Source organism: Microplitis demolitor, chromosome 6 (assembly GCF_026212275.2).
Source record: "Microplitis demolitor isolate Queensland-Clemson2020A chromosome 6, iyMicDemo2.1a, whole genome shotgun sequence".
NCBI classification, from domain to species: Eukaryota; Metazoa; Arthropoda; class Insecta; order Hymenoptera; family Braconidae; genus Microplitis; species Microplitis demolitor.
This window is the reverse complement of record NC_068550.1, coordinates 17919106-17991194: the sequence shown is the minus strand read 5'-3', so window position 1 is coordinate 17991194 and position 72089 is coordinate 17919106. Positions and strand designations below refer to the sequence as shown.

Genomic DNA, 72089 nt, shown 5'->3' with positions numbered 1-72089 from the left:
TTGGACCTTCAACGGAAATTAATGCCACCTGGTTTGGGTTTAACCTCGTTGGTTGAGCATGAGATTAGGCTCAAAGACGAGCGACCGATTTAACAGCGGGTTTATCGTCGATCACCAGTGGTTCTTCAAGCATTACACGAGGCAATTGACAAGATGCTCGAAGATGACATCGTTGAGCCTGCTCCAGCTTCTGAATGGTCCAGTCAGCCTATTATGGTCAAGAAAACCGATGGAACATATCGCATGTGCGTTGATTTTTGCGATGTGAACAACGTAACTGAAAAAGACACGTATCGACCGCCAGATATGATCGAGATCCTAGAGAAATGTCGTGACGCACATTATATTACGACACTCGATATGAACTCCGCGGTTTGGCAAATTCTTATGAGTCCAAATAGTCGTATATACTGCCTTTTTGGTTCCCGGTCGCGGTCTTTTTCAATACAAACGGATGCCGATGGGATTATGTAACGCCCCGGCGAGTTTCCAGCGTGTGATGGACAAAATAATTACACCTGATCTATCTCCGTTTGTATTTGCGTATCTTGACGATATAATTATCGTAACCTCGACTTTCAAGAAACATCTGGAGATGTTAGAAGTCGTGTTGAGTCGGTTACGAGGCGCTGGGTTCACTTTGAATTTCGACAAAAGTAAATTTTGCCAGCAACAGGTACGATTTTCGGGCTTCTTACTTGATAAAGAAGGACTCAGGCCAGACCCTGAGAAAACTGAGCCGATATTGAATTACCCGCGGCCGAAAAATGTCAAACAGATACGTCGTTTCAATGGCATGATTAATTGGTACCATCGCCATTTGAAAAACGTCGCGTGTGTAGCTGACCCACTGTATCGTTTGACGTGGAATGATGTACCCTGGCGATGGACTGAGGCTGAAGAAGAGTCTTTTCAGTCTCTTAAGAAAGCACTCGCGGAAGCTTCAGTCTTGTCAACGCCTGACTACACGCTACCGTTCATATTATACACGGATGCTAGTCAGTGTGGACTCGGTGCAGTCCTAGTTCAACGTAACGGCGATCGTGAGTATCTGACTGCGTGTGCGAGTAAGGCACTGAATAGTGCTGAAGCAAATTACAGTACGACTGAAAAAGAATGTCTTGCGGTAGTTTGGGCCGTGCGTAAATTTAGACATTATTTGGAAGGTTTCAAATTTACAGTCGTGACTGATCATGCCAGTCTCCGATGGCTTATGAATGCTCGGGATCCGACGGGAAAATTAGCCCGGTGGGCTATGGAGCTCTCCGAGTACGATATGAAGATCGAATATCGAAAAGGGGCGGAAAACGAAGCCCCGGATGCCCTCTCACGTATCTACGAGGACCAGGAACCTGCCGAGAGTCAAGTCAACGCACTGGGTGAAGCTGGAAATGACGAATGGTACGAGGAAAAATGCCGTTTGTTGACTGCTGATCCTGAGGCTCTACCCGACTACCATTACGAAAATGGTAGATTGTATCGACGTCGGCCCGACTCCATGAGACAAATCCTAGGTGAAGAGGATAATGACTGGAAGTTAGTCGTACCAGCTGATCAACGAGAGCGTTTACTCCAGGAAGTCCACGATCATCCACAATCTGGTCACCTGGGTGTCCAGAAAATATACGCCCGGGCGATAATGAGGTATTATTGGCCCGGAATGTTCCGAGATATACAGCGATATGTCAACAGTTGTGAACGATGTCTCGAGTCCAAGCCAATTCAGCTCAAACCGATTGGTTTTATGACGCCAAGGATACCCAGTGAGCCTTGGGAAGTCGTAGCAGCTGATACGATGTCGTTTACGCGTTCTCGTGCGGGCTATTCGTATTTACTCGTGTTCGAAGATCTATACACGCGGTGGATTGAATGCGTACCAGTGCGAGCTGCAAACGGAAAGACGGTTGCTAAAAGTTTTCGACAGTTCGTAATTAACCGTTGGGGCGTACCGCGCGTATTCTGGACCGATAACGGACGGGAATATTCAAATCGAGACGTTGTTGAGCTCATCCAAGAATGTGGTATTCAGCATACCACTACACCACCGTATCATGCCCAAGCTAACCCGGTTGAAAGAGTCAACCGTAATCTGAAGACCATGATTATGAGTTACTTGGGTGATGATCATCGTGACTGGGATGTAAACATTCACGAATTCCAGTTTGCGTACAATACGGCGGTACATGAGTCACTCGGTGTGAGTCCCGCGTATTTGAATTTGGGCCGTGATCCATGTCCTATTCGCAACTGTCGAGTTGCAGATGCCAACAACATTGTTGTGGATGATAATGTTGACCGCAGTGGGTGGATTCAACGCATGGATCGTATGGTAGAATTACGTGATATTGATAATCAACGTATTCGACGGTCCTCCGAACGATATGCGGCGTATTATAACCGTAAAAGACGTAATATACTGTTTAAAATAAGTGATCAAGTCTATAAACCTACTCACGTCTTGTCGAAAAAGAGTGAGCAGGTTGTGGGTAAATTAGCACCACGCTATGCTGGCCCATTTGTCATCTCGAAGGTGGTTACTCCAGTTATTGTCGAAATGAAGACCCCCGAGGGCAAATATATTGGTCGTAGCCATGTTAAATTTCTAAAATTAGTTAAGAGAGCTGAAAATGTCCGCCAGTGAAAAGTTGACACAATCGCATGGCTAAATGCACTATCTATCACTACTACTTGACTACTATACCTCTATTCACATCTACCTATTACTATCGTTGTCTATAACTGATCTATCGCCACCTATAACTACTGTTTATTCTCTCGCTGGCTATAAACTCTACGGCTATCTACAACTACTACTGTCGCCTGATTATTCTTAGAATAATTATAACCTCCAGGAGAGTTCGAATACCTATTGTATAATTATTTAGGAATGCAAACGCCAAAAGAAATCGAGGAGTACCTGGAGAAGTACTACGACAGAGATAGCGTCGATGTAATCACCCGCGGATCAGAGACGTGGAAAGCCCACCTTCAATTTTTGGCAAAGGCTGAAATTAGGGCCTTTGCAGCTCAACCTAGGCGGGAAAATTTACCAAACGGCTGCGCTCGTTGTGGACAACCCAGACATAGTGCCAGGCTATGCATAAACCAGCCACTAGAGGAGCGTCCACTTTGCTACAAGTGCCTTCGGTTTTACACTGGCGAGTGCAAGGAATTGCACGGCCGACTGCGCTTACCCCACCGCGGAAGATGTATGGTGTGCGCTAGGCCACTCAATGGGGAGCGATGCCCAGCTGGGCACGGAGAATTGGAAAACCAACTGGCGCGTTTAGACTGGATCCCCAATCTAACTGCTGATCAGCGCATGCGTCGCGTCTATTCATTGGACCAGGGCGGCCCTGAACCAGATAAGATCTTGGCATCAAAATGAGCACGGAACTGAGAATTTAAAAAAAATTCCTGGTCCGAAAATTCGTATTTGATAAGTGGGTCGAATATACAGGATTCGCTCAGCAACTGGGTCTAATATACCTCTAATTTTTACTCAAGCACATTTTTATTAATAGATAAATCAATGTTATTATCATTTTGGCTGCTTCATAAAGGTCTAACGTGCAAATAAAAATCAATTCAAAATTGATTTGATCAGCGGAGTTGATCAACATTCTCTCAAAACCTAGGTTTCTCGGTCGATATCAGACAGAGCAAGTGAATTAATGAAATCTCATTAATAATCTTTTTTTTTTTGAAAATTCTAACTTATTTTCATTTAACCTTGACAAAAATACATCAAAATAAGCACGAAACTGAAAATTTAAAAGAAATTCTTGTCCGAAAATTCGTATTTGATAAGTGGGTCGAATATACAGGATTCGCTCAGCAACTGGGTCTAATATACCTCTAATTTTTACTCAAGCACATTTTTATTAATAGATAAACTAATGTTATCATCGTTTCGACTGCTTTATTAAGGTCTAACGTGCAAATAAAAATCAATTCAAAATTGATTTGATCAGCGGATTTAATCAACATTCTCTCATAACCTAGGTTTCTCGGTCGATATCCGACAGGGCAAGTGAATTAACGATATCTCAATAATAATCTTTATTTTATTCTTTTTAATTCTAACTTATTTTGATTTAACCTTGACAAGAATACATCAAGTAAGCACGGAACTGAAAAGGTAAAAGAAATTCCTGGTCCGAAAATTCGTATTTGATAAGTGGGTTGAATATACAGAATTCGCTCAGCAACTGGGTCTAATATACCTCTAATGTTTACTCAAGCACATTTTTACTAAAAGATAAATCAATGTTATTATCATTTTGGCTGCTTTATTAAGGTCTAACGTGCAAATAAATATCAATTTCGAATTGATTCGATCAGCGGATTCGATCAACTTTCTCTCAAAACCTAAGTTTCCCGGTCGATATCCGACAGGGCAAGTGAATTAATGAAATCTTATTGATGATCTTTTTTTTTTAAAAAATTTTAACTTATTTTCATTTAACCTTGACAAAAATAAATCAAAATAAGCACGGAACTGAAAATTTAAAAGAAATTCCTGGTCCGAAAGTTCGTATTTGATAAGTGGGTCGAGTATACAGGATTCGCTCAGCAACTGGGTCGAATATACCTCTAATTTTTACTCAAGCACATTTTTATTAATAAATAAACCAATGTGATTATCATTTTTGCTGCTCCATGAAGGTCTATCGTGCAAATAAAAATCAATTCAAAATTGATTTGATCAGCGAATTTGATTAACATTCTCTCAAAACCTAGGTTTCTCTGTCGATATCCGACAGGGCAAGTTATTGAATGAAATCTCATTGATAATCTTTTTATTTTTCGAAATTCTAACTTATTTTCATTTAACCTTGACAAGTATATATTTAAATAAGCACGAAACTGAAAATTTAAAAGAAATTCCTTGCCCGAAAATTCGTATTTGGTGTGGGTCGAATATACAGAATTCGCTCAGCAACTGGGTCTAATATACCTCTAATTTTTACTCAAGCATATTTTCATTAATAGATAAACTGATGTTATCATCGTTTTGACTGCTTTATTAAGGTCTAACGTGCAAATGAAAATCAATTCAAAATTGATGTGATCAGCGGATTTGATCAACATTCTCTCGAAACCTAGGTTTCTCGGTCGATATCCGACAGGGCAAGTGAATTAATGAAATCTCATTGATAATCTTTTTTTTTTTTTTCAAAATTCTAACTTATTTTCATTCAACCTTGACAAGAATATATCGAAATAAGCACGGAACTGAAAATTTAGAAGAAATTCCTGGTCCGAATATTCGTATTTGATAAGTGGGTCGAATATATAGGATTCGCTCAGTAACTAGGTCTAATATACCTTTAATTTTGACTCAAGCATATTTATTTATAGATAAACTGATGTTATTATCATTTTGGCTGCTTCATGAAGGTCTAACGTGCAAATAAAAATCAATTCAAAATTGAGTTGACCAGCGAATTTGATCAACATTCTCTCAAAACCTAGGTTTCTCGGTCGATATACGACAGGGCAAGTAAATTAATGAAATCTCATTGATAATCCTTTTTTTTTTTAAATTCTAACTTATTTTTGTTTAACCTTGACGAGAATACATCGAAATAAGCACAGAACTGAAAATTTGAAAGAAATTCCTGGTCCGAAAATTCGTATTTGATTAGTGGGTAGAATATACAGAATTTGCTCAGCAACTGGGTCTAATATACCTCTAATTTTTACTCAAGCATATTTTCATTAATAGATAAACTGATGTTATCATCGTTTTGACTGCTTTAATAAGGTCTAACGTGCAAATGAAAATCAATTCAAAATTGATGTGATCAGCGGATTTGATCAACATTCTCTCGAAACCTAGGTTTCTCGGTCGATATCCGACAGGGCAAGTGAATTAATGAAATCTCATTGATAATCTTTTTTTTTTTTTTCAAAATTCTAACTTATTTTCATTCAACCTTGACAAGAATATATCGAAATAAGCACGGAACTGAAAATTTAGAAGAAATTCCTGGTCCGAATATTCGTATTTGATAAGTGGGTCGAATATATAGGATTCGCTCAGTAACTAGGTCTAATATACCTTTAATTTTGACTCAAGCATATTTATTTATAGATAAACTGATGTTATTATCATTTTGGCTGCTTCATGAAGGTCTAACGTGCAAATAAAAATCAATTCAAAATTGAGTTGACCAGCGAATTTGATCAACATTCTCTCAAAACCTAGGTTTCTCGGTCGATATACGACAGGGCAAGTAAATTAATGAAATCTCATTGATAATCCTTTTTTTTTTTAAATTCTAACTTATTTTTGTTTAACCTTGACGAGAATACATCGAAATAAGCACAGAACTGAAAATTTGAAAGAAATTCCTGGTCCGAAAATTCGTATTTGATTAGTGGGTAGAATATACAGAATTTGCTCAGCAACTGGGTCGAATATACCTCTAATTTTCACTCAAGCACATTTTTATTAATAGATAAACTGATGTTATCATCGTTTTGACTGCTTTATTAAGGTCTAACGTGCAAATGAAAATCAATTCAAAATTGATGTGATCAGCGGATTTGATCAACATTCTCTCGAAACCTAGGTTTCTCGGTCGATATCCGACAGGGCAAGTGAATTAATGAAATCTCATTGATAATCTTTTTTTTTTTTTTCAAAATTCTAACTTATTTTCATTCAACCTTGACAAGAATATATCGAAATAAGCACGGAACTGAAAATTTAGAAGAAATTCCTGGTCCGAATATTCGTATTTGATAAGTGGGTCGAATATATAGGATTCGCTCAGTAACTAGGTCTAATATACCTTTAATTTTGACTCAAGCATATTTATTAATAGATAAACTGATGTTATTATCATTTTAGCTGCTTCATGAAGGTCTAACGTGCAAATAAAAATCAATTCAAAATTGAGTTGATCAGCGAATTTGATCAACATTCTCTCAAAACCTAGGTTTCTCGGTCGATATACGACAGGGCAAGTAAATTAATGAAATCTCATTGATAATCCTTTTTTTTTTTAAATTCTAACTTATTTTTATTTAACCTTGACGAGAATACATCGAAATAAGCACAGAACTGAAAATTTGAAAGAAATTCCTGGTCCGAAAATTCGTATTTGATTAGTGGGTAGAATATACAGAATTTGCTCAGCAACTGGGTCGAATATACCTCTAATTTTCACTCAAGCACATTTTTATTAATAGATAAACTGATGTTATCATCGTTTTGACTGCTTTATGAAGGTCTAACGTGCAAATAAAAATCAATTCAAAATAGATTTGATTAGCGGATTTGATTAACATTCTCTCGAAACCTAGGTTTCGCGGTCGATATCCGACAGGGCAAGTGAATTAATGAAATCTCATTGATAATCTTTTTTTTTCAAAATTCAAACTTATTTTCATTTAACCTTGACAAGAATACATCAAACTAAGCACGGAACTGAAAAGTTAAAAGAAATTCCTGGTCCGAAAATTCGTATTTGATAAGTGGGTCGAGTATACAGGATTCGCTCAGCAACTGGGTCTAATATACCTCTAATGTTTACTCAAGCACATTTTTATTAATAGATAAATCAATGTTATTATCATTTTGGCTGCTTCATGAAGGTCTAACGTGCAAATAAAAATCAATTCAAAATTGAGTTGATCAGCGAATTTGATCAACATTCTCTCAAAACCTAGGTTTCTCGGTCGATATACGACAGGGCGAGTGAATTAATGAAATCTCATTGATAATCTTTTTTTTTTTTAAAATTCTAACTTATTCTTATTTAACCTTGACGAGAATAGGTCGAAATAAGCATAGAACTGAAAATTTGAAAGAAATTCCTGGTCCGAAAATTCGTATTTGGTAAGTGGGTCGAATACACAGGATTCGCTCAGCAAATGGGTCTAATATACCTCTAATGTTTACTCAAGCACATTTTTACTAAAAGATAAATCAATGTTATTATCATTTTGGCTGCTTTATTAAGGTCTAACGTGCAAATAAATGTCAATTTAAAATTGATTTGATCAGCGGATTGATCAACATTCTCTCAAAACCTAGGTTTCTCGGTCGATATCCGATCGGGCAAGTGAATTAACGACATCTCAATGATAATCTTTATTTTTTTTTTTAATTTTAACTTATTTTCATTTAACCTTGACAAGAATACATCAAACTGAGCACGGAACTGAAAAGTTAAAAGAAATTCCTGGTCCGAAAATTCGTATTTGATTAGTGGGTCGAATATACAGAATTTGCTCAGCAACTGGGTCGAATATACCTCTAATTTTTACTCAAGCACATTTTTATTAATAGATAAACTGATGTTATCATCGTTTTGACTGCTTTATTAAGGTCTAACGTGCAAATAAAAATCAATTCAAAATTGATTTGATTAGCGGATTTGATTAACATTCTCTCGAAACCTAGGTTTCTCGGTCGATATCCGACAGGGCAAGTGTATTAATGAAATCTCATTGATAATTTCTTTATTTTTAAAAATTCTAACTTATTTTCATTCAACCTTGACAAGAATATATCAAAATAAGCACGAAACTGGAAATTTAAAAGAAATTCCTGGTCCGAATATTCGTATTTGATAAGTGGGTCGAGTATACAGGATTCGCTCAGCAACTGGGTTTAATATACCTCTTATGTTTACTCAAGCGCATTTTTATTAATAGATAAATCGATGTTATTTCCGTTCTGGCTGCTTTATTAAGATCTCGAGTGCTAATAAAAATTAAATCAAAATTGATTTGATCCTCGGATTTGTTCAACATTTTCTCAAAACGTAGGTTCCGATCGCGATATCCGACAGGGCAAGTAAATTATCGAAATCTTATTAATAATCTTTAGTTTTTAGAAAAATTTTAAATTATTCTCATCTTACCTTCAGAAGAGTACATTACAATAAGTACGGAACTAAAAATTTAAAACAAATTCCTGGTCCAAAAATTCGTATTTAGTAACTGGCTCGAATATACATACTTCGCTCAGCCACTGGGTCGAATATACTCTTAATTTTTACTGTAGTACGATTTTCTTAATAGATAAATCGATGTTATTATTATTTTGATTAGATTATCAAGGGTCCAGGGGGGGACTGCTTGAATTAATTATAAGGTTTTATCACGTCGAGGATCAAGGTGATCGCGTGAAATTATTGGATGAGGATTTTTCTGAAATATTTCGCACTTATATAATTAATTTGTATTTTATTAATGAATAAATAAATAAATCAATAATGAAAAAAAAGATAAACTTATCAAAATTTTAACAGAGGTTCGTTTTTTTTTCTTTTTTTTTAACAGCATTCTCCAGAAATCCTCTGCTGCTTCAATGGGAGGGTCAATGGCAACGAGTTCGGAAAAGTTTTCCATAGCTTTAATGACGAATTCGAAGTCTTCGTCTCCTACATTTTCTGCAATATAACAGCGGCAAATAGATTTGAAGTATTTCGAACGCTCGTGTTTCAGTAGCGAATAATAATAGGGACCCATCGACTTTATTCTGATGTTCACATCTGTCTGATTGCCATACTTTTTAAGGATGGCATCCAATTTGATTTTGAGTGCATTCCTATCAGATAATTGCTTACTGGTAATTGACTTCACCTTTTCGTCGTTTTCAGATTTATTCTCCATTGGTGGACTGGACAATGCCAACTTCTCAGTGACCGGGGATGGCTGTTTTTCAGGAACTTCTGATTCCGATGCACCAGACTCCACTGGATCCGCGGGGGATGGCTGTTTTTCAGGAACTTCTGATTCCGATGCACTAGACTCCACTGGATCCGCGGGGGATGGCTGTTTTTCAGGAACTTCTGATTCCGATGCACCAGACTCCTCTGGATCCACGGGGGATGGCTGTTTTTCAGGAACTTCTGATTCCGATGCACTAGACTCTTTTGGATCCACAGGAGATGGCTGTCTTCTAGGAACTTCTGATTCCGATGCACCAGACTCCTCTGAATCCACGGGGGATGGCTGTTTTTCAGGAACTTCTGATTCCGATGCACTAGACTCTTCTGGATCCACGGGGGATGGCTGTCTTCCAGGAACTTCTGATTCCGATGCACCAGACTCCTCTGGATCCACGGGGAATAGCTGTTTTTCAGGAACTTCTGATTCCGATGCACCAGACTCCTCTGGATCCACGGGGGATGGCTGTTTTTCAGGAACTTCTGATTCTGATGCACTAGACTCCTCTGATTCCACGGGGGATGGCATTGGGTTGAGCCTACCTGAGACACGAGACTCATCATTATCATCAGATGACTGTTCGCCCATTTCCGAATGTTCATTAGAACTATTATGTTCCGATTCGGAACAACTTGATCGATAATATGACATTTGCCTGTACAATTTTCGTTTTTTCATGGCCGGGTTAATGTTGCCGCCACTTATGGAGGTCAACGGTTTCTGATTGTCAGAAAAAAAGCAAGGATGTTTGTGCGATTTTGTTCCAGGTGCCGACACGTGCTGACTGTTATCTGACGAACGAACCAAATTTTTTTAATTTCTTAATACTTCTATTTAATCGGTTAAAATAATTTCTTTCGATTATGCTATCGATTCTATTAACGCGCGTGCATGCGCTGCTACCCATTTTTAGTCCCATTTTCACCGCTAAATTAAAATTACAAATATTGTTGGTACAGTTCGGGAAGTCAGGACTTTTTTTGGAAATTTCCTGCTCTTTGAGGATCTTTTTACAGATTTTGGTTATCGTAAATAGTTGTTGAACTATTTGTATAAAACCAAAAAACTGTTTTTTTTTTTTACTAAATTGTTAATGACTTACAATTTTTGCCAGGCCCAAATTTCCACTTTAATTTTTTTTTATAGATGCTATTTCGAATCAAATCAGACCTCAATCATAATTTTCGGTAGTCTTGAACAGATTTTCGTCAAAAAGGCACTTGTTGACAAGACTAATATGTTTATATGCGTTATAACCGGGCAGCGTTGGTATACAACATGAGAGTGCGTCTCTCTCGCTGTCTCTGTCTGCATTTGGTCTTTCTCTCTCTCTCTCTCTTATTACAGCCTGATTGCTAAGTTTGGCTGAGTTAGGCGCTAGACCACAAGGGATGATTTCGCGCAGCAGGTGACCGTAAATCGGTCATATGCGCACAATTAGGTAGGGGCCATCGGAGGTTGGGACCTGAGACGTCTCGATCAGAATCGACATTCAAGTGCAGGCGATCGATTCAAGCGACACTCAAGTTCAAGGATCGAGTGAACTCACTCAAGTTCAAGTGCTCAATATACAGCCACGTTAAGTCGTCGTCGATTGTTCTTGTTGAAAAACTGTAAAATTTTAAATTATATTTGGCACATTATAAAGTGGTTTACGAAACCAAATTTTCATGAAGTTTTTGCCTGAGTGATTCGCCATGCAGCGACGCCCGATACCAGCAGTACGTCGTACTCAATAAATCCAGATAAGATATATTAAATTTGTATTCATATCTCCCTTCAACGCGATCTAGCCCAAATAATAATTTATCTTATTCTCCCGTGTCTATTCAATAACCACGCATCAAATGAATTTATTTCATTGTCACTAGACATTTATTATTTCGAAAAGAAATTAAAAATATATAAAGGGAAATTTTTTACATATTTGGGGATTTGGTTAAATAAAATTTATTATATATAATAATTGAATTAAGTCTCTAAAATTTACTTTCATCACCAGTGTCTTAGAGAATAAGTTTAATTTCAGCCGCGTGTCCGGTCAAAACGAGTTGACCTACTCTCTGAAATCTATTTCCCGCATTTCAGAACCAGCGATATAATAATCATAAGTTGTATTTATATTTAATAAATTAGTATTAATTAATTATTCAATCGGGAAATTATTTAACTGTGGTTCGTGGCTACTGGACACGAAGTAGCCAGGGCCCACTGTTATATTTGGCGCCCAACTCGTGTTCCTCGTTTTAAAAATTCTTGACCTGGTGATAAAGAAAAATTAAATTTGAAAAATTTTGGAAAAATTTAATTAATTTATTTTACCGTTGAAGAGAGAAATATTTAAACTGTGAATGATAACATTGGATTGATACTGTGCTAAATTATATATTGGTTGCCCAAAATTATTTAAACTGAATTTTTTATAAAATAATTATAACTTAAATCATGACTGGCTAAATAGCGCGTAAAATACTTAAATTTTAAAATATGAAATATCGAGTGAAAAATAAAATTAAATTGAAGTCGTGGTAGTGAAAAAAATCGACAAATTCCGGTGGTCTCGTGAAGACCAAGACAAGGTCATCGTCTTACGCGTTGGTCGTACGCGTTACTCGTAGTACAAACCATACGTACGATACTAAGCCAAGAGACATAAATAGAATAAAATCGCTTGTAGTTTTGCTGTAAATTCTCGGGAAAAATAAACTAAGTAAAATAAATTATATTAGAAATAAAATTTAGATATTCTCAAGACTAACAGTGACAGTAAATCTTCAGTTATTATTAATTGAAATAAAATTAATTAAAATAAATGTTGTAGTAAAAATATAAGTTCAATTTCTAATAAAATAAATACGGATAATTTTAATTACTTTGGTTTAATATAAACCACCGTTCGTATTACTAAATTAAGTTTTAAGAAAATTCATTAAGTGAATGAGTCGTTGTAATAGAACTGTTTGATAAAAATAATATTATATTCAAATTTCAAAAATTTACTCACTAGAGTTAAGTCTGGGTAAATCTTCCAATTAAATAAATTAGAATAAATAGCTAAAATCTTTATCGTTTAAAATAGAATTCAGGGCTTGAAGTTTTAAGCGTCGAAAAAATTAGAAATTATCAGCTAATAAATAAAATAAAATAGTAGCTTAAAATTTTAGTCATCGTCTAAAATTTTCTTTATAATAATTTTGAACAAATTAAAATTCAATAGATTTGTGGTTTATTACTCAAACCATTATAGTTAATTCAGAATAAATTAAATTTAATTTACAAAAAAACTGTCATTGTTAGGGATTACTGAGTCATAACTGTCGTCACCTAGTAATTAAAATAAATTCTTAATCCGGTAACAAACAGAAAATCTTAATCTCAATAAGTGACAATAGAAATATTTTAAGTTATTGGAACTTGCTACCGGTAATTAAATTTTATATTATTGGGGCTCGTAAACTGCCTGTTTTATCAGCCAATATTAATTAAAATTAAGTCCCAATAATCATATTATGAGTAACACTCGACCACTGACGCGTCAAAATTCTAAGCGTTCGGTCCAACAATCGGGTAGGCGGGAAAGCGAAGAAGTAATTTTTGAAGGAATTAGTTCCTCGAACGGTAGAAATCAAAACAGGGTAGTGCATTCACCACCCTCGACTACGTGTACGATAACGTCAAGTACTACGGTTTCGTCAGTGAGCTCGACGATGTCAAACCCTAATCCGTTACCCGGTATACCTAACCTGATCGTGACTTTAGACACCCCACAGCAAGTTAGGCTGCCAGTAAGGCGTAGCTTGGGGAATATGGTAGCAACTACCACGTCTATGGTCACGACAGCGACCACCACGATACCAACTACTACCACGACAATACCAACTACTGTTACCACCACTCCAGTTATTGTAACTACCTCATCTGGGTCGATTCAAACGAGCGACCCATCGGCCACAAATACAAACGGACAATTTAATCTAAATTCAACAAATAGTAATAATTTACGGGCATCTATGGACGAAGTATTCGTAGAGAATCTCCCACCGGTACTTCCTCAACAAATTCAGCCTAATGCGGGATCCGTTTTTCTTCCTGGCACCGTTCCAGTTTCCGCACAGGCTGATCAAGAGGCAACTCAAACTACCCTGGTCCAAATTTTTAATTGTTCACAAAATTTGACTATAGCTATGAGCACGCAAAGGATAAACAATCAGCAAGTGCCTGTACAGTCAATTACACAAACTGTTCACGAGGTAACTCACAGTTTTGGCGACGGGGAGTGTAGTACAGGTCACTTGAATCACAAAAATAAGGCTGCTATGACCTCAGCCCTCCCGGTAAATTTACAACCAAGTACTAGTGGAATTAATAATGTTCACAACAATACGGCCGGACTTAGTAATAATAATTATAATAATAATTTAAACAATAATAGTAACGTTCACCCCATTATTAATCCTAGTGGAATTTATAACAATAATTTAAACGGCAATAACTATCGTTGCAATAACCCCAGCGAAATTCAAAATAATAATCCACCAATAAATAATTACGGTAATAATTATGATACTAATTTCGAAATATTACGGGATAATTCACTTGCTGGTAATAATAATAATAATTTTGATGGAAGAAACGCTGGATATTGGATTAATAATGGTCAACAAAGATATCAAGAATACTATGACCAACCTAGGGCGAATAATCTATCACTACCAAACGCCGCGGCGGTTTCGTTTCGCAAATGGCGCGATATAAGGGAAATTGTAAGAGCGTGGCCAGTACGTTATCCGCAGGGCGATCTTTCAGCTAATAGCTTCTTGGCTTCATTTGAAGCCATGGCGTTTCGCGAGGGTTGGCTCATGACAGATTGCGTGAAAATTCTTGGTTATCTTTTAACTGGTAAAGTTACTAAGTGGTATGACACGTACAGCAGATATTGGTCCGACTATGACCATTTTAAACGGGAATTTTTAAGAGCCTTTGGCTCACAAAAGACGGACACTCAATTGTTGATGGAAATTGGTCAGTTGAGACCAGAATCCGGTGAATCGCCAATCGATTTCACGTTTAGAGTTCAACAAAAATATAGTGAGATGCGTAACCCACCTCCTGAATCAGAACAGGTTACGTGTATCCGTAATCACTTGCCTAGAAATCTCTCTACTTTAGTATTCTCTAGGTCAGTTAACACTTATGATGACCTCTTATCGGTATTACATGAGGCCACCGTGCTACTAGAAGAAAATAAACGCGCGTCCGAGCCATCCGATAAGTCACACGCTAAAACAAAAGAAAAATCTCGGTTTTCAGCAGTACATACGTTCCCGGGTAATCCTATTTTGGTTGAGACAATTAACGATAAACAACCACTCGTTATCGAGGAAATTCGAGAGGGTGATGATGGCAAATTGATCGTTTGTGCATCGGCATCAACTGTCCAAACTCCTCAAAATAATATCTCATCAAATAGATCTCCAAATAATCGAGTACGTTATTCTTATAACGCGAATAATAGTGGTAACTCAAATGCCATATCGCGTACGTTCAGTGAAGTTACTGCTGGTCGTAATTTCGACCAATACTTTTGTTTTAACTGCGGGCAAAATGGTCATCTATTTGAACAGTGTATAAATAACAGAGTAGATGTCTGTAATTATTGTTTTAAAATAGGACACGTAAGACAAAATTGTTTTAAATTAAATGCCGATTTATTTAGGTCCGGGTTTACGGGAGGTTCAAATTTACGTCCGTCAAACGTTCCCGTTTGGTCAAATATTAATTCAAATCATAATAACTTTAATAATAATGGTTATAATTATAACCTGAATCATGGGCACCCAAATGTGAATAAATTTAATAGGGGAAACCCGGATCCAAATTCAAATAATTTTAAAAGAAATGACAACCGTAATAATCGTGGTAATCATTCAAATCGTTTTGTTCGTAATAATCACGTCAATAATTATGATAATTTAAATAATCTAAACAACCATGCTAATTGTGTCGAAGCTCAACCGACCAGTGTTGGCGACGTTAGTCACACTGATCGTTCAAAAAACTAGCTTCGCCCTCCTTTTCCTCGAGGAAACAGGGCGCGAAAGCTAGAAAATCGTTAAAACAAATAATATGGGGAAATCGGAGCCCTAGTAGCTATCGTTCACATCAGTCCTGGTTGAACAAACCAAATAAATTTAAAAGAATTTTTTCAAATAATGTAGACGATTTAAGTTCGGAACTAGGCGGCGGCTTGGTGCGTACTGTTGGTCAGAAGGAACAATTCAATTCAGATAATGTAATTAATTTTAATTCGGTACCTGACGGCGGCTTAGAGCGTACTGTCGGTCCAGAGGAAGAATTTAATTATGGAATTGGAAAAGATTTATTTTCGAGACCTGATGGCGGCTTAGAGCGTACACTCGGTCCGGTCGTGTCAACCAGTGGTGAACTGATAGGTGATGTAGTATTAGAAAATCAAATCGCGAATATAGCGAGCTCCGTTTCAAATAATAATGATAATAAATTTGAGACTGAGGTCAATTTAGTTGACCTATGCAGTCCAGTTACAAAGAAAAATAATTTTTATCACGGTGTTGAAAATGAAATTTGGTATGATGCTATCGACGAAATTAGTAGTGGTAGTAATTTAAAAATTTGTATGGTGAAGAAAATCCATTCACGCAGTTTTCCGATATATATGATAATACGAACGGTTTATCTATATTTAATAATTTATTTGTTTTAAATAATGACTCATCTAATCTTAATAATTTATGGGTTTTGAATAATAACTTATCTGTTTTTAATTATAACTTACGTGTTTTAAATAATAACGAACCGATTTTAAATAATGACGAAATAAATTCACTCGTTTTAAATTCCGACGAAATTAATCATTGGGAAGGCTTGAGGGAAGAAGCACGGCCCATAGTTAATTTACCAAGGTCTGTTAATTTATTAGAAGAAATTTGTGCTAGTCTTGATCATTCTTTTCCTTCGGGCACACATAACTCTAACGAAATACATCGGAAAATCTTAGAGACTTCAGAAGTTAGCGATTTTATTGTGTCGATTGGTTCAGACGAATCTGAAGAACCAAGTTTCGTAGACGTCCCCGGTATGCCATACTTATGTGGTCTGGAGTCACTTGAGAGTGACGAGGAGATTGAAGAAGAGTGGGAGGAAGAATTGGACCTAGGATAAGAACCCGAAGGTCCAGCTCTTAGTCATAGCTCTCCTTCGCACGCGTCGTATCTTCCTGAGGTATTCAGAGACAGGGCATTGCCCTCACGTATTGCCAATCGCATTGCATCTCGGACTAAATTTTATACGGGTACTGGTCCTGTACCACCAACTATTACGGCTCGTATTACCGGTGTCCATCTGGAAATTTGGGGTGCAGGTAAATGGTATCATTGATACGGGAAGTAAAATGTCCTATATCAATCGGCAATTGTATGACCAAATACGTGAGCTTAGCAATGGTCAATAACAACAGGATGATACGAACCGTCGGGGAGTTCTTCTCGCGAATCATACCCAATGTAAAACTATTGGGGGAGCTCCATTCATCATTCAAATCGGTACAATAGCAGGAGAGCAGTATTTGAGTGTCCTCGAGGACCTGAGCTATTCAGTAGTCCTAGGTATGGACTTTGCTCTTCAGTTTGGGATATTAATCGATTGCGCTACGAAAACTTGGCAATTTAAAGACACTAACGAAAATCATCCATTTGAATTAATAAATTGTCGCGATAAACGAACTCGTTGTCGAACGTTGACTTCGGATCAACAAAAAGATTTTGATGAATTTTTAGAATCGGAAATGTCTAAATTCGCGGAGTTACCGAACCAAGGTCTAACTGACCTCGTGCAGCATACGATCGTCTTACAACCGGGAATTAAACCCATTCAAATCCGTCCGTATCGGCGTAGTCCTGTTATTGCGGCGGAATTAAATAAACAAATAGACGAACTGCTCGAGAAAGGCTATATTAGGCCTAGTAACAGTTTCTGGTCGTGTTCTCCGGTAATGGTGACCAAAGCCTCGGGTGGTTGGCGTTTTTGCGTCGACTATCGACCAATCAACAAATATACTATTTTACCTGCGCACCCCCTTCCTAATATGCTACGTATTTTCAGTGCTCTACATAACGCGAAGTATATTACCACCATGGATCTCAAGGAAGCGTTCCATTAGGTTTTAATGTCACCGGAGTCCATTCCTTATACCGCCTTCTCTGTCGAAGGTAGGGGGTCATTTGAATGGGTTCGCATGCCTTATGGTCTCGCGGGAGCACCATCAACGTTTCAAAAGGCCATGGATAAGATTCGCGAGAGGTTTATCGAGCGAGTGCACAAGAGAAACTTACCGAGTTCTTGGACTGAAAAAGTCTTCGCGTACCTGGACGACTGGGTAATTACAAGTGAGAATTACGATGAGCATAAAGCCATTTTGTCTCTTGTTTTTGAAATCTTTCGTGAGACTGGATTATTAATTAATCCAAGTAAATGCAAATTCGCGCGATCCGAGGTAAAATTTCTTGGCTTCATTGTAGATAGCGAGGGTCTACGACCTGACCCGGAAAAAATAGCACCTATCGCGAATTTTCCTCGTCCAACGTCTCGTAAGCAAGTACGCAGTTTCTGCGGGCCTGTAAACTGGTACCATAGGCATTTACAAAATGTCGCGAAGGTCCAAGGGACTTTAAACAAATTATGTAGTGTGAATACGGAATGGAAATGGAGTGATGAGGAAGAGAAGGCTTTCCAGGATCTTAAACAAGCCTTGGTCAACGCTAAGCCTTTGGCTGTACCACAGCCAAATCTTCCGTACTATCTATATACTGACGCGAGTGATACGGGGCTAGGCGCATTCTTGGTTCAAAAATAACCACATACCGGAAAAGAGTTCCTTATAATATGCTTAAGCAGACCGTTACGAGGTGCCGAAACACGATATACTACGACCGAGAAAGAGTGTTTGGCGGTTGTACGGGCTGTAAGGAAATTAAGATGTTATCTTGAAGAGTTACCGTTTGTTGTTGTTACCGATCATGCTTCATTGAAATGGCTCCATACTTTAAAAAACCCGAACGGTAGGCTTGCCCGTTGGGCCCTGGAAATTTTGGCCCACCAAATTACGATTGAACATCGTCGTGGAATCGAGAACGAAAGCCCGGATGCCTTGTCACGTCTATACGAGTACCAGGAGCCTGTGGAGTGGTCCGAAGTCCTCGATGAGATTAAAACTGAAGGCGTAGATTTCGTGCATATTCAAGTTCGCTCGTGGTACGATATAAAGAAAGCTAATGTACGGAAGTATCCTGAGAATTTCGTTGATTGGTGTATAAATAGTGAAGATAGATTAGAGTATTATAAGCCTGATTATTTAAAAGAGTATATTGACAATCAAGATGCGTGGAAATTGGTTTTAACGGAGAGTGAGATCCCAGATATTTTAAAAGAAAACCACGATGTACCGGATGCGGGCCATTTGGGTCGCGATAAAATGTATCATCGGATACGTACACGCTACTATTGGCCTGGCATGCATCGCGATGTCGGCGAGTATGTTGAGAGTTGTGAGACTTGTAAAAAGGTCAAATATAAACAGACCTCGTCTCAAGCGCCGATGCGCACGCGACAGCCTATCGAACCTTGGGCCATAGTCGCGGCCGATGTGACTGGCCCATTTCCGCGATCTAAAGCCGGTTGTCAATACGTTTTAATTGTACAAAACCTATACACGCGCTTTATTGAGGTCTTTAGACTTCGTAAGCAGACGGGACTAAATGTTAAGAAGAGTTTACGTCGTGTTTTCTCACGCTGAGGATACTCTCTGTTTTTGATTACGGATAACGGCAAAGAGATTATCAATCACGAGATCAAAGAGTACTTAAACGAAACGGGAGTAAAATCAGTACCCACCGCGATCGCGCATCCTCAGAGTAACCCGGTTGAAAGAATTAACCGTACTCTTAAACCTATGATTCGAGCGTTTATTTCGAAAGATCAGACGTCGTGGGATGAGCACTTAGGCGAATTCCAACTTGCTTATAATAGTAGTTATCATGCCTCACTGCACATGTCGCCATACTATTTGGTTCATGGCAAAGAACCACGGCTGTCGGGTAAAATTTTTGGACTCAAAATAGATGACTTGGATCTTGATGATACTTCGTGGCGTACTCGGGTTAATCGCCTTGGTCAATTACGGCATAAAATCGAAGACTTAATGAGAAAGGAAAGTGAAAAACAAGCCGTATATCACGATAAGGGACTTAAAGAGCCACCCAAACTGTAAGTGGGTGAATCGGTATATTACCCAAGTCGGAAATTGAGTACGAAAGCCGACCAATATTCGTCTAGTTTGGCTAGTAAATTCTTAGGACCAGCCATTGTTAATAAAATCATTAGTCCTTTGGTCGTTGAGCTAAAGTCAGAAGCTGGTAAAATTTTTGGCAATCATTATGGACCAGATTTAAAATTGCCCAGGCGCAGCCAAAGGCTGATGAAGACCGTTTAACTTTCTTTCAGCTTCCGAGCCCCAATCTCAAGTCTGGTGACGGGGAGTATAACCGGGCAGCGTTGGTATACAACATGAGAGTGCGTCTCTCTCGCTGTCTCTGTCTGAATTTGGTCTTTCTCTCTCTCTCTTATTACAGCCTGATTGCTAAGTTTGGCTGAGTTAGGCGCTAGACCACAAGGGATGATTTCGCGCAGCAGGTGACCGTAAATCGGTCATGTGCGCATAATTAGGTAGGGGTCATCGGAGGTTGGGACCTGAGACGTCTCGATCAGAATCGACATTCAAGTGCAGGTGATCGATTCAAGCGACACTCAAGTTCAAGGATCGAGTGAACTCACTCAAGTTCAAGTGCTCGATATACAGCCACGTTAAGTCGTCGTTGATTGTTCTTGTTGAAAAATTGTAAAATTTTAAATTATATTTGGCACATTATGAAGTGGTTTACGAAACCAAATTTTCGTGAAGTTTTTGCCTGAGTGATTTGCCAGAGGATTCGCCATGCAGCGACGCCCGATACTAGCAGTACGTCGTACTCAATAAATCCAGATAAGATATATTAAATTTGTATTCATATCTCTCTTCAACGCGATCTAGCCCAAATAATAATTTATCTTAATCTCCCGTGTCTATTCAATAACCACGCATCAAATGAATTTATTTTATTGTCACTAGACATTTATTATTTCGAAAAGAAATTAAAAATATATAAAGGGAAATTTTTTACATATTTGGGGATTTGGTTAAATAAAATTTATTATATATAATAATTGAATTAAGTCTCTAAAATTTATTTTCATCACCAGTGTCTTAAATAATACGTTTGATTTCAGCCGCGTGTCCGGTAAAAACGAGTCGACCTACTCTCTGAGATCTATTTCCCGCATTTCAGAACCAGCGATATAATGATTATAAGTTATATTTATATTTAATAAATTAGTATTAATTAATTATTCAATCGGGAAATTATTTAACTGTGGTTTGTGCCTACTGGGTACGAAGTAGCCAGGGCCCACCGTTATAGCGTAAATACCGTAACTTACATGAGACAACAAGTCATTGAACATACAAACGGGAATATGATGAAATTTATTATATTCTCATAAAATTCAATTATTAATGATAGGATCATTTTCTCATGCGTTCTTATTAAAACAGAAATTTTGTAAATTTTATTGTTTTCTTTTAGAATCCAATTGTGACTAGTAAAAATATTTTCGGATACGTTTTCATCCAAACGGGAAGTTTATAAATTTTATTATATTCTCATAGGATCTAATTATTAGTGACATAATCATTTCCTCATACAATCTCATTAAAATAAAAATTTTGCTAATTTTATTAATTTCTCATAGATTCCAGTTGTAAGTGACAAGATCATTTCCTTATACATTCTCATCCAAATAGAAATTTTGTCAATTTTATTATTTTCTCATAGAATCCCATTATCACTGACGGAATGATTTCTTCATACGTTCTCATTGAAACAAAAATTTTGCTAATTTTATTATTTTCTCATAGTGTAAAATGAGCGAATAAACTAATTGGATCTGGTTTAGGCGAGGTTAGTTAAACAATTAAAAATTACACAGATTTTATCACAAAATAAATTATCGATTTATTTACACTTATTTACACTTAAAAATTATGAGAATTATGAGTAATAGCGATTGCGACTAGATAAATTATACGCGCTAGCGAATGCAAACTCAAAGATATAATTCACGTATAAAATTGACACGTGGTCAATAGCGGTTAAGTCAATAATAATTAATTAACGATTAATTATGGTCACAAGAACAATTTATTTATTCTCAATAAATAGCAGCCGTGATGTACTGTCTAAATATTGAGGATAATTTAGCGTAGCGATTTAGTTATAATTTTACACAAATTATTTACTGAAGCGGTTCAAGCACGAGGTTGCAAGTAGCAAAGACACGTTGTAGAAACGTCTGAGCTAAGCGGTTAGACAGATAGTTGTAGAATGAATAATAGTAGCGTCGTTGAATCGTCGAGAAGCTTGGTGTCGACGTGACAGCCTTGCTGCATATAACGAATTTTCCTATTGGCTCAAAAGCGCGCCAACAGGTATCAGTCGATAGCGAGCTCTCTCATAGGCTGACCAATATAAAACGAATTTTGTGATTGGTCAGCTTGTAGCGGGTTCTCAGGACGTCTTGACACGATCCTGAGTTAGAAATTGTATGTGTCGGGCCCAAATAGCGAGTGACCCGGCACTATTCTGACCTTCAGTCAGTAGCGAGTTCGGCAACTCCCGAACCGAGCGAAAATGCACGAAGCTTGATTCAAATTAATCAAGCTCGTGACTGAACATTCTCCCCAGCGCTGGCGACTGTGTCGACTGGATTGTCTTCTGGAGAGTGAACTAGTAGTACACACAGCTTAGCGATTGGTCGTACAAGTTCCCTGGTAGCGGTCTTCAGCGTGACTACTCGAGTCAGGCCATCTCTGCCTGGATGTAATGCGAGTACTCGAGCAAGCGGCTATTTCGATGGTGGGAATCTTTCATCAGTCAACAAGACTAATGAGCCCACTTTGATGTTGTTTTGCGGACTATGCCATTTCGAAATAGATTGATGACGTTGCAGGTACTCTGATGACCATCTACTCCAAAATCTCTGGAACATTTGTTGTAGTTGTTGCCAGCGTGACAACGTAGCTGAATTATTTTTCAGTAGCGAGGGCCTGGGTACGGCTATTAGCGGTTCACCGATGAGAAAATATCCAGGAGTTAAAGCGGTTAAATCTGCAGGATCTTTAGATAGCGGAGCGATCGGTCTTGAATTTGATACAGCCTCAATCTGGGTTAAGACTGTAGCGAGTTGGTCGTAAGTCAATAGCGATTTACCAATAGTTCGTATGAGATGGAACTTGATTGACTTTACGGCTGCTTCCCACTTGCCACCAAAGTAAGGAGCGCTTGGTGGGTTGAACTTCCAGTTTGTGCTATCTGTAGCAAGTAAATACTGAAGTTCTTTTAGTTGCCTCGATCCTGCTGCGAATTCTTTCTTTAGCGTGGTGTCTGCTCCTACAAAATTTGTACCACAGTCCGATTATAGGATACTGCAGGCGCCTCTTCGACTAGTGAATCTTCTAAATGCTGCGACGAAAGCATCAGTAGAGTAATCGGTGACAATTTCAATGTGTATAGCGGACGTAGCGAGACATACAAACGCAGCGATCCATCCTTTATAGGTTTTGGCACCTCGACCTTGGAAAGTCTTCAGTGTTACTGGCCCAGCGTAGTCTATTCCAGTGTGTAAGAATGTTTTAGACGGTCTTACACGAGTGGATGGCAATTGTCCCATTAATTGTTGTGCACGAACACCTCTATGTCTCGTGCACACTGGAACTCGACCACCTTCTATCCAGACAGATCTCCGTAGATCAGCGGCAGTCAATTGAGTTCTCTCATGGAATGTTCTTCGATGCGAATGATCTATCAATAGCGTACTTAAGCGTGATGACCTTGGTCAAATGGTTGGATTTTTCTGTTCATCATCCAGCAGCGAATTCTTCAAGCGACCGCCGACTCTGAGTACTCCGTAGTAGTCGACGTAGGGAATCAATTTAGCCAGGTGATGATTTCGATGTAGAGAATCACCATCTTTCAATAGTTTCAGCTCTTGCAAATAGTACTGACTTTGAGTATACTTGATCAGCAAAGTCTTCGCGAGTTCCAGGTCAACTGTAGAGAGTGGTGTGTCCAGTGTGGATTGTGGCACTTTTTTAAATTTATCGATGGCACGATGACAGATTCCAAGCGTGCGAAGTAAAGGTGACAACTTAGAGAATTTTTCTAGTAGCGTGTATAGCGGGTGTGAATCTGCCGTGAAGATGGTAAAAACCAGACCTGGATGTTTTTCAAGATGTGATACCGTCTGCGTAGGGATATCAAACGATGGCCAGTTATCTTTTGATTGACTGAGCCACTTTGGTCCCGTCCACCATAGCGAATGCTGTTCTAGTTTGGCTGCTGTTAAACCTCTTGAAGCGCAGTCAGCTGGGTTAAGTTTCCCAGGAACAAAATCCCAGTTGACATTCGGTAGCGATTCTTGAATCTTGGTAACTCTGTTGCGAATGTAGACTTTCCATCTAGCTGGGTTGTTTTGTATCCACGTTAAGGATACAGCGGAGTCTGTCCACATGAAAACTGGAACGTTTTCAAGTTTCGAAACTTTCTTGACGTAGAGCGAGTAAGACATCGGCATTGAGCTCCATTCTTGGTATAGTTATAGGCTTCAGTGGTGCAACTTGTGTTTTGGCACACACTAGCGAAATATTGGAGCTTCCAGTAGCGTCAGTAACTTTTAGATAAACTACAGCAGCCATAGCGAGTTGTGAAGCGTCAGAGAATCCATGTAATTCAATTGATACACCATTTTCAACATGATTCCAGCGAGGTATCTGAATCTTTGAGATCTGATGTAGTTCATCTCGAAACAAATTCCATTCTTGAAGAAGCGACGGTGATAGCGTAGCATCCCAGTCAAAGTTCTGCAGCCAGAGCTTCTGCATGTACATATTGGCTTTCACGATGATCGGTGCCAAAACCCCAGTGGGTCAAACAAGCGAGCAATTTCAGATAAAATTGTGCGTTTAGTTGTTGGTGATGCTTCTGGAAGCGAATAGCCGAACTGGAATTTATCCTGTGTTGAATTCCAGGTTAGCCCGAGCACTTTTACTGCAGTATCCCCAAGCTCTCTTGGTGTATCTTCTTGGGCTTTTACTGGAGCGACTTGAGAGGGTAATTTAGTTGAATTACTTGCCCACTTGGCAAGCGGAAAACATCCTGTGGCACACATATTTTTTGTGTCGAGAGCAACTTGGATTGCCTCAGCGAGTTCATCTGCACCTCCATAGATGTCATCAACATAGCGTGTGTTAGTTAGCGGTTCGACAGCCTTCGGAAATTTATTCCCTTCGTCTTCAGCGAGTTGTAAGAGTGCTCTTCCAGCGAGATATGGAGCCGATGTTGTTCCATAAGTAACAGTAACGAGTGCAAATACTATTGGGATGTCATCTTCGTCAAACCAGAGTATGCACTGTAGATGATGGTCTTCCTTGTCAACTGCAATCTGACGAAACATTTTTGTAACGTCAGTAGCGAAGAGATAGCGATGGCAGCGGATGCGAATAAGTACATCACTGATGTCAACTTGAATCTTTGGGCCCACATGAAGTATCTCGTTGACAGATACGCCAGATGTTGTTTTCCAGGACCCATTGAATACCACCCTGAGCTTGGTGGTAGTGCTCTGCTCTTTCAGAACCCCATGATGAGGCAACAGGTAGCTGTTTGGTGGTAGATCCTTTAGTTTCATACGTTTCATGTGTCCCAACTCTTCATACTCCTTCAGGAAGTCGAAGTACAACTTCTTGTAGACTAGATCAGCTTCCAATCGTTTGCGAAGCCGTAGTAAAGCGTATTGTGCAGCTCTAAGCGAATCACCCAGTTGACATGGCGAAGATTTAAGCGGCAAGCGAACGACATATCGACCATCAGACTGTCTGTAGTGTGTATTGACAAAGTGTTGTTCACACTTTTCTTCTTCTTCAGTATAGCGTGTAGCGAATTCTGTCTGTGGCTCTTCTTGGTACCAAAACTTGCTTAACAAGTCTTGTAGTTGATCATCAACAGCGACATGATGACCATAAGCGGTTAATTTTGATGTAGCGGTGTCCACAGATCCATATATGATCCAGCCAAGTGATGTTGACTGAGCGATTGGGTCATTGTCACTCCCTTTTCGTATTTTAGCGTTGATTATATGTGCAGCTGGTGCTGCACCCAGAATGATGCCAATAGGTCGTGATGTCAAGAAGTCTGGATCAGCGAGTTGTAGCCCAGTTATATGCGGCCATTTCTTCTTCTTAGTTAGCGTAAATGACGGTAAGTTTACCGCCAATAGAGCAAGCACATGAGCTTGGATAGTAATAAAAGCGTTGTTGTGTAGCGAATGCAGCGTCATCTTGCATGACCCAAGCGAATGCCCAGCTGACACATTACCAATCCCACGTAATGGTAGAGCTGCTTTACTGAGTTGAATATCCAGCTTCTTGATTAGCGAATGCGTCACAAAGGATAACTCCGATCCTTGATCAATAACTACACGGGCAGTACATGTACTTCCTGTTAGCGAATTCAACTTAACAATAGCGGTAGCGAGTAAAACATTGAGCGAATGAGCTGAAAGCAGACTAAGTTAGCGAATTCAAAACAAAAGTTACCAAAATTGGAACTATTTGTTACCTGAGTCAGCTACAGGAGCGTCCTGTGCTGGTTTAGCGGCAGCACCATCGTCAAGGTGCGTCGACGTGTGATGTGGCTGATCACAATGGCGGCACTTCTGTTCAGTTCTGCAATCAGCGTAGCGGTGGAGTCCCAAACAGTTGAAGCAGAGACGATAATGCTGTACAATCGTTCTTCTGTTCCGTGGCGACGCCTTCTGGTAGCTGGGGCAAAAGAGAACGAAATGCTTCTCGTTGCAGATTGGGCACATGCCTGGTTCACTCGTACGCTCCTTGAGAGTGAAAGCAACGTAGATAGCGGCGCTAGTAGATGTGGATGGCGTTGATCTGGCGGGAGTAGCGGATTTACTGCTCATAAACTTAACTGGCTTGTTTGTAGCGGCTGACTTAGCGTAAGACTTTGGTGATAGTGGTCTCTCACTAGCACTCTTAGACTGCGTAGAGGTTATTTTCGCGCCAATCTCTGAGTTTTCCCACGCACGAACCTTGGCCTTGAGCATGTCGTGCAGCTGTTGGTAATTGGGAAACTCATTGGATAACCCAAGCGAAGCCATCCATTCCACTCTCAGATCTGAAGGCAAACAGCGAACAGTCAAGCAAATTAAAAAGGGGTCCAACTCACCAATTGGAATTCCCAATGCAGCGATAGCGTCCAGCGATTTTTTGTTAGCGAATAGCAGCGCATCCAAATCAGCAGCGGAGTGTAAAGTCACAGGTTGACGATCCAGCAAATCATCGATATGCATATCGAGTAATCTGCGTGGATTTGTGTAGCGAATATTCAGCAAATTCCAAGCAGGTTGGAAAGCGTCATCTGTTATCTGCACATTAGCGAGTAATGCAGCGGCCTCACCTTTTACCTGAGTCTTCAAGTAATGCATCTTCTGAGACCCAGTTAGCGAATCTTCATTAATGACGAGTGACGTAAATAAGTCCTTAAAAGAGTCCCACTCGTCATAAGAACCCTGGAAAGTTGGCAGTTTGATTTGAGGCAAGTTAGATTTATGCACTCCACCAAAGTAAGCGGTCTGATCATGATTAGCGGGCTGGGCTTCATGAGCAGGTTCTGGAGCGGGTCTAGCAGCGCTGAGTCTCACTCTAAGAGAGGTATAAGCAACGTTAGTGGTTTCATAAGCGTTACCTGTATGATATTCGTTGACAATGATATCAGGTACATCTTCATATAGCCTCTCGTGAGTTGTATTAAAACGGTTCCACAATTCCGTCAGGATAGCGAGTTCTGCGTCAATGGCGGCGGCACCTTGGGTAGCGAGTACAGCGTCAGTCAAGCGGTTGGACATATTGCGCATCGTGTCGATGCGTTGCATTTGAAGAGCGGCTTGAGCTTCGGCGGCCATCTTGGTAATACGTGGCACATAAAATGGACGCGATGACGTGAACCCGACGCTAAGTTTTCGATCTTTTTTCTCTAAAAAGTCTTTTTACACCGGTATGTAAAATAGATCACCCTGGGCAGCACTCTAGCAGTGCTCAGCAATGCCCACGGCACTTAGCGATTTTCACGACACAGAACTAACACTACACTTTTTTTTTCTCACAATTTTTTTTTATTTTTAATTTAAAATAATTTTTTAATTGTTTAAATTCCGCCAGATCCGGCTCGAAGGACCAAAATGTAAAATGAGCGAATAAACTAATGGATCTGGTTTAGGCGAGGTTACTTAAACAATTAAAAAATTACACAGATTTTATCACCAATAAATTATAGATTTATTTACACTGATTTACACCTTAAAATTATGAGAATTATATACAATAGCGAATGCGACTAGATAAATTTATACGCGATAGCGAATGCAACTCAGTTATTTTATTCACGTATAAAAATTGACACGTGGTCAGTAGCGGTTACTTCAATGATAATTAATTAACAATTAATTATCGTCACAAGAACAATTTATTTATTCTCAATAAATAGCAGCCTTGATGTACTGTCTAAGTATTGAGGATAATTTAGCGTAGCGATTTGATTTAGTTTCACACAAGTTAATAAGCGAAGCGGTTCAAGCACGAGGTTGCACGTAGCAAAGACACGTTGTAGAATCAATAAAAATGGTAGCGTCGTTGAGTCGTCGAGAAGCTTGGTGTCGACGTGGCAGCCTTGCTGCATATAACGAATTTTCCTATTGGCTTAAAAGCGCGCCAACAGGTATCAGTCGATAGCGAGCTCTCTCATAGGCTGACCAATATAAAACGAATTTTGTGATTGGTCAGCTTGTAGCGGGTTCTCAGGACGTTTTGACACGATCCTGAGTTAAAAATTGTATGTGTCGGGCCCAAATAGCGAGTGACCCGGCACTATTCTGACCTTCAGTCAATAGCGAGTTCGGCAACTCCCGAACCGAGCGGAAATGCACAAAGCTTGATTCAAATTAATCAAGCTCGTGACTGAACACATAGATTCCAGTTGTTAGTGACTAAATCATTTCCTCATACATTCTTAACTGAATAAAAATTTTGTAAATTTTATTATTTTCTTATAGATCCCTATAAATCCCGTGAATATTTTATCCCATCTAACCTTATAAAAACTCATTTTTTATGAACATTTGTATTTTCCGATAGATTCTTATAAAGAATCCGTTATCAGAATCTATGAGAAAATAATTTTTTTAAATACCTCCTATGCAATCTCATAAAATTCAGTGTTCTATGAGAAGAGGACTCCCGCTTCCCATAGAACTCATTGATTCTCATTAAATTCCTATGAGAATTTATAAGAAGCTATCGGATCTTATGAGATTTTTTAAGCAGAGTAATCAGATTTTGATTTTTCACATTTACTCCAAGTCTCTTATTATAAGTTTGCAATTATTTATTTATTGTTTTTATCAATATTTTTCCATAATAATAACTATAATTTTTATTATTATTATTGTTGTTTTATCATTATTATTAATACTTATATTTTATAACATAAACTTAGTCACTATTATGAGCACATGATGAAATTCTTCAATTTATAGGTTATATTTTATTCAGATATTTTATTATAGATATTATTTTTTTAGAGATATTCAAAAACAGTCGATTATTTATAGACATATTATTTTTAGAGATGTTTATTTTCAGATAATTTTTTTATATACGTGTTTGGTTATGCAAATGTTGGTTTGTAGGATTTTTTATTTTTATAGTAATTTTTTTTTAGTGATATTTGGAATTACTTCTGTTTTTCATTTATTTATTTGATTATAGAGTATATTTTAAATAAATTTAAATGATTTTATACTTTTTTAATTTTATTTTTTTGTTAACTATTTATGTTTCTATTGGTTGAAATAAATTTTATAAATTAATTTATATAGGAGATATATTATATATAATATAATAGAAATATGTATATATATATATATATATATATATATATATATATATATATATATATATATATATATATTTTCATACTAATTATTTTTTATTGACTTTTTAATTGAGTTTTTTTAAATTATGCATAATTTTATATACACTCAAATTATTTATTAATTTTTAAATAGTGACCATATTTTTATTAGTGATTTTCAAATATAGAGACATTTTTTATAGGGATTTTTTTTTATTCACTTATTTTACAATACATATTTATAATTTTACATTTTTTTAATATACATGTATTTTTAATTATTGAATTTTTTTTTTACAACTTTTTATTTTTATGTTTTTACATTTGTATGAAAGTAGTCATATACATTTTTATTTTGAGACATTTTTTTTTACCAATTCTATGCTACCCCTCAAAAATTATTAGCCAGTATTGTAGGATAAACGCATCAATAGATGGACGGTTAAGCAGACTCTCATGTTTTCGAACCGAAATAAAGCAAAAAAATATACATCAGATATAATAAAATGAATTATCCTTATGCGAAAATGTTTAATTAACTAGAAAAAAATAATTAAAACTTTGTATAACGTAGTGGTTGATTACAAAAAAGAAACATTTAAGAAAAAGTCAAAATTCCCAGTGAATCGGCAAAATCTCCCATAAATGGACATTCAATACTAGTAGATGAACGCTTTTCGCAAATGATATTTTCATCTTATAATGTATATAAAGAATTCCCTCGCGGTTTTGATTCACCCTGGAAACACGATGGAATCACGGTGGATCCACGGCGGTTACACGGTGGGTTTTTTGTCATTTTATCACCGTGATTCCACGGTGATTATACGGTGTATTCACCGTGATTTCACGATGATTACACGGTGTACCCACCGTGATTCCACGTACACCGCGTAATTACCGTGGATACACTGTGGAATCTCGGTGAATACACCGTGGAATCAGGGTGGGTACACCGTGTTACCATCGTGGAAACACCATGTAACCACCGTGTATACACGGTGATAAAATGGCACAAACCCACCCTGTAACCACCCTGGATCCACCGTGTTTCCACTCCCAGGGTGTTTCCAAGCTGATTTAAAACCGTCAGGGTCATTAAATTTTTTATATAACAGCTTGTGTTTAATACAATAAATTAAAAAACAAATGTAAGATAATAATTTTCAAAATATATGTGGTATTTTGATTATCATTAAAAATTTCTCACATTTCCATACTAGGTAATGCAAAATACATGATAATATATTTATTACGTAATAATAATTAATGATTTATAACCCTGAACGAGAAAAACTATTTGAAATGATTCATAACATTTTAAAATGATTTAAAACAATTTGAATCGACTTATATATAGATATATACACTTATCATGCTAGGTTAAATCATTTTTCTTAATGAGGAAAATATTTATGAATTATTAATTATTTTACTTACTTTTTATTTATATTAAAAAAAATAAATAAATGAGTTTATGTGACCAAACAATTTCATTTAAATGTTATGAAAAAAAAAAAAAAGAAAAAAAAAATTAACAGACGAATTCAATGTCCATCTATTGGGTTATGGTCAGAAATTTCCCTCCAATAGATGGACGGCAAATTTTAGTTAGTTAGTTAGTTCTTACATGGGACATTAGGATAACCCATCCAGCCGTTACTCCTTGACACTACAGCGCCTCAGAGTCTTGAATATGAAATCTTCGAGTGCCATAGACTGGGCCTAAAGTATATATCATATCGTGTAGTGAATCAACGAATGATCGATAAATTTTAAGGATGGAACTATAATAAACTTTTCAAGAAAAAAGTTGATATAAAAAAATGTTAAATCCAAGGACCGAAAAAAAAAAATTACTATTTAAATTATTGATAAAAAAGCCTCAAAGCATAATAAAAACATAACTGAAATGAAACGAATCAGTTTAAAGTAATGACTAGAATATAGCCGTACGCTGATTATTATTGGTCATTCAAAAGATAAGTCACAACATAAATATACCAAAACTACTCCGAACATCAGACGCACTGTCAACTCACTTAATAGAAAATTCAACTGTTGGTAAAGTAATTTCCCAGCGATAACAAGTGAAATAGATATGAACGGCAGATAAGTGCAAGAAATTACAAACAGTTGCAAAAGTATTTGAAATAATTTTTTCATGTTAACTTTTTGAGTTCATAATGAGTAATAATTAACTTTTAGAATATGTTTTAGGCAATAAATAATATAAAATAACATAAATAAATGATGCTTAAGTAATAAATTTTAATCGCATCTGAAAACATTGGTATTGAAATTAAAAAAACCTCAGCTGTTAGAAGTTTTGATTATTTATTTTAATATCAATTTTAATTCAATAAGTTTTCATTTTATTTAATGGTACTCATATAATTAAGTTAAATGTTATGAGAAATAAAATATTTTTTTACTAGCAGAATTCTTAAAAATAATAATAAAAATAAATAATTTTAATATATGAAAAAAGTTGAATGTATTTTTTTTTAATTGTTTTTTAGTGTATAGCCGCAATTACAGCCTTTTACACTTTTTGTCTTTATATCGCAAACTGCTTTACTTCTCCTCCTCTGCCTTTCATTGTGCGGCTGTGGCCCGACTTGTGCTTATAGTGTACTGCATCATTACGGTGATACCCTGCAACCTCCCTTGTGCAATGAAGGTGCAGTGGCTAGGGAAATCACAGAGAAAACCTAGCCAGTACAGTTCGGTTTTCGGGTGAAGCTCCAGTGATCGATAAAATTCCCATTTTACCGATCACTGGATCTTCATCCCGCGCCTAGCGATCAGAGACCTTCGTTCGACCCGACGTGTGGCTAAACGGTCACCCAGCCAAGTAGTGATCATGCTCGATGCTACTTAACTTCGGTGATCGCCCGAGCCACGCGCGTGCCGAACGGCTGCCTCAGCCGCTTAAGTTGAATGTAATTAATATTTTAGATTAACGGCTTTCTCAGACAGTGCCCCTCCCCCATACTTTTTTAAAATTTTTGACGACTTTCAATTGCCACAACGTATCTAAATTTTATCAACTAATAAAAAAAAATTGAATCTTTAATTGAAAAATGGGCAATGTCATTGCAATTTTGCTGACATATGAATTGAAAAAAAAAAAAAAATTATTTGCAGTTGATATCAATTGGGAGCTCAACAAAATTCATTAAATAATTTTCCGTAAAATCTTTATCTCAATTTCATAATTTGAACTTACAAATTTATTATTAAGTTAAAATTTATTCAATAAGATTATTATTCAGACGCAAGTTGACGCTTGAAGGAGACGGCTGCGCCGCAGTGGTTCAGCGAGTATTCCTAAGTGTTCGCAATTAATTTGAACTATCTCATAGTGAGTTACTATAGGTATTGTTCATAGTTCTACATAATAGTGCAAAGTGATCGCGTACCCCCAGAGTCTGTAAATACACACAATCATTGGGATACTTCTTTGACTACAGAGAAGCCCCATAATTATAATCTCGTCCCTGAACAGAAGTTTTGCTAATGTCACTAACACCGTTGTGTTCCCCACTAAGGAACAAGCCATCGTAATTGATGCAATTGAGAATGTACCAATTGACGAGTATGCCAGAGCAATAGGTAACAAAGTTGGTGCAACGGAAGTACATTTTATCTCCAGAATATCACGTGATCGTCTTTGTATCTATGTTTCTAGCAAAGAATTAGCCGATAAACTTATCGAAAAACACGAACATGTAATTATCGCTGGCAGTCTTACAATAAGCCCTATGTTAACACAGAATAAGAGGATTATAATATCAAATGTTCAACCATTCATTCCTCATCATGAGCTAGAGCGCATTCTTTGATCAAAACACAATATTAATCCTATTTCTAATATTTCCTTCATAAGAGCAGGTATTGACAAAGAAGATTATGCTCACTGCTGTAGCTTCAGGCGCCAAATGTTTATTACACCAGAAGAAATGGAAACAATACCTGGAAAAATCCCGATTACATACGATGGTGTTACCAACTGGATATATTTATCTAATGATACAATGAAATGTTTCATTTGTAAAAAAGAAGGCCATCAAGCCAAAAACTTTCCCTACGACAAAGACACTGCAGTGGACGTCACAAACGTTATTTTGAACCAAAAACAACAAATACAACAGAATCCGAAAGCTAATTTGTCCATTAATATATCAAGTAATTCAGCCATCAACGATAAGTTCTCTATGCCTCCCCTATCATTCATATCCGACGACAATTCGATTAACCAAACGAAGACTCTGCAAAGCAAACGCGCTCTCTCAGACTCAAACAGCACCATTTCCACAAAATCATTAGCAAACACCCCCACTACTACTACTACCGATGAAGCTAAATTCAGACAAGAAATTCAACATAAGGCAACAAAAAAAGCTAAAGTAGATAGTGAAAAAAGTAAGACTTTATTCATCCCGGAAATCGAACGAGAAATGTTAAAAAACAAAAACAAATATCCACTCACATATCTTCAGTTAATCAACGTTCTTGAAAAAGCACTTAGCAATTCAAATCCCAAGGTTATCGTAAATAAATTCACTGACAATCCTATGGACATCATCAACACGCTCATACAACTACGCCCATTACTTATCCCAAGAGGGCTAAAGAATCGTTTTAGCAAATTAATAAAAAAATTATGTAACCAAGAATGCACAGGTTCAGAGATATCACAAGACTCATATACTTCTGACTCCAGTATGGACCTTGAAGAAATTTAGTCACTTGAACCTCATGGAATCTCAAACTCGAACCTCATCACTCAATACATCTTACAGTTTAATACAATGGAACACAAATGGAGTCTTAGCTAGATTCGAACACATTAAGTTATTAATAAACTGTCACGTAGCAATTCAAACGTGAATTGCTGCGCGCGCTTCTCCATCTCGCCATGAATTTAACAACACCTCCTAGCTCAAATCAAGCGCATTTATTTAGTATAATTTATTATAATTTAAATATTTATATTATTTTGATAGATTATTTTAGTATGATTTAAATATGAATTTATTGATATTATTGCTTATTATATTTATATAAATGTTTTGATAATTATATTGAATTTATGTACTTAATCGATATTTTCATTTCAGTCAGTAGCACGCGTGTGTGTAGAGCATAAATAAAAATATCGACCGTAGGGAGAGTAAGTCGATATAGTGGGGATAAAAATCAATATTTTTCTCCAGCCACGTGGTGCACTGAAATAATTATTATTTTATCGTTTAAAGGGTTGATAATTGTAAAATGAGCGAATAAACTAAAATGGATCTGGTTTAGGCATGAGGAATTAAACAATTAAAAATTACACAGTTTTTATCAATAAATAAATGAGAGATTTATTTACACTTATTTACACCTTAAATTGTAAGAAATTATGATTAATAGTGAATGCGACAAAACAGACACGCGATAGCGAATGCAACTTTAGTGATAAGATTCACGTATATAATTGACGCGTGGTCAGAGCGATTATCTAAGCGGCAATTATTTATAATATAATTATAAATCACAATTAATTAATTTACTCTCAGTAAATAGCAGCCTTAGTATAATGACTAAATAAAGAGAGAAATTAGCGTAGCGGGTTGATTTAATATCACACAAGAATTAATAATCGAAGCGGTTTCAAGAGCACGAGGTAACAAGTAGCAAAGCACGTTGTAGAATTGGAAGATGGTAGCGTCGTTGAGTCGTCGAGAAGCTTGGTGTCGACGTGGCAGCCTTGCTGCATATAACGAATTTTCCCATTGGCTTAAAAGCGCGCCAACAGGTAGCAGTTGATAGCGAACTCTCTCATCGGTTGACCAATATAAAACGAATTATGTGATTGGCCAGCTTGTAGCGGGTTCTCAAGACGTCTTGACACGGTCCAGAATTAGAAATTGTATGTACCGGGCCCAAATAGCGAGTGACCCGGCACTATTCTGACCTTCAGTCAGTAGCGAGTTCGGCAACTCCCGGACTTAGCGGAAATGCACGAAGCTTGATTCAAATTAGTCAAGCTCGTGACTGAACAATAATTATTATGTTTATGTTGATAAATAGGAAATATTATTTAATTTATTATTATAAAATAACTCAGGTCATTTAATAACTTTAAATATTTTATTTTAATTGAAAATTTCGGGTCCGAGGTCATGAGAGGGGATAACACGGGAGTGATACCCCTCCCTCGGAAAAATCAACGAAAAATAATCAGAGAGGACCGGGATTTTGTAAAGATAGGACGTGTTGTTGCCCGTAGTTATTTTTGAGTAAATTGTTCTGGCCCAGTAGCCGTAATAACATAATTAAATAGTTAGAGTTTATTTAATTTTGATAATAAAAATATAGTTCGTGTATTGTTTATTATTGAAAGTTCCAGAAGTAAATTTTTGTCAACGGCGGTAAGTCAATTGTATTATCATTTGCTGCATCGGCTATCGCTGGACCCTAGATAGAGTTAATCGCGATAAATAATTGATAAATAACTGAAACTGAGTTCTTTGTAATAATAAGTTGAATTTGTTCGGCATACGTCCCATAAGTTTTGTGCATATGTACTTAGACGCGTCGAACAAATTCCTTAGGGAGTAGACAAGGATAGCAAGTGTGGCTCCTTGCCTTACGCTATTATTTCACGTATTATTTTAATATTATATTCCAGTATTTAAAATATTATTTCTCTGGGTAAAATTTATTTTATATATTAATGTTATGCAACCTAGTGTTGCCAAATATATATTGAGTACCCGCGTCTTTCTCTCCCCAGAGTAAATAATATAAAATGAAGACAATGATTAGTATTATTTTATTTGTTTATTATCTATATTAATTATATTAGGTAAAACTTTGTAGTTTGTAATTTGGTTTCCCCAGTGGATAATTTAATAATATTATTTTAATGGAATTGATTATAATTATTATTATTTAATAAAATCTTATTATAAAGAATTAATTATACGATTTATTTGGGTATTTTAATCATTTGTTGAGTTTATTTAAATATATTTTGAATTAAATAATTTCGTGAAAGGAACCCAGTGATAGCCAATATTCGTTTATTTGTTTCCTGGATATATTTAGCAGTAATTATTTCTTGTTATTATTTTTATTCATCATATATTTGTTTGGTTGTCATTCCGCTTGGTGCATACATTCTCGCTCAAGATTTTGTCCCGTGATCTCTCCCCCGATTGGTTATAATTTTCGTCCGTTTGGTAAAAACGGGCTGCCGCCCTCGTGCACTAACCCAGCCTGAGGAGCTGGTCCAGGCACACCTTTGATTCATTTATAATTATTTATTATTTTTAGTTATAATTATTGTCGTTATTTATAATTTTTTTTTTATACACTTGGGTGACCACATACGACTTCGGGTTTGTTTCACGTCTCCGTCGTGAAAATAAAAACGGTTTACGTTATAAAACAACTACTTACCTACAATAATTTGCGTACAAGAAACTAACTTCAAGACCAACCAAACTGCATCACTGAAAGGTTTCAAATGTTATCAAAAGAACAGAGTCGAGTGTGCTCATGCTAGTGGTGGAGTAGCAATTTTGTCAGCGAAAGTCTACAAGCCAGTGAAGTTCCAATCATTTCACCCCTAGAAGTCGTAGCAATCAACGCTAAATTACTGCATAGAATGTGCATGTGTAATATCTACCTACCAAACAGCCAAGACATTAATACAGAAGAATTATTAAACATCGTCAATCAGCTGCCCAAACCACTCATGTTAGTTGGAGATTTCAACAGCCACAATCACTTATGGGGATCTACATACACTGATTCTAGAGGCACAGCTATTGAACAAATCTTAGAAGATCCTGAAATTATTCTTTTAAACGATGGTAGAACAACGCACTTTTCTGCAAGGTCCGGCAACGAAACAGCTATAGAACTCACCTTTTGCAGTTACAGTATTGCCAGTAAACTACACTGGAATCCTCTAAAAAATTTGTATGACAGCGATCACTATCCCATTCGGATCGAAATTGAACCTAACTCAAACACTCTCGAAAACCTGCACACAGCAACCAAATGGCAGTATAATCGAGCTTACTGGAAGGCATGTACCGTCCACGCAGAAATGCTAACCAGCAAGCTCCAGCAAATAAATCCTGACAAGTCAATTGATCATCTTATGGAAAAGTTCACAGAGGCACTAAGTCAAGCTGCTGATTCAAGTATCCCCAAATATGAATTAAAATCGAAACGTAAGTGGAAAAAAGTACCCTGGTGGAACAAAGAATGCGAACAGGATATAAAAAAACAAAAAAAAAGCTTTCTGTAAAGTGAGCGAATTAATCAGTTGGATCTGGTTTAGGCGAGGTGAATTAACCAATTAAAAATTACACAGATTTTATCAATAAATAAATTATAGATTTATTTACACTTATTTACACTTTAGAATTACGAGAACTTATACTCAAGAGCGAATGCGACTAGAAAATAATACGCGATAGCGAATGCAAACTCAAAGATATAATTCACGTATAAATTGACACGTGGTCAGTAGCGGTTAACTCAACGGAAATTAATTCACAATTGATTACTAGCAAAAAAATAATTTATATATTCTCAATAAATAGCAGCCTTGATATACTGACTAAATGATGAGGATAATTCAGCGTAGCGGTTTAGTTTAATATCACCAAAGGTATTAATTACTGAAGCGGTTTTAAGCACGAGGTTGCAAGTAGCAAAGCACGTTGTAGAATAAAAATGAGATGGTAGCGTCGTTGAGTCGTCGAGGAGCTTGGTGTCGACGTGGCAGTCTTGCTGCATATAACGAATTTTTCCATTGGCTTAAAAACGCGCCAACAGGTAGCAGTTGATAGCGAACTCTCTCATTGGCTGACCAATATAAAACGAATTACGTGATTGGCCGGTTTGTAGTGGGTTCTCAAGGCGTCTTGACACGGTCCTGAGTTAGAAATTGTATGTGCCGGGCCCAAATAGCGAGTGACCCGGCACTATATAGACCGTCAGTCAGTAGCGAGCTCGGCAACTCCCGAACCGAGCGGAAATGCACGAAGCTTGATTCAAACTAGTAAAGCTCGTGACTGAACACTTTCAACAGATACAAAAAACATAATACAGATATCAATAAAATTATCTATAACCAAGCAAGAGCCAAGGCCAGTCGTACTATCAAAGACAGCTACAAAAAATCACGGCAAAATCTTCTTCAATCTTTTAACCATCACACGACCACCGAAACCATCTGGAAGTTCATAAAAAGTTATCAAGGTAAACAGTCTGCCTGAACTCCCAAATTTTTAATCGATTACGACGGAACCCCATTTGCATTACCAATTGATATGGGAAATTTGTTAGCCAAAACGTTCGCTAATAACTCAAGTAACAACAACTATAGTCAAGAGGCTCTAGATCACAAGTTAAAATTCGAAAAATACAATACATATATACCCGAATTCACCAAAGAAACTAACTCTTCTAGCCCAACAGCGATCCTCAACGTTTCCTTCACCATGATGGAACTAGATGCAGCATTGGATGCCAGTAAGAACTCAAGTCCAGGACCCGACAACATACCAGTAATCCTAATCAAGAAACTAGCTTAATCTAGCCTGGACTACCTACTTCAGCTGTATAATTATATATGGACTTACCACCTATACCCAAAAACTTGAAAATATGCTACCTGTTATTCCTCTTGCAAAACTTAACAAAGATCACTCAATCGCATCAAACTACCGACCAATATCCTTGACATGTAATTTATGTAAATCAATGGAAAAAATGATAAACCGTAGTCTGATCTGGTATCTGGAAACTCATCAATGGCTTGCACCTTCGCAGTTTGGATTTAGACAATTTAACAACACGTATTGATAACCGGCTTTAGATCGCGGAAATGGGCCAGTAACATCGGCCGCGACTATGGCCCAGGGTTCGATAGGTTGTTGCGTGCGCATCGGCGCTTGAGACGAGGTCTGTTTATATTTGACCTTTTTACAAGTTTCACAGTTCTAAACATACTCGCCGACATCGCGATACATACCAGGCCAATAGTAGCGTGTACGTATCCGATAATACATTTTATCGCGACCCAAATGACCCGCATCCGGTACATCGTGGTTTTCTTTTAAAATATCGGGGATCTCATTCTCTGTTAAAACCAGTTTCCATGCGTTTTGATCATCTATACATCCCTTCAAATAATCTGGCTTATAATATTCTAATTTATCCTCGCTATTTATGCGCCAATCAACAAAATTTTCCGGGTATTTTCTAACATTAGCTTTCTTTACGTCGTACCATGAGCGAACTTGAATATGCACAAAATCGACACCCTTATTTTTTATTTCATCGAGGACTTTGGACCACTTTACGGACTCCTGGTCCTCGTATAAGCGCAATAAGGCATCCGGGCCTTCATTCTCGGTTCCACGACGATGTTCGATCGTAATTTAGTGGGCCAAGAGTTCCATGGTCCAGCGGGCAAGCCTACCGTTTGGATTTTTCAAAGTATGGAGCCATTTTAAAGAAGCGTGATCGGTAACTACAACAAATGGAAACCCTTCAAGATAACATCTTAATTTTCTGACGGCTCATACAACCGCCAAACACTCTTTCTCGGTCGTAGTATAACGTGTTTCGGCACCTCGTAACGGTCTACTTAAACATATTATAAGGAACTCTTTCCCGGTGCCTGGTTCTTTTTGAACCAAGAACGCGCCTAGACCCGTATTGCTCGCGTCAGTATATAAATAATAAGGCAGATTTGGCTGCGGTACAGCCAAAGGTTTGGCATTGACAAGAGCTTGTTTAAGATCTTGGAAAGCTTTTTCCTCTTCATCACCCCACTTCCACTCTGTATTTACGCTACATAATTTATTTAGAGGTCCTTGAACCTTCGCGACGTTTTGTAAATGTCTATGGTACCAGTTTACAAGCCCGCAGAAGCTGCGTACCTGTTTCCTAGACGTTGGACGTGGAAAATTCGCGATCGGTGCTATTTTTTCGGGGTCAGGTCATAGAACCTCCCTATCTACAATGAAACCAAGAAATTTTACCTCAGATCTCGCGAATTTACATTTCCTTGGATTGATCAGTAATCCAGCCTCGCGGAATATTTCAAAAACAAGAGTTAATATAGCCTTATGTTCGCTATAGGTCTTACTTATAATCACCCAGTCGTCTAAGTACGCGAAAACTTTATCGATCCAAGACCTTGGTAAGTTTTTTTTATGTACTCTGTCTACACACCTCTCACGGAGCTTATCCATGGCTTTTTAGAAAGTTGACGGCGCACCCGCCAGCCCATAAGGCATACGAACCCATTTAAATTGCCCCCTACCTTCGACAGAGAAGGCAGTATAAGGAATGGACTCCGGTGACATTAAAACCTGATGGAACGCTTCCTTAAGATCCATGGTTGTGATATACTTCGCGTTATGTAAAGCACTTAGAATACGTAGCATATTCGAAAGAGGATGAGCAGGTAAGATAGTATATTTATTGATTAGTCGGTAATCGACACAAAAACGCCAACCACCCGAGGCTTTGGTCACCATAACCGGAGAACACGACCAGAAACTGTTACTGGGCCTTATATAACCCTTCTAGAGCAGATCGTCTATTTGTTTATTTAATTCAGCCGATTTAACAGGACTACGACGATACGGGCGAATTTGTATCGGTTTAATTCCCGGCTGTAAAACGATCGTATGCTGGACGAGGTCAGTTAGACCTTGGTTCGGTAACTCCGCGAATTTAGACATTTACAATTTTAAGAACGCATCGAAATCTTTCTGCTGATTGGCAGTTAGTGTTTGACAACGAGTTTGTTTATCATTACAATTAATTAGTTGAAAAGGATGACTTTCACCAGTGCCTTTAAATTTCCAAGTTTTAGTTGCGCAATCAATCAATAACCCAAACTGAAGAGCGAAGTCCATACTCAGGACTACTGAATAACTCAGGTCCTCGAGCACACTCAAATATTGCTCTCCCGCTATTGTACCGATTTGAATAATAAATGGAGCCCCGCCGATAGTTTTACATTCTGTATGATTCGCGAGAAGAACCCCCCGACGATTCGTATCATCTGATTGTAATTGACCAGAGCTTAACTCACGTACTTGGTCATAAACTCGCCGACTGATATAGGATCTCTCACTTCCCGTATCAATGATACCATTAACTTGCACCCCGAATATCCAAAAAGACACAGGTATTCGTGCTGTGATTATTGGTGGTCCAGGACCAGTACCAGGATAAAATTTTGTCCGAGATGCAATGCGATTAATAATACGTGAGGGTAATGCTTCATCTTTAAATATATCAGGAAGATACGACGCGCGTGAAGGTGAAGAACAAGATGATGGAGGGGTAGTACTAAGAGCTGGATCTTCAGATTCCAAACCTGGGTCCAATTCTTCCTCCCACATCTCTTCAGTCTCCTCATTACTTTCTAGCGGCTCCAATCCACATAAATATGGCACTCCAGGGATATTAACAGACCCTGGTTCCTCACATTCATCTGAACCAATCGACTCGATAAGATCACTAACTTCCAAAATTTCTAAAATCTTTAGGGGCATTTCATTAGAATTTTTTCGATCCAAATTTCCACAGATCTCTTCAATTAAATTATTAAACTCTATTAAATTAGCCGTGGGCCGTGCTTCTTCCCTCAAACCTTCCCATCGGTTAATTTTGTCAGTATTTGAAATAGAATAAATATTATTTGAAACGGACAATTTATTATTTACAACAGACAAATTATTAAAAATCGATAAACCATTCAAGTTATCGTATAAATCGCAAAATTCCATAAAGGTTTCTTTTTCAGTACTCGAATTCAACAAACGACCGCGACTACTAATTTTATTTATCTCCTCAATGCTAATTAAATCATTAGATCATTAGATCATCAAGATTTATCATCATTATTTTTAAATACGGAACCAGTAAAATTCAAAACTGGATTTTCTAGTATAACATCGCCTACTTGATCACCACTGGTTAGAACTACTGGACCGACAGTACTCACTAAGACGCCGTCAGGTCTCATTAAATTTTCGTTTACTACATTTTTATCATAAGTTTCAATCACTGGACCGACGGTACTCAAATCTAAGACGCCGTCGGGTCTCATTAAATTTTTATTTACTGAATTTTTATCATAAATTTCTTCCAACGGACCGACGGTACTCAACTCAAAGACGCTGTCAGGTTCCGAAGTTTTATTTACTACACCTTCATAACTACTGACTTCAACCGGACCGACGGTACTCAATTCTAAGACGCCGTCAGGTTCCAAAGTTTTATCTAACGAATTAATTACTACTTGATTTTTAAATTGTTTTGGTTTGTCCAACCAGGCTTGATATAAGCGACGATTACTAGGGCTCCGATTTCCCCTTATTATTTGTTTAATAGATCTTCTAGATTTCGCGCCCTGTTTCCTCGGGGAATGGGAGGGCGAAACTAGTTTTTTGACGACTCAGTGTGACTGGCATCGCCGGCACTGGTCAACTGAGCTTCGACGCAATTAGAATGGTTATTATTATTATTACTATTATTAGGTATTAAACGATTATTATTATAAGACTGATTACCGCCATTATTACGGTTGTCGTTTGCTTTGAAATTTCCCGAATTAAAATTCGAATTTCCTCTGTTAAAATTCGATTGCCCACGACTCGAGTTAAAATTATTACTATTTACATTAGAGTTATAATTATGATTATTTCTATTTAAATTTGTATTATTATTATTATACCTATTCTAATAATTAATTGGGACAGAACCATTTGACCGACGGGAATTAAAATTTTGGTTCGACCCATTCCTAGGTAAACCACCATTTGCCTGAAAGCAATCCTGTCGAATATGTCCTGCTCTAAAACAGAAATTACAGACATCAACTCTTATATTCGTACACTGCTCAAATGCGTGACCATTTTGTCCGCAATGAAAGCAGAAATTTTGGTAAAAATTTCGACCAGCAGTAACCTCACCGGAAGAACGCGGTATAGAATTACCGTTGTTTCTAACGTTATTAGAATTTCGTGCCCGATCATTTTGGGAGCGATACGATGAAAAGTTTTGTTAAGGGGGTTGAGCAGTTGCCGTTGATGCGCAAACGATTAATTTACCGTCCTCACCCTCTCGAATTTCTTCAATAATGAGTGGTTGTTTATCATTCATCATCTCAACCAAAATCGGAGTACGCGGGAATGTGTGTACTGCTGAAAAACCTGATTTTTCTTCTGTTTTAGAGTGTGTTTTATCCGACGTGTCAAACACTCGTTTATATTCCTCTAAAAGTTCGGCAGCTTCATGTAATACCAATAGGAGGTCATCATAAGTATGTACTGACCTAGAAAACACCAAAGTTGATAGGCTTCTAGGTAGATGATTTCGAATGCTTGTAACTTGTTCCGACTCTGGAGGGGGAATACGCATTTCGCGGTATTTCTGTTGTACTCTGAATGCAAAATCAATTGATGATTCACCGGTCTGTGGTCTTAACTGACCAATTTCCATTAGTAACTGCGTATCCGTCTTTTGAAAACCAAATGCTCGTAGAAATTCCCGCTTAAAATGGTCATAATCTGTCCAATGCCTACTAAACGTATCATATCATTTAGCAACTTTACCGGTTAAAATATACCCAAGAATTTTTACATAATCAGTCATAAGCCAACCCTCACGAAACGCCATGGCTTCGGACGAAGTCAGAAAACTATTGGCTGACAAGTCGCACTGCGGATAACGTACAGGCCACGCTCTCACGATTTCTCTGATATCCCGCCATTTACGTAACGAAATCGCAGCGACATCGGGTGTTAACGAATTATTGTCTCTAGGTAGCTCGATGAACCCTTGGTATCTTTCGCCGCCATTGTTGGTCGGATATCTATCTGGGTAGTTACTGGCTTCCAAATTATCCTCTAGTATATCATTACCATTATTACCAAAATTATTTATCGGGTAATTGTTACCGAGGTGATTATTATTGTTGACATTATTATTTAAATTATTATTTCGCATTCTATTAGGGCAATAGTTACCGTATGAATTATTATTAATATTTGAGTTTGAATTATTATTTATTCCGATCGGGTAATTATTTACATTATTATTTGTGTTCATATTTAAATTATTATTTAAGTTATTATTTAAATTGTTATTATTTGTGCCTGCTATGTTACTGTGAACATTATTGGATCCACTGGTACCAGGTTGTTCATAAAACTGGAGGGCTGAAGGAGTCATAGCCCTGGTTTCTTGCGTCAAGTGTCCTGTACCGTACTCCCCGTCGCCAAAACTGTGAGCTACGTTGCGAATTGTTTGAGTATTTGATTGTACAAGCACTTGTGAATTATTTTCCCGTTGTGTGCTCAACGCAAGAGTTAAATTTTGAATACAACTCATAAGTTGAGCCATAGCAATTTGATTTGTCCCTTGTTCAGCTTGTGCGGAAACTGGAACGGTGCCAGGATGAGAAGCGATTCCTGCATTAGGCTGAATTTGTTCTTGTTGTACCGGTGGGGGGTTTTCGTAAAATAAATCGTCCACAGGCGCTTGCGAATTATTATTGTTTAATATTAGCCCTATTTGTTCGTTCGAATTGATAACGGTAGGTCTCTCATTTGAGCAGACCCTGACGTGGTAGTTGTAACTGTTGGAATAGTGGTTATAGTAACCGGCGTAGTTGTTACAATACTCAGTGCAGTTGTAACCGTCGTTGTGGTCATTGTAGTGACCATCGATGTGGTATTTGGTACCATAGATAGAGTATTCCCTAAGCTACGCTTAACTGGAGGTCTACTCGGCATCGGAGTACCTGCAGTAACAATCAGGCTTGGTATATGGGGTAACGAAGGAGGACCCGACATCGTCGAGCTAGCAGACGAAACGGTAGTACTGGACGTTATCGTGTACGTTGTCGAAGGTGGCGAATGTACTACCCTGGATTGGTTTCTCTGGTTCGATGAACCAACCCCGTCGAAAATCACCTCCCCGCTATCTTGTCTATTCAGTTGTTTCGAATTTCGACGCGTCGCTGGTCGAATATTACTCATTATTTTATTTCAAAAGTTTTCAAATAAATATTATTCTAATCTTGCTGATAGCTAGTATGCTATAATCAGCTTACGAGCCACAATAATCATTAAATTTCGAATAAATATTGTTAAACGAAATTCCGAAGGCTTAAGATATTTCTTAATTAAAATATATTTATTTAATACCGGAATTAATATTTATTAGTGTCACTAAGTGACGACAACTAACTTCCTTAAACCCTAACAGTGACAGTTTTCAAAATATCTACTTTCTTGTAAATAATTAAATAAAATAAATAAATAATATAAATAAATTAAATAAATAAATAAAATAAATAAATAAATTAAATAAATAAATTAAATAAACCCACAATTATTCGTCATCTGGTTTAAAATTTCACAAGTGTTCAAATCTCCCGCCTCCCGCTACATTATCGACCGCCGGACACTGACCGTGTATCGCCCTATGCTGCTTATCGATCGTCAGGTACAGATCATCGATCTAGGTGGCATGACAGCGGCAGACTTGAACGGTGGTTATCTTTCTCTACTGGAGCGGCGCGCTCTCTTACAAAAAAAACAACGAACCAGCTATACCGAATTACATGGATCTCTTGCTGTTTGCTCTCGAACACACGAATCCGCTTATTATCAATTAATCACGCTCAATTCACATTATAACATTACTTTATCTTATTCTGTGCATCTTTTATTATAAATTTTCTGTTCACAGTACAAACTCAGTGCTTTACTCTGCAAGATTGCTTTGATTTCCGGCATGTGGTGCCATACCGCAAGGCGTGACAGGGCTTAACCTAAAGACTCTTTATATCCTACTAGTTATCTTTTAACACAAACTACTTGCTATAATTTGAAGCTTAACTGTGATATAACTCTATATTATTTATTTAAACTAGTGCATAATTTTTTCGTATGAATAAACTGCGTAATACAAACGAAGGTCGTCACTCTATGCGTTTTACCTATACTACCCAGGTCCCAGTATATACCCGCTAATTTTAGAATTCGTTACGCGAAGCCTTTTTACATTTTTTGGTCCTTCGAGCCGGATTCTGGGTAGTTTGGTTTAACTTAAATTTGATTAAACCTCGTGTCAGTGAACTTGGTGCTGTTTATGTCTATTTGGTGCGCGTTTGACAACTCCGACGCATTGCTGAGTACCACGGATAGGTACTGCGTTGGTGGAAAGGTAGATTGGGACCATCTAGTGCGAAAATCTCCCTGTGTTATTCGCGTCTGAACCACAACCTGCATCCAACGACGTTCATCAGCCGTCAAGGTCACTAATCAGCATCACCATCGCTTACTTTCTCCTAGAGGACACTTAAACTGTCAGTTCGCTCCTTTTATAATATCTATTATTGCTAATTAACGTCTTTTTCTATTATTGATTCTTTTTCGATATCTTTTAGCAAAATCCAAGATGTCGGCCAAGTACCTGCTATCGTTCGAGTCCCACCTGAGCAGTCTCAACATGATGGTCACTGAAGTAGGAGATGGACAATACACGCTCATTTCACTAACCGACTGCGAGATCAAGCTTGAAGTGCTTGAGTCAATGTGGAACAAACTCTCTGATGCTCACGACAAGCTTACCGGTTGCAGGGACATCGACATGTCCCACAACTACTTCAAAGAAGGACGATACTCAAAAGCACTAAGTCGCTACGTCTTAGTCAAGTCGGCACTGAAGCGTTGCGTGGTCGAGCTTGAGCCACGTCCGGCGCCTCTCTCTCCGCACAATCTCTCCCTACATGCGCAAGCAACAACTGCTCGTCCATTGCTGCTCACGATTCAGCCTCCAACCTTCAACGGCGAACTACTCGAATGGCAATCATTTAAGAACAAGTTCGCGTCGGTTGTCAACAAAGAAGGCGTCAGTGAAGTCGACAAAATGCATTATCTCCTCCAGAGCTTGAAGGGTACCGCTTACTCCCTTGTTGCCAACGTGGAGATCTCTGAGACTGCATTCGCTACTGCTTGGCAGACCTTAAATACAAGGTACGAGAATAAACGCGTACTAATCACCGCTCAGCTGAACAAACTATTCAACATCCCCCAGATGGCGTCGCGCGCAAGCAAAGAAGTCAACAATGTGATCAACACAGTCAGTGAGGTTATGAACGCTCTTGCTGCACTCGGGTCGCCAGTGGAGCATTGGGATCACTTCGTGGTACACTTTATTACCCAAAAGCTCGATCCTACGACACGAGAAGATTGGGAACTTACTCTCGGAGCTGCGTCCGAATTCCCGACCTACGAGCGCATCAAAACGTTCCTCTTGTCCCGTGCACGAGCTCTCGAAGCCATGGAAGGACGTCTCCCAGTAAAGCCACGTGATCCCAAGGCGAACAAAAGGGCCTCCAGCAACGACAAGCCTCCTCACGGGTTCAAAAACTCCCCTGCGCATGTCCATGTAGCGAATTCTCAACAAAGCGTCACTACGACTTCCGGGTCATCCACTAACGCTAACTCTCCGCCTGGACCAAGTCCTGGACCTGCTACAAGACATCAAAATCCTTGCTCATGTTGCGGTGAAGCGCATTTCATTGTCTCATGTCCATTGTACCGCAATCTAACGCCTAACGAGCGTCATCAGCGAGCAATCTCCAAGTCATTATGCCTCAATTGTCTTGGGACGCATGCTCTGGAGAATTGCCGTAGCAAAAATTGCTGTCGTCACTGTAATGCAGCACATCATTCCATGCTACACGATTCCACGCATCTCTACGCTCCACCACCCAAATCTAACGCTACGACGACTCTCTCGAGCCGTTTTCAAGGCTCTCAAACGCAAGACTCATTGCAAAACCCGAATACGTCATCATGACTACTCAGTAACGCAACTCCACGCTCACAACGCACGCTCTCGCCAACGTCTACTGCTGCATCACTACTATCAACGCAACAATCACGCTCATCTTATTACTCATCCTCACCAGAAAGACCTCTAGTGCTGCTAGCTACAGCCTACGCCTTTCTTATTACGCCTACACAACGCCCGCAAGCAGTACGGCTTCTGATTGATCCAGGATCCGAGTTGTCACTCATCTCTCAGCACGTTACTCGCCTGTTGAACCTATCAAGCTCTGAATCACGGATTCCAATCATTGGAGTCGGAAGTGTACCCTCTGGATCTACCAAGGGTGCTGTTAATATTCTACTACGCTCAGCGCACTCTGACGATCAAGTCACGCTGCACGCACACGTACTACCACACCTTACCGTTGAATTGCCTCCAGTTGATGTCTCACCTCAATCGTGGCCTCATATTGCTGATTTAGAGCTAGCGGATCCTAATTACGCATCACCTGGCCGCATTGACATCCTCGTCGGAGCTGATTCTTATGGCGTGATCATGAAGCCGGGAATCAGGACTGGAAGTCCCGGGCAGCCCATTGCAATCCAAACTATATTTGGGTGGGCAGTTCTGGGACCTATCAATTCGACAACGCTCGCATCGCCTGCGCATCAAGGCCTTCTCGTCACCAACTCTCAGCTTCATGACCTCATCGCGAGATTCTGGGAGCTGGAAGACGTCTCATCGTCAGGCAAGGAGTCTCTCAGTGCCGAAGAAGCAGAGTGTGAAGCTAACTATATGGCTACCCACTCGCGAGACATCTCTGGGCGCTATATTGTACGCCTGCCTTTCAAATCGAACGCGCCACCACTAGGGCACTCGAAGAGTATCGCACAACGCGCATTAACTCGCTTACTAAAACGCATCTCAACTCAACCTGAGCTCCAGCATCTCTACCATGAGTCCCTCGACGAATACGAGTCCCTGGGTCATATGCAGAAGGGCAAACCCTCAAACGCAGAAGCTGACGGTTATTACTTGCCACATCACGGTGTCATGCGCAATAACAAGATCCGCGTGGTATTTAATGGCTCTTGCAAATCAACTTCAGGCAACTCTCTCAATGACTGTCTTCACGTAGGTCCCAAGACTCAGAACGACATCTTCGACGTCCTCCTTTACGTACGGCGCCACCAGCTTATCTTCACAACTGACGTAGAGAAGATGTTTCGCCAAATTCTGGTTCACCCAGAAGATCAAAAATTCCAACGCATACTGTGGATCAACGAGAACAATCAAGTCCAGGACTTTGATCTCTGCACGGTTACCTATGGTACCACGTCAGCTCCTTACTTGGCTGGCCGTACTCTGCAATAGCTACTTCTCGATGAAGGTCACGACTTTCCCTTAGCAGTGGAACCTTTCCAGAGAGGCAGCTACGTCGATGATATTACTGGTGGTGCTGATGATATCAAATCTCTTAACGCTATTGCAACGCAAGTTGAAGAAATGGCTCTTCGAGGATGCTTTCCTCTAGCAAAGTGGAAAAGCAACCATCCAGGTTTCTTCAGACTTCCTTCATTTCAGTCAACAAGTTCAGAGACTCATCAATTTAGCGAATCATCCTCTAAGATTCTTGGTCTTGCTTGGCAATGCGCTCCAGATCTGCTTATGTTCACGGGTCAGCCCATCCTACAAGCAACCATCACCAAACGCACTATACTCTCTGAAACCGCTCAGCTCTTTGATCCTCTCGGTCTGATTTCACCCATCATCGTCCGCGCGAAAGTCTTAATGCAGGATTTGTGGCAAGAGAAGATCGGATGGGATGACATGCTCCCTCCTCAAATCATACATCGCTGGACGACGTTTCGCAATGAACTTGCACAACTCTCGCAACTCACTATTCCTCGATGGCTTCAACTACGATCTGATAATTCTCAAGGCGGGATACATGGCTTCTCGGATGCTTCACTGGCTGCAATGGCTGCTGCAGTCTATGTAAAAGTGTCTTCGCCATCGGGATCCTCCACAGTGACTCTCGTTTGCAGCAAAACCAGAGTTGCTCCACTCCATCGTTTAACAATTCCACGCTTGGAGCTATCAGCCGCACTACTACTCTCCAAACTTATCACTCGAGTTCAAACCACTCTCCAGCTGCAACACGCTCCCGTCACCTTGTGGACAGACTCTTCAGTATCGCTTGCTTGGATCAACAGTGATGCACTGCGTTGGAAGGAGTTTGTAAAGAATCGAGTGCAACAAATTCAACAATCTGCGCCTGACGCAACCTGGAGGTTTGTATCTGGGAAGCACAACCCTGCAGATTGTGCTTCTCGAGGTCTCACTCCATCTCAACTCATCACGCGACTGCGGAACCAACTTCCAAGGCGCACAAGTCGAACTGAAGAGTCTCCTAGCAGGATTCGCCAAAGAATCGCAACACTTGCAACAGCTGATCGCTAATGACGGGACTCACTGGAAGTTCAATCCACCTGGAGCTCCTCACATGGGCGGCAAATGGGAGGCTGTTGTGAAATAAGTCAAACAACACCTAGCTAAGATTAACTCTGACAAATTGCTAACCTACGAAGACTATACAACGCTGCTGATCCAGATTGAAGCTGTTCTCAACTCTCGTCCACTCAGTGCTCTCTCCGAAGACCCCGATGACCTCACTGCACTCACTCCCGGTCACTTCATTCGAGGAGCACCCCTCACGACTATACCTGAACCCTCACTCCTGCATCTACCAATCAACCGTCTCTCATTGCTGCAATACATTCAGCAGCGCCTTCAGCTGTTGTGGGCTAATTGGTCTAAATCGTGCCTGAAAACTCATCAAACCATATCTAAGTGGAACACGTCTTTCCACGACATCGGAATAGGTTCCATGGTTCTTTTGTTAGATGAACGATTTCCACCATCAAAATGGCCGCTGGGTCGTGTCACGCACGTTCATCCTGGGCAAGATGATCTTACCCGTGTCGTCACCGTCAAGACTGCCACATCAACTTACCTCAGACCAATCCACAAGTTGGTACTACTGCCAATTCCACGTCACGAGGAAGATTCTCATGATGCTCCTCCAGCAACATCACAGGTTCTCCGCCTACGAGCGGCGAAGGGGGGAGAACGTTCAAATCTCCCGCCTCCCGCTACATTATCGACCGCCGGACACTGACCGTGTATCGCCCTATGCTGCTTATCGATCGTCAGGTACAGATCATCGATCTAGGTGGCATGACAGCGGCAGACTTGAACGGTGGTTATCTTTCTCTACTGGAGCGGCGCGCTCTCTTACAAAAAAAACAACGAACCAGCTATACCGAATTACATGGATCTCTTGCTGTTTGCTCTCGAACACACGAATCCGCTTATTATCAATTAATCACGCTCAATTCACATTATAACATTACTTTATCTTATTCTGTGCATCTTTTATTATAAATTTTCTGTTCACAGTACAAACTCAGTGCTTTACTCTGCAAGATTGCTTTGATTTCCGGCATGTGGTGCCATACCGCAAGGCGTGACAGGGCTTAACCTAAAGACTCTTTATATCCTACTAGTTATCTTTTAACACAAACTACTTGCTATAATTTGAAGCTTAACTGTGATATAACTCTATATTATTTATTTAAACTAGTGCATAATTTTTTCGTATGAATAAACTGCGTAATACAAACGAAGGTCGTCACTCTATGCGTTTAACCTATACTACCCAGTTCCCAGTATATACCCGCTAATTTTAGAATTCGTTACGCGAAGCCTTTTTACAACAAGAAATTAATTGTATGCTAAGGTTTTAAGCCGCAAATTTTATTTTAAGTTACTTGCTTTCTGATTTTTCCAACGATGTGCTTGGATTTCAGTCTAATGAGCAAATTAATACTTTTGTTGAGTTATTTTATTTAGTATGACTCATCCGCTTACTAAATTTTATTTACTGGCTCTCTTTATAATTCTAATAGTGGTTTATTTTAAACCAGCTTTAGAATAAATAAAATTATCTATGATTTTACTACATTGACTATCACTGTTGGTTTATCGAAATTTTATTTTCTACTTTACTTAAATTACTTAGTTTATTTTAGCTTTATTTTACGCGCTTTTTTTTTCAATTATTATTTAAAATTTAATTATTTTATATAATTTTTACTAGATAGGTTTTAGGCAACTAATATAATAAAACCATGTAGCACAATATCAATTCAATATAACGATTTACAGTACAAGTATTTCTCTCTTCAACGGTAAAATAATTAATTCAATTTTCACAAAAATTTTTCAAATCCAATTTATCTTTATCACCAAGTCTAGAATTTTTGAACGAGGAACACAAGTTATGCACCAAATATAACGGTGACCTTGGCTACTTCGTGTCCAGTAGCCACGAACCACAGTTAAATAATTTCCCGATTGAATAATTAATTAATACTAATTTATTAAATATAAATATTACTTATAATTATTATATCGCTGGTTCTGAAATGCGGGAAATAGATCTCAGAGAGTAGGTCGACTCGTTCTGATCGGACACGCGGCTGAAATTAACTTATTCTAAAGACACTGGTGATGAAAGTAAATTTTAAAGACTAAATTCAATTATTATATATAATAAATTTTATTTAACCAAATCCCCAAATATGTACAAAATTCCCCGTTATATAAATTAAATTCTTTTCAGTAAATAATTAAATAAGTAAATGTACATTGACGATAAATCAATTCATTTAACGCGTAGTTATTTGATTCACACGAGAAAATTTTAATAATAATCATCTACTTTAAATTTTCGTTGAAGAGAGAGATATAAATATAATATAAATTTATTATAAATCTTATCTGGATTTTATTGTACACGACGTACTGATGGTATCGGGCGTCGCTACATGGCGAATCCTCAGCGGAGCTTCTCTTCAGGTTCCTGGGCTGTTGGTGCTGGACACTCTGGCAAATCACTCCGGCAAATTTCACGAAAACTTGGTTTCGTAGACCACTTTAGAATAAGAAAATTTTATTTACTAAGATGAATTCGAATATAATAGATTTCTTTAGCGTGACTTATTCGTCAAGCACTTGAACTTGAGTATCTTTAGCTTGAGCTTGAATCGATCGCCTGCACTTGAATCGATTGCCTGCACTTGAATGTCGAGTCGATAGCTTGGACTTGAATGTCGATCCTGATCGAGACGTCTCAGGTCCCAACCTCCGAAGATCCCTACCTAATTATGCGCACATGATCGATTTACGGTCACCTGCTGCGCGAAATCATCCCCTGTGGTCTAGCGCCTAACTCAGCCAAACTTAGCAATCCGGCTGTAATATGAGAGACAGAGAAAGACCAAATTCAGACAGAGACAGTGAGAGAGCCGCACTCTCATGTCGTATACCAACGCTGCCGGGTTATAGTACTTTTAAAAGTACTTTTACTTTTAAAAGCCTAATGATATTCAATATGATACTAAAGTCAGCAGACGTCAAACAATGTTTGAAATTTTTTTACAACGATAAATTATAAAAAAAAATATTTGAAAAAATTGCACCTATAGTTTTTTAAATGTTCTACATGTGCATTTTTTTAGTTCTTTTTTTTTAATTAAATTGTAAAAAAAAATCTAAAATTCTTAATTGTCTGACAACTTCAGGATTCAATAGATATTTTGTTATATTTTTTCTTATGTTAACAAATATACGAGAAAATAAATATTAAAAAATTACGTCTATTATGTATTTATATTTTACATATTTTTTACATGAGTGTGACTGCAGCAGACATCAGACAAATATAAAATTATAAATAAATATAGTAAATAATTAAAAAAAATAATATTGATAAAAAATGCACTTATTAATTTTTTAATTTCTTAAATGCGCATTTTTTCTTTTATTTAATTTAATTTTTTTATATTAATTATTTCTTCTATTTATTAATAATTTTAATCTTATCTGGTATCTGCTACATTCAGACATGTTTTTTATTGCATTAATTTTAATTTTTATATAAAATCCTCAAAAAATACGTACCGCACATTATTGCGTAGATTTCCATACACATAAAAATAGCCATCGAATATTCGATCGGGCAAAGTAATTTGCCGTGGAAGTCTATCATTAACGTTTGCCATATTTAAAAATTAATTCATTAAATTTCAGCGAAAATAAATTTTTATTTTGATAATTAAAACACAATTATCTATTTTTTGAAATGATTAAAATTTTACTTTATTAAAAATATTTAGAGGAGAAAAGAAACCCTCGATCGAGCATTGATGGTTATATCTTTTGTTCTCGGAAGTAATGATGTTCGAAGTGGCTACACGATTATTCAGGTATGAATAAACCACCGGGTGAGAAATAAAGTATAGTAGTCTCGGGGAGAAAGTCGTTCTCCCATTACCATTAGTTAACACGTATTTCCTATACCCCCACTATCCATTTTAGGATAAATATTTCGCTGGAACTACTATAACTTGTAGTGGGGATTCAAATTGAGGAGTAGTGTCTACTGAGTGGACGGGCACAAGTGATGGGAAGAAAGGATCAAAACAATAGACTGCTAAGTAGAAGATTAAAACAGTTTGTAGGGTAGTGCAGATGTAAATAACCAGAACATTCCAAATTTTATTTGTATTTATTTTTTAAAGTAGTTCTACACTATTTATGTATTAAGTTCATGGTCATTAATGACTGGCCTCTTGTCTATATAATTTAGACTACAGTTCGTGAGACTGTCAGGATTTAATAACGATAATTATACAGGATCGTTATATTATTTATTTCTTATTGTTGTCATTAGCTATATCGCGCTTATTAAGCATATAACGTATACCTTGATGAAATTTCGCGACGGAGACGCGGAACAGCCTAATATAGCGTATGCGGTCGATCACGCGTGATACTAAATAATAATAAATAATAATAAACGATCTTAAATAATGATAAATATCGAGCTCAAATTAAAATAAAATAATAGATTTAAATAATTGTCAAAATATAAATAATGATTAAATGTTGTCGTGCCTAGACCAGCTCCTCAGGCTGGGTTAGTGCACGCAGGCGCCAGACCGTTTATTCAAAACGGACAAAAATTATTCAGGAGGAAAACTTACGAGGAAAAGATCCGATCAAGTGACTCGCAACGAAGCGGATAAACACCCAAAAGAAATAAAATAAATAATGGAAACGAAAATTAGAAAATATATGATAAATAATTACATACAAGTAATAAATAAGATCAGGAAAAATGAAATTAAGCAGTAGGAAAAGATCCAGAGAAATAAATATTAAACTTTCCCCGACAGCTGTTGGTTTCCACGTTTTAATTTTATAAACAATAGTAAATTATTAATTTTTCACGATATTTAGTTTGGTTAAATTAATAACAATAATACCTGGTTATTTTTCCGACAATATAATCGCAATATTACAATAAATCATATAAACTGAGTTGACCAAAAGAAAAATAAATATAATTTAACTCCAAATTTTAAATTTCCAAAATAAAAATAATAAATAATAACAATCTTTTTATCTTTTATTTTATCTCTCAACACTCGTGAGAGAGAGAAAGACACGGGATTTATCCTCACTCACACTCAAAATAATAAATTTCTCTGTATTAAACTAATTTATGTTTTTAAAATAAAAATGTTAACAATAATTTTAGACCGCTGGGGGAAACAAATAAATCAAAAGTAAAAGAAAGTAAAGTTACTTAATTATTTCAAATAATAATAAATATATATATACCCTCACGGTTTTTACGATACGGTTTAAAAAACGTAATAATGAAGTATGAACATCGTAGATAACTAGTAAATTTACCGTATTTATACAGTGTATTTTTGAAATTTTTTTACGTTACTTATACTATGACTTTACAGAGTCCATACGATATTTCTTCAAGGTTTATACCGTGTTCATACTAAATTTGTACGGTTGTTTTACAAACTTCACACCATAATTCTAGTTAATATATACGTTATTTCTACGAAGTTTATACAGTGATTTTATTAAGGTTAGACGATATTTCAACTAAGTAAATATGTGGATTTCATTAAGTTTATACGGTATTTCAACCAAGTTTATACGGTGATTTAATAAAGTTTATACGATATTTTAACTCAGTTTATTCGGTGATTTAATTAGGTTCTTACGGTATTTCAACGAAGTTTATACGTTGATTTGATTAGATTTTTTCAGTATTTGAACTAAGTTCATACTGTGATTAGATTAATTTTATACGCTATTTAAACCGAGTTAATACTAACGCTTTATAATGATGTGACTTATTTTATACCATTTTCTAACTGGTTCTAATATCGTGATAAAACTTACGGTATACTGTTTTTTATACTGATTGTTAATTTTGGAAAATCCATTTTCCACAATTGTATTTAAAATATTTAAACTTATCTAAATTGAATTTTTATTAGGTAGAAAATATAGGTTGAAAGTACAACATATAAATTAATAAAGCATTATCATTATGATTGTTTTCATTATTATTATTATTATAATTATTATTATTATATGAGTTATAATAAATATTATAAAAATTATCTTCTAATTATTATTATTATAGTTTTATTATGATTAGTCATACAATAAATATTTATACTTAAATATTTTTTTACTTATAAAATTAATATTTTTTTTATTACTACTGACAATAATAAAAACAATAATAATAGTAATGATAATTTTATGAGACAATTTTGATAATATTTCATGAGCATTTTATATTTATTGTGCCACTGATTACCGGTGTTACGTTACAGTTTGCTGTAAATATTATCAGAATTGTCTGATAAAATTATTATTAATATCATTATTGTTTTTATTGGTATTGATGTTACAATATAAGTATTATAAAACTTGTTAAATTTTTTTTGTTAATCATTTGTTCCGTCGTTTGTTCCGTCGTTTTCTTTATTGTGAGATCTAATATTTTTTAATAAATCGCTCATCCAATTTTTAATTGAGACCCACCAATCATTTGAAATGTAAGGTATTTCTTTCCACAATTGTAGTTCATCACAAAGTTTTGAAATGGAAAATTAGGTTTTTAGAATAAAAGCTAACAATAAAAAAAAATTTTTTAAATATTATTAGAACAATTAAAATCAGAACTCTTAATATTAATAGTAAGAAGTCACGCATCGTATTTTTCTATTTCCCATTTAATTGTTATGGGAACAATTTTTTTTTAAGTTTGGAATTTAATATCTCGGTAATGGCTACAGATAAGCTCTTTATATATTTTTGTAGGAAATTGAACGTTCTACAAAAAAGTTCTCATTTTTAGATAAGTTCAAATGTTTCAAAGTAATTTATGGTCAAAGTTGAATTTGTAGCAAAGTTTACGTTTTTTTTGCACTGTTCCGGCAAAGTTATCCGTCTTATCACAAAATGTCGTTGAATCTGTTTTGTAGACAATTTTATTCCCTAAAAAATTATCTTCTACAAATTTTTCGATACTCCACATTGCTTTCTAGTTATTTGCTGGTTTAAAATGTTTCAAGAAGCCTCTTTAAGAATCAGCTCGATGAAAATTTTTTAAAAATTCTCTCGCGAATTTTGAGAATATCAAAAATGATTAAAATTCTGATTTTTTGTTTCTTAATTTTTTGTCTCGTGACAGCAATAGTTTATATTCGTAAAATCATAGCGATGCAGGAAACTTCAGCCCAAAATTTGAATATTTAAACGGCGCTCAAGAATTTGGAATATTAACTGATAATATGTGACTAATACTTTGAATTAGTTTTTGTATTTTTTAATAATTCAATTACTATCATTTCACTAAAATATTATTTTTGCATAACCGTAAGTATACAGGATAGTCTTGAACAATGAAATTGAATGTTTTGAATAACAAAAAAAAACCTATAAATTGAATTAAAAAATTAAAGAATATGTAAAAAAACTTGTTTTTTTTTTTTTATTTCTCGGGTTATGTTAATATTCATTATGAAACAAATTGATGAAGAAAAAATCAAAAAGCTTTATTATTAATATTAAAGGGTTGCTCGAAAATGAACAAAAGACAGGACGCGAAAACATTCAAAATTCTTAAGCGACGTTTGCATATTTAAATTTTGGGCTGAAAATTTCAGCATAGTCATGATTTTACAAATATAAACTATAACTGCCGCGAGAAATAAAATATTTAGAACAAAAAAAAAAACGAATTTCAGTCATTTTTGAAATTTTAGAAATTACTACAATTACAACAATTACTTTTCCAATATTTTCATCGAGCTGAGTTTTAGAGAGGCTACTTAAAACCTCTTAAACTAACAAATTTTCATAAGTCTCGAAAAAAAAATATACTTTTTTCAATTGTCTTTCAATTTATAAATCCTCCGTTTTATATAAAAAAAATCCCGTGTAAAAAAAAATTAAAAAAAAAAAAAGGTTAAAAAAGTGTTGACTATTGTAAACTTCAAAACGTGACACAACGACGAACTTTTTTTTGAACGTTTTTTCAACTTTTCAAAATTCAAGAGAAAAATCAATAAATATCCTTGTATTATTCAGATATGCTAAAACGAAAAACGTTTAGAAATAGTTCAAAATTACATTTTTCTGAACGTATTTTGAACTGAAAAATGTTAATTTGTAATATTAAGTCAATTGTTATTTTCTGTGTTTTGTCAGAGGTTTGAAAATTGATTAAAAAAGGTACGTCATTGTGTCACGTTTTAATGTTTAGAATAGTCAACACTTTTTTAATCTTTTTTTAACGATTTTTTTTACACGGGATACTTACGATTTATCTTTACTAGTTCTTCACTTGTCACGATCTTGAAGTTTCTACGTTTCGAATCACGTTCCGTAACCATTGTACTCAGTTCTTCCGTTGTCCAAAGTTCTCTGATAGTGTGGTTCGCTCTTTTTCTCCCATCTTTCGCGTTCACTGCCTTCAAAAATTGCTTGTACTCAATTTTAGTACCTAGTACTTCAACCTGAACAAAAGCAACATATTTAATGATATAGAAAAAAAAGATGAGGAATGTTCTACGTCAAATCAGACGATTTAAGAAACTTTTATCTTTGATTTACATATTTTCCAATAATTTTTTAATGTCTGAGCGAATTTAAGAAACTACCAGGTTAATAGTCTAATTTTTTAGGTAAAGCGCTGAAGAGATAATATTTTTAGATTTTTACTCATAACTTCTAGAACAAGGAACCAAAGTTGTTTGTTCTTTTTGTTTTTTTATTTTTGTCAAAATTTATATTCTTTAATGTCCTTTTATGAAAATTGGTATAAAAGAATCCTTTGAAAGGATTTGACCTTTCTATTTCGAGTTTTATTATTGAAAGATTTTTTTTTTTAACTTCCCGCTAAAAAAGTTGAAAATTCTCAAAAATTCGGTAAGTTATTGGTTTCGGTCCGATTTTCGGAAATCCAATTTCTAACAGATTTTGACATTTTGCGGTTCTAGGAAGCTATTCTGACAAATTTCAAGATGATGTCTGTGTGTTTGCATGTATGTATGTACGTACGAACGTATGTATGTTTGTAAGTATCTGTACTTTTTGAACAGATGAACCGATTTAGATCGTCAAGGTCTCATTCGACGCGGCTTGTCAATATCTAAAAGCTGTAAAAAATTTAACTCCCGGACTTGAAAAAAAATTTTTTTTTTAATGTAAAGAAAAAAAATTTATATTCATTTTTGTTATTTTGGTTCTTTTAGATGTTATTGATTGTAGAAAATAAACTTCTATAAATCTTTATGGCTTTTGATAACTACCTCAGAAAAGCCACAAGAACATTTAAGCAATTAAAAACGAAAAAAAAAAAAAAAAAAATGAAAAAAAATTTATTTTTTTCAATTTTACTTATTATGAATGTTTAGTAGAATGATTAAAAAAAATTTATACGACCTTATGGTACTTCCAACGTGATCTTTTCAATAAAATCAATACTTCAAAATAAAAATGTTTTAAAGGAATTTTTTTTTTTTCTAATAAGTAAATTAAAAGAAACATTTTGTGGAAAAAAAGATCATATTAGTTTTTCGAAAATTTATTGAATATAAATCAATAAAAGTCATCTCTTCAACGGCCCATTTGAAAAATATAAAAATTTTACCGGAAACTTATTTAAATGGATATAAACAAATATTTAATTTAATAAATTAAGTAAATGAAAAATTTAATTTCATACCAACGTCTGATTTGGCGTGGAATGCTCAGTATACTTTTATATACATACTACTGAGTCACATATAAAACTTGCTTTCGACATTTAAAAATAAAAATGATTAAAAATTATTTAATTCTCTTTTTAATTCAGTTATGAGAGAAAAGTTGAATTCAAAAAAATTTTTAAGTACTTACAGTGTTAATTTTTTTCTTTTAATCGTATTTTGTTTTTGGTAATTGTGAATTTATTTGATTCTTACTACGAAATTTATCGTATTTTAAAGTTAATTATACATGGAAGAAAATAATTTTCAAATTTCATTATGGTTATTCAAATAAGTATCTGCTTTCAAATTAACATTATTTATAATTAATTGATTTATGGACAGTATCAAAACAATAATTAATGTAAAACTAAAATAAAATACTTATGATTCTAATTTTGATGACATCAATGAGTCGAAAATTGAAAATAGTGTAATAATCAAGTATACATTAGGGTCGTCCAAAAAAAAAAAAAAAATAAACAAAATTTTTTCTCTATCATTTCAAAATTTTTTTATAGATATCAAAAAAATTCGGCTAAAAACACAGCTCGATATCTTAAGTCTTAAAGATTTCTCTTTTTCCCATATAAATAATACATGAAACGTTTGTTTTTCTGTATTCCCCCAGAAACCTCTAAAAAAAAAAAGTTTAATTACAATTTTGATGTACACAGTCTTGTAGGAAATTTAATTCTCTACAAATAAGTTCTGGTATATTTTTCTCATCATTTTAACAGATAAAAAATTATCAGATCTTGAACGTTCGCAATCAAATAAAATCACACAAAGTATGATCTTGGATTATAAAGAATCTGATTATGTAGTTGTACTATTTCCAACTGCAGATTATATAAAAAAAAAATATTATAATTGTAACATAAACAATTATTTATAATTTAAAGTGTAATATTAATTTAAAAATATTGTTATTATTAATTTATAAGTAAACTATGAATATGTGATTGTTTGAATAAATATTTTCGACAGTTAAAAATTATTTTTAGATCGTTGCAATAATTCTAGATTTAAGAACGGTTTTCAGATAATTTTGTCCCAGCTTTTCTCTGAAATAAAAGCTCTAAACGCAAAATAAAGACACAGACCCGATGCTTTACTCTATGAACTAGCGAAGTGCACTTGAATTTTTTGATAACTTTCATTTGTTTACGAGAAAAGCTTGGACAAAGTTCCTATTTAATGTACAAGTGCAACAGAGATAGTACCGTTTATCCAGTTGAGTGCGAATAGAGAAACAAATGAAAACGCGTCTTAAGGAAATTTGATAATCGTTTTGAAATCATATAAGATTAAAGTTAATAGAGTTGCAAGGGTTGAGAGCCTGATACCTTTTTTTGTTAAAATTATTTACATCAATATTAGAATAAATTTTTATAGGGTTTAATGCGGAAAAAACGAAATAAAAAATTTTCTGTGTTATTTATATGGAAAAACGAAAAATGTTTAAGCGTCTCGAATACTTGAGATATCGAGCTGCGCTTTTAGGAGAATTTATTTTATACGTAGAAGAAACTTTTAAGATAATGAGAAAACAATTTTTTTTTGGACCACCTTAATATGCATACAAGTTTATTGAAAATGATATTTATATTATTTTTTGAATGACTTTAACTTATTAATTACTTTCAGTAATTTACTTTAAAACTTAAAGAAAATTGGTAACACTGTACGGTTGAATAATTTATCTAAAACATGAACTTTTCATTTTCCTGAAATGCAATGAGTGAAATCATAATCGAGCGGAAACACTAGTTGTGGAAACTTTCAGGAAATGAATAACTTTAATTAATTTTGAAACGTAGTAAAACATTATAACATGTAAAACATTATTGATCAATAAATCCACTCATGTATGAAGAATGTAATAATTACTTAACAATAAGTAATTATTGTTTTAATAATTTCAAAAATACTTAAAATTAATAAAAATAACTAATTATAAAGACTATAACGTTCCCTTCTATTTCACGCGTCCCACGGCGGAGTGTGGTTGGCGCTCAATAGCCGTTATGGCTCTCCGTTGGTAAAAAAACTGAAAATAAATTAATAACAAAACCAAAAGGTCCCACCTGGAGATATCCTGAACCTCCCTGGACTCGCAGCTCTGCTCAGTCTGGGTTAGACAACCTAGTTGGGCGCCAGTTCGTGTACCCACGAACAAAATTAACTCAAAATAAAACAACGGAGAAAAATGAAAATGAAAATAAAATAAATAACAGGATAGCGATTTCAGATTTTAGGAATGAGGATAGCAAGAAAAGATAGCAGTAATTAAAATAATAAGGTTAAATAACTACCGGGTTGATGACCATTTGTGTTTAATTATCAATTAATTAATAAAGTAACCATTCAAATATATCGCATACTCACATAAATAATATCAAAAAAATAATAGTAGTTCACTTACAACAAAAATAAAGATAGTATGCGCATACCAAAATTATAATCAAAATAATAATGCTGATTAAACAATAAGCATATCAAACGTAAAAATAACTTATCGAACGTACAAAATATAATCACTCGTCTGTGATTAGCATAGGAACATATAAATATTAGTAAGTAATAATCTCACTCGCACGTGAACATAAACAAACTAAATAAAATGCACGGAGAAAATCTCAGAATAATACTTCAATAATTGTAAATTATTATATCACTCGCAAGTGAATAGAAAATATTAAATAAAATAATCTCATATAGGAATTTACAGTATTTCCAGTAAGAATTCCCAGTAATTTCCAATGGTGAATTTTACAGTATTCACAAAATAATATTATCCTATACTCAAATAATAAAGATAAATAGCACTCTTGAATAAAATAATTATAAAAGATATTTATACCTTTGTATCACTCTCACGTGATAAGTAAAATAATAAAATAATAATACGGAACAAAAATTAATTACAAAAATAATAACTCAAATTAATAATAAATTATAATGAAAAATAACCAAACATTTATCACACTCAACATTTGGTAAAATAATACTGAATAATTTCACTGACTGTATTCGTATTTACTGAGTATAATAGTCACGCATTCCATCATATGCTTATGACCAATTACTAATACTCAGAATTCCCTATCTTTCTTACTCTTACTCTTATGCTATAGACAAATGATCACCAACTCGGGAACCAAAATTACACGCCAATGTATTAGCCAAAAAGTACTTACAGTTTACGTATTATTCAACTCCCTTGGTTGCACGCTAATACGATAAATGTATTTTCTTTTATGTGATTTATCAAAATGCTCAAATAATGCCAATGGGTTTATATTATCTACTCAAATACCAAATGGCGACAATTTTATAATTATTTTAATGTAACAGAGCACACACGCTACTCTTACAGAGACTTTCCCACGTCTGACCATGGCAGCACGTGAATCTCACGCCGGCACCTAGGCCGACGCCATTTTGTCGTATATCTCACTTTGACCAATGGAGATATACAACTGTCGCATGTTATTCCTTTTTACAGTACCACCAACGTACTACATAACTTTGGCCGTGTAATTTATCAAGTTCCCGACGCTAAACGATCAATTGTATCTTTCATAATTAATTCTTAATATGATTTACCGGTAAATCAACCAATGAGTTATTCATAAACTAGTAGATTTATTTATAATAAATAAATATACGGATGCCAACCGTTGCGTTGACGCGCATGCGCCAACCAATTCAAAATAATCATAAGCACATAAATGAAATGCGCAACTATTTTCCCCAGCGCTACAAAAATCCAAATATATGCTCAAATTCATCAGTGAAATCTCCTGCTTCAAATACAATTTATACCTAAGAAACCAATAAAGTATAATTAACGCAATAATTAAATAAAAAATTACATGTAAACAAACAATAATTATAATGGCAATGTCGGATGAGACGTGTGAGTAGCGTGCGCTGCCTTCTGTTGCTCACCGACCTGATGCAAGACTGCTGCGATATCTAAATATCGTGACAAGACTTATTAAATTCAACTAAAAGCAAGTTTTATCAGCAACCGAAGTTAACTCTTACAATCGTGAAGCGATGAAAATAAATTGAACAATAATAAATAAAAAATTTTTATTACTTTCCCATCGGCAGCGATGTTCAATTTTGGCAGTCTTTGAAAATCAGCTTGCCGTCTGTTTTTATTTCTCAGTCTGTTTATATATTCTTGATTTTGTTGTATTATGTTACTCATTTTCTTAAATTTCCTATCAATTTTACTATTTAATGCTCGTTCAAAATTTTTTTGATTTGCCATTATTCTGTGGATTAATTGTTCTACCACACCTTCCTGCTGTTGACTTAAAACGTTATCCGATCTAGATCCTGATCCATCTTGGTGGGAACGTCGATATTTTCGTGGTGGTGGTGATGGAGTTGATCGTCGAAAGGGTCGAGTGGAACGTCGTGGACTTGGTGAGTCACGTGGTACATCACTTAGTATAGGTGAAGCATCATCTGTTAAGTCATTTTCTTGTCTTAATAATGTGGCTGTAAATCGTCTTTGGCGGGATTTGACAAAAATAGTTGATAATGTTCATCGCTATTAGCAGTTACATTTTGAGCAATACTTTTTTCTTTTTTCTAATAAAATCAAAATTTTAAAATAATTAATAAGACATTTAGAAGTATACAATAATACAAAATAAAAAAAATTTTTTTCAATGCCGTCTATTTTTAATACTTCCTTCTCTATAAATAACTGCAGTTAACATACCCTGTCTGCAGCAGCATTAATTTTTTTTTGCTTGGAATCTATTGTATCTCGTTGATCTTCCTCGAAACTTCGGGAATGAAAGATTCTTACTCTTTTGCTTTTACTGACATATTCGTCGCGCAGTTTTATTTTATTGTCTGCAATAAATTAATATATAATCAGTATAATCTTTATTTTATGACATTCGAAAAACATTTCTATTTCAGAAAATTTTCATATACAAATAATCTATATCACTTTATTTGTAAGAATATAATAGTTGCATGAAATATTACTACCTTTAACCAGTTACTATAACATACAATACTATCATTATATCATCAGTGATAATGCAATACCGCTTAACGTCGTCCTGCAATACCGCGTATATACCAAAAATGTAATTTTACAAGAATAAAAAGAAAACGAATTATTCAAAAATCTATCCAACCAAATATGTTATATACTAGCGTACAAATTTCGCGCGCAAGCGCGCGCGTATCGTTTTTCATATATTTATTTTAATATATATTTTGGTGTCGTTTGCATATATTTTTTCGCTTTCGACCAATCACGTTACGAATAGTTTGGCTTCACATATATTTGATCTAAATTTTATTAAAAAAAGAAGAATTATAGGATTTGTCCATGTAAGTGTATAGTATCATTATTTATGATATAAAACACTCAAATAATTGTAAATGACAAAATTATAATTTAAATAATAAAACAATGGTTCTTGTATTTAGATGAAGATGGTTATTTACCTTAAGGTTAAAGATTTTAAAAATTATAACACATTTATTAATAGTGATAATTTTCATTTCACATACAATAAAATTTGAGTAACAGTATTATAAAATTTTGTAAACATTAACACTTTTTGTTAATTGTTAATTTAATGAATTTTGGCAGCAGTAGTTGATTAAAGGCAGCATCGGCGATACTGCATTAATCATTTCAACATTAAAAAATTATTTTCGTACTTTTAATAATAATGTATACTGTACAAAAAAAAATCTACATATTATCAACATCGAATCTCATTCTTGTTATTCTTAAAGTTCCGCGGTACGTGGTATTACAAAATGATATTAAGTGGTATTGCATTATCATCACCTATATGTTGCTTTGCAGGGGCATAAGGGCGTATAGATAATTGTATGCCCTTATGGCACTCAAAAACCATAAGTATACATAAAAAAAATTCAAAACGATAAAAAAATTGTACTCATTTGCCACGTAACGATTCAAATTATTTAATTTTATTTAGTTTTAAGTTAATTATTGTAATTATATATTTGAATTTGAATCGTTGCGCGGGCATTCCGCCATTTCGCCGATGGGACGGCAGTCCGTGCACGGTGCTCGCGCATGCGCGAAGGGTATGAGAGAGCACATGTGTGATTTAATTTATTTTTATAATTTATGATTTGAAACACAAACGCGTGACTTTTGTTTATTTTAAGTATTTATTTATAATTATGAATTAGTTGGGATGCATAATCCAGCGTTATATTATGCCCCAACAATTGTCAACATATTACTTTGTTTAAACTTGTCATCCAACTGATGACGTCAAGTGATGTTTCTTAGTTGGGCTATTATTATTTAATTTATTTTCTGATACTAAAGATATGGATAAACAGTTCATATATTTAATTCATTAATTATGTATCATTCAGATCTCCGAGAATTTATTTGTATATTTTATATTTTTAATTTAAGTAAGGCCCAGGGCTGACAAAAGTAATTAAAATAAAAATTAAGGGCGACGGTAGTGCCATGTGTGCGACGACCGACAGGTGGAGGTTTAGATAATTAAGTTAGAAAGATACGGATAAGCATTGTGTACGGACGTGATTTCTGTGACATTGAGTTTTATTTTTTTGTTGCTAAGCAATAAAGTTATTAAGCATAGTAATTAATTTAAAAATTGTTGAGTATTATTTCTCTTGCTGATCATTTGCTGATTTTGAGTAAGTACTCGGTATTTATTTTGCTGGATAATATACTTTCACGTGTTAACCTCTCCCGGTAGTTGTTGGTCGCCGCGGAGAAAATTATTTATTTGTATTTATTATTTATTTATTGAATGATACATGAGAGAATTATTATTAATTATCATTAAATATTATTTCGTATGTTGGTGAAAATATTTGGTAATTAAATATATATATCGTGACAATTTTAAAATTGCACTACAGAATTCGACGCCGACACGTGGTTACTTTACTTAATAATCTGTAATTTTTTATTATTATTCCTACATTATTGTTTTAATAATGTAAGGTTATATTTATTGTGACAGCTATCGTATTTTGATTTGGCCGATCCCGACTTTTGAATGACTTTCCCGCGTCGCTTTAAGTAATTAATTCGTTCAGTTGGCAGCGTGGTACGAGAAAGATCCGAGACTCGCAAAATTAGTCCTAGTTATAATAGTATCAAGTAATTAGGAATTAAGGTAGTTTAAGTTGGTCTTATTAGCTGTAAGATAGGGACTCGTTTGCGGGTCACCAGAGCCCAAGAGGAAATGGTTGAGTCGCGGACCGTCATCGCACGGCCCAAGGAGAGCAGCTAGTCTCAGCCGAATGACGACCTCTGGAAATTACCGCTAGCGGAAATGTCCGAAGTTGACCGCGGATCGTGATTTCGCCTGCTGGACGACTAACATCGTCGAACAGCCTATTTAAGGCACACGAACAGCTTGAGCAAATGAATTCACAGCAGATTGTAGCATGTATCGAGTAATTACCCGAAAAACCGGAGTGACATTGAAGTGACCGACCGTCTCAGTGGAAGTTGAAACTGACCGTCACAATGGAGATGACTGCCTGGTTGAGGCCCTATCGACGTGCCGCCAAGTGAGGAAGCCCGGAACTAAAGGCGGGATCCTAAAAAGAAAAACAGACGACGCCATTCACCAGGACTGCAGGACGAGTTTAATTGTTGGGTGGAGTTTTCCGGTTTTTGGCGGAATTATTCTGACGTCGTTGCCGGCCAGCCAATTAACCCTAGTGACCACGTGGAGCCGCGAGGATTCAGGACTTCGAGATCATCGACCGGTGAGCGAGTCTACCAAATTTGTTTCGAGGGATAACTCGAGTTGAAGCCGAAGAGTGGTGTAATTACACTGATTTAATAGCTTATAGTGGGTAAGGCGTTCACAACTCGACTTATCCCGCTGGTACAATTGTGTCTGTTGTAATTTGGAATTTGATATTAGTACTTGGTAATTACTTTATTTGATAGGTGTTACCGCGTATTGCGAGTCTCGTTATTGCCGTTCCTATTCTTGTGTTTTCCGAATCCCGGCTATTATTTGTATTCTTAGCCTTATAACCGTTATTAGCCTAGTAGCTAAGTAAACATTTGGACGTTAATTCACGTCGTCAGCCGAGTTACCGACGGGTGTTAAGTAAGATTGTAAAATTTGGAATTGACATCACTTGGCCGCTAAGTTGCGAATCGCGGCATACCCGGAGTTTACTTGTTGGTACGATAATTATTTCGAGTCATGACAATGAATATTATAATTTAGTACGTTGTGGTATTATAATTTATAGTTGTTTATATTATATCGAGTCAATTGCCGAACACGGCTAGAGTAAAATAAGGATTGACTAGTATGTCGAGTTAGTCGAGTAAGATTGTAAAATTTGGAATTGACATCACTTGGCCGCTAAGTTGCGAATCGCGGCATACCCGGAGTTTACTTATTGGTACGATAATTATTTCGAGTCATGACAATGAATATTATAATTTAGTACGTTGTGGTATTATGATTTATAGTTTGTTTATATTATATCGAGTCAATTGCCAAACACGGCTAGAGTAAAATAAGGATTGACTAGTATGTCGAGTTAGTCGAGTAAGATTGCAAAATTTAATTGTCATTAAAATTGGTTCGTTATTTACTGGCTGTTCAATATACTACTGACTTTGCCTAGTTGACTGTTATTTATTTGACGTTAATTGTAAGTGCCTATCCTATTCCCGACCCGCCACCCTCAGCCGACTTCTTCCGAGTATCGACTTCGGTGATTGATACATCACCTGGCGCCCAACAACTGCAGCAGCCGCACCAGGTAAGCAAACGAGATTGTGCGGGAATAGTTCGATGGACGGATTCCAGTCGAGCTATTAACCGGTCACAATATATATATATATATATTGATAAAGCGTACGCAAAGTCGTAAACGTTGCCGGTACACATATATATATATATATATATATATATATATATATATATATATATATATTGGTAGTATATATAGCTATACAACACACGCAGTACTTGAAAATTCTTCAAGTCTGATCTCATGATTTAATCATTTACTCGAAGTATTTGAAATATTTTTTTTGGGTTCTCACTAAAATTATTATCATCGTAAATTATTACCATTATCTAATAGTATTATTGTTTTATTTTATAATATTTAAAGAAAGTAAATAATTTAGTATTTTTGATTTATGTACCCCAGTGGTTAGAAAAATTATTGAAGTATTATTTTTATATTACAATTATTAATTTATTTCCACACGTATAAATTAGTATGTGGGTAAAGATTATTATTTTTGAGTATGAGTGAGAATTAAGAATACCGTATCTTTCTCTCTCTCACGAGTGGTGGGAGATATATATGAAAAGAAATATTATATTAATATTATTTATTTTCTGGGAAAAAGTTAAGTGAAATAATTGGTTTCTTTTATTTAATATTCAAATTAACAGTGTTAATTAAATTAAATTATATTTATCTTGGGTTGAATTTATATAACGTTATTATTTTTTTATAACCACCGAGTGTCATTATCGTGGTTAATTTAACAAAAACTATTTATTGTAAAATATTATTAATTATATTGATCATTGTTTAAAATTAAAATACGGAAACCAACAGCTGTCGGGAAAAATTTAATATTTATTTTCCCTGGATCTTTTCCTACTAATTTATTTCATTTTTCTGATATTATTCATTATTTGTAATATAATTATTTATTATATATTTACTATCTTTCTTTTTCTTATTATTATTCATTTTATTTCATTTTTCTCAATTGTTTGTCCGCTTTGTCGTGAGTCACTTGCTCGGATTTTCCCTCGCAGATTTTCCCCTGAATAAAATTTTGTCCGTTTTAGGATAAACGGTCTGGCGCCTGCGTGCACTAACCCAGCCTGAGGAGCTGGTTCAGGCACACCAAGAATTTATTATTTATAATTTTATTATTGTTTAAACTTATTATTTATTTTAATTCGAGGGAAATATTTCAAATCATTTATTAGTAATTATTTATTATTATTATTCTAACACGTGGGTGACCGCATACGGTTTACCGGTTGATCCGCGTCTCCGTCGCGGAAATTAATTACGGTTTACGTTATACATTCTTCATTAAACGTTTAAGGGAAAATTCACTGATTTGGAAAAAAAAATAACAAAAAAAATCGATAAAAAATACTTTTTTCTTTTTAAAGTTATTAAATAGAATTAATTGAAAAGAAAATATCGGGCGTGTCAGCTCCGACGCGAGACTGGTGTTTACTCTTTATTTATGTCCATGGATTTTCATAGCGAATTCATACGTATTTAAAGCCGGGAAGGACGAAAATCTAGTTCTTTTTGTTCAAATATAGTACAAATGATTATTATTAACAATTTAATTACTTAAATCGAAAAAGCTTCCAATCCGTTAATTTAAATTCATATAAAAAAGTAAAATGGGAAAAAAAAATGTATACAGTCCCACTACACTACTTCTCAAATGTTATCGACAGCCAGGGCTGCTTCTGTTTTATGTTAATAATACGTGAAACGATCATTCAAAATAATATGTAAATTTATTAAAGGTGTTATGGATAATTAATCGATTAATCAATGAAACAATATTTTTTTAAACGACGTTTTATAACTATTTAAGCAAGAATTATCGTGGTCCAGAGAGTTAAACCACGGTCCAAAAAGAAAAAACTCAAGCAGTCGAGGCGGCAATTGAAGTATTCTTTTAAGTTCTAGAGCTGATCTCATTTTTGAATTGATCGGATGAAGCGCTTCGAAGATAATCGAAGAAAATCGTTTTTCACCATTTCTTTCTCGATCGATTTCTCTCGAACGACTAAACCGATTGGAATGGTTGAGGCGGCAATCGATGCGTTTTATTAAATTCTTGTGCTGATTAGATTTTGAAATTGATCGGTCGAGCCATTTCAGAAAAATTTGAAAAAAACTGAAAAAAAATTTTTTTTTATTTTTGATTTTCTTCTATATCTTAGAGCCTATTTGATCGATCGATTTGAAATTTTCAGAAAAGTTAACGGCCAACAAACTCTTTTGATTGCCACCTCGAACATTTTAATCGGTGATTTCATTAAAAAGATATTAAGAGTTTACATCCACACATTTA

The 72089-nt window shown here is 36.0% G+C and overlaps 2 protein-coding genes across 2 annotated transcripts; both read left to right on the top strand.

Annotated features, from left to right (window-relative positions):
- The first annotated feature begins 47369 nt into the window (after positions 1 to 47369).
- Positions 47370 to 50123, top strand: LOC128668062 (uncharacterized). Its single transcript, XM_053740225.1, has 2 exons — positions 47370 to 48739; positions 48785 to 50123. The coding sequence occupies exons 1-2, from the start codon at positions 47370 to 47372 to the stop codon at positions 50121 to 50123; spliced, it is 2709 nt and encodes a 902-aa protein (XP_053596200.1).
- A 132-nt stretch (positions 50124 to 50255) lies between these two features.
- Positions 50256 to 51212, top strand: LOC128668061 (uncharacterized). The gene has a single exon (XM_053740224.1). The coding sequence runs from the start codon at positions 50256 to 50258 to the stop codon at positions 51210 to 51212; it is 957 nt and encodes a 318-aa protein (XP_053596199.1).
- The last annotated feature ends 20877 nt before the right edge of the window (positions 51213 to 72089 follow it).

Bases quoted from the DNA above. Each gene is read 5' to 3' on its own strand.
- LOC128668061 (XM_053740224.1), top strand. From the start codon at position 50,256: ATGGCTCTTCGAGGATGCTTTCCTCTAGCAAAGTGGAAAAGCAACCAT.
- LOC128668062 (XM_053740225.1), top strand. From the start codon at position 47,370: ATGTCGGCCAAGTACCTGCTATCGTTCGAGTCCCACCTGAGCAGTCTC. The intron at 48,740-48,784 runs GCAAGACTCATT...ATGACTACTCAG, and splicing joins CGTTTTCAAGGCTCTCAAAC to TAACGCAACTCCACGCTCAC.